The following is a 72089-nucleotide window of genomic DNA, read 5'->3' as shown; positions in this document are numbered from 1 at the left end:
AGAGGCACTACCTTATGTCTTCATGACCCGATTCCTCATTGGGAGGACCTCTTATCACGTAGAGAGACAGGTGCCAGGACGGGTTATGAGGCAGTTTGGACGGCAGCAGGGTCTGCCGAGCGGATCGGGAGAGTATGCTCGAGTGATTCGAGAGCGGTATGCATGGGGTCCAGTGCTACCGTATGATCAGGCATTGGCAGAGTTCCGGACATTGCAGGCGAGGCCATGGGATCTACGACCGAGGGTCGTTGATGCAGGGGTTACAGCAAAGTATACCCAGTATCGGGCGGCGCACCCGATCCGACGGATATCAGATCCAGCGGAGCCGATCCCAGCGTTTGAGGATGAGAGGGGACGAGGACGGAGAGGAGGAGGTCGAGGAGGAGGTGGTGGTGGAGGAGGAGGAGGAGGTGGAGGAGGAGGAGGAGGTGGTGGTGGTGGAGGAGGGATGGGGATGCCGAGACAGCGGAGAGGGAGAGGGGGACTACCTCTGCAGATATCACAGGGACCGTTGATGCAGGGAGGAGTGCAGCTGAGTGGGAGGGGGATGGAGAGAGAGATCCCGATGGATACAGGTGCAGGAGAGGGTGGTGCAGGGGAGTGTGGTGCAGAGGAGGGACCTAGTGGAGGGGGTGATACAGGTGCAGCAGTCATGGATATAGGGGAGTGTGGTGCAGGGGATCTGCGGGAGCACATGATAGGTTATTTGCAGACCCGGGTAGAGAGATTAGAGGCGGAGGTAGCAGCTAGAGATGTGCAGCTATTTGCACATGAGGCAGAGCTGACAGTGGTGCTGCGGGAGAGAGATACTGCGGTGGAGAGTTTAGCGGAGCTGCAGGAGAGAGTCCGGACTGGTGCGCAGGGGCCGTCAGGGGAGATTATGAGAGAGATACGGCGAGCACAGGCGGAGATAGAGTACTGGCGTGGGTTATATGACCAGGTGGTACCGATTAGCCAGCGAGCTCTTAGCTATACCCAGATGCGGCAGGCCAGATCTGAGCGATCACAGAGGATGCAGAGCAGTGGGGGAGTGATGGGTCCTTTACGGCAGGAGAGATCAAGGGATGCAGGAGGGAGTGGGGGTTCGATGAGGCCTCCACGGAGAGATGGATCAGGTGGGGCCGGTACCAGCGGTGGAGCAGGTAGGGGTGGGGCAGGTACAGCATCTGGCCAGAGCGGCATCTGAGAGAGCATTTTTTGCATACATGTGTTGTATCATTGTCTATGTTTTGGACTGTATCTTGGATGGCTCTTGGTAGCCGATTTTGTAGACTTCATTGTACTCTGATATATGAGATGATATATATGAGGAGATCCCATTTTGTGATGATATGCATGTGATGATGTATGGATGTTTATGCATGATGATGATTTATTGCTTAGAGGTATATGTGTGCATGGATGCATTTGATGAGATGTTTCTTTTATGCATGTTTTTATGATGTTAGATACTGACATATGAATGCAGGTTTGATATGATTTTATGATGAGTTATGATGTGAGATACTGACATATGAATGCAGGATGATATGTGCTCATGCTTTGATGTATGAACAGGATTTGATGATGTTTCCTATTGCAATGTAATGATGAGCTGATTTATTGCAATGGTTGAATAAATGATATTATGTATAAATATACTAGGATGATATATGCTTATGTTTTTGATGGATGAACAAGATTGTATGATGTTTCCTTTTGCGATGTAATGATGAGCTGATTTATGTGATGATGTTAATGCAATGGTTAGATGAATGATTTTATGTATGGATATGCATCTAGATGTGTTTAGATGAATGTAATATGGATAAACAAAAGGTTAAGTTCAAATGTTGATATGATGATGTCGAAATGAATGCAGATGGATAAACAAATGTAAAGTGCAAGTGTTTATATGATGATATTAAAATGAATGTAGATGAATAAACAAATGTAAAGTGCAAGTGTTTATATGATGATATTAAAATGAATGTAGATGAATAAACAAATGTAAGGTACAAGTGTTTATATGATGATATTAAAATGAATGTAGATGAATAAACAAATGTAAAGTACAAATGTTTATATGATAATGCCTAAATGAATGTTTCTAAATGCGTTTTAAATATGTTGGTAAGTGCAAAATGGGATGATATGATAACTAATGGGGATAATAACTGCACCTTAATGTAATGATAATAAATGCAATGTGAATGAATTTTAAAATGAACATAATAAGATGCTTATTAATGAATGAATGAATGCACTGTGTATCTAAAATGGATAAATGGATGTGTGTAATAATAAGTTGATAAGATGATAATGGATAATTTACACTGGATGAAATGCTTAGTAAATGATTTAAAACAATCAAAGACAATTTGATCCCATGAATGAATCTAATTATTTATGATTGGTGCAATGATGAAAATGATTTTGTTTAATGAAAGCTAATGGCAACAATGAACTATATGCAATGTTTAAGTTTAAAAATGACATGAATGGGCGCAATGCAAGATGCACCTATATGCAAGGATGATATGATTATGCAAGGTTGTTTTAAGACTTTGCATAATGCATTGATGATGTATCAGAGTACTCGGTCGTGATTGTATCCAAGACCAGCTTTTATTAATCATTTTTACATGTAAAAGCCTATATATGAATGAATGGATGGGTGATATGCAACGGAATGCAAGATAGAAACAGATGAGGTGAAATGACGATCCATAGTGCTCTATTTTCATCATTGAGCTTTAAAATGTTGGAAGAGAATACAAGCATCTTGACACAATGATTCAAGATGACCTGAGTATTTCTTTCATGGATTTTAATATAGCAAGTTAATACAAACGACTTGATATAAGGGTCAAGTCGACCAGAGTATTGCTTGCGGAACAGACAAGGATTATCTCCTTTCGTGCATGACTTGGATCGTCCTCCTTGATCTTAGGCTTGATCAGATCCTGAGACAAGTACATACCGTACTAAAAAATGAAACCTTTATCCAATTTGGAGGAAGAGGAATCAAAGGATGATCATTGTACCTGCAACCAAACAGTATATATACATAAAGAATAAAGAATATGGATCCTTGGTAATGGTTCATGTTCATATGGTCGAGGTATACGCTGTAGTCAGCAAGCCGTAGTGATCTATGACTGCATTTTGCATAAGATCACGTAGCTTGGTGAACTTCCCACGTAGACACCATTAGTACATGCCCCAGAACTTCATCGGAAATAATGTGCAAACGATACAAAACAATGCTGAAAGATCCCGATACAGATAAACAAATGAATTACTCACGAATCAACCAAGCATTTGATAGCTTAACAGAATTTTCTTGTCAAAGAAAACGTCATCTTGTCTTTGTTTTTGATAAGGAAGGATGCATCCTTGTGTTAAAGACAGTTTGGTTTGTTGATGTTGATTGTGTGGTTGATTGGTAAATGGTCAGTGTGTGAGTAGGTTGTCAATGTTTGTTTTGGTATCTGCATAGATGGGTATGTACAAAGTTTTGTCATGTTTTTGTGTAATTTTCAATGTTTTCTGATGTTTTTGGATTTTGTGAAACAATTTTGAATGTTTTTGGTATTTTGAGAGTCATTTTTTGAATGTTTTTGATATTTTCTGATGATTGCCTGAATGAAGAGCGTAATGATATATAAGACAATGTAGAATCCACTTCCATCACGAGGGTAAGGGTATTGCCCCCAGTTTGTAGACCTGACTATGAAAAGGTGGGATGCTAGACGCATGGAGTACTTTCTTAATTGCAGATCAAATAACAAGCCATGGTTGGGATGGATGGATGTATGTGTGCATGAATGTGATCGCAACAAGCTTTGAAAGATAATGGAGCTATTGCCTTTATGAGTGGCGCCTGTTTGCCAGGTTTTCACCACCGTACTTACCCAAGGTGTCACCGGAGTGGTTGTTCACCGTTTGGATGCATGATTTTTCTTTACTTTTTTGAATGTTTTTGTATTTTCTTCAGGACATTTTCTGAATGTTTTTGATATTTTCTTGATATGTAGGGGAGCCTGATGCTCTGTATACCTTAGGTATAAAACCGTTTGAGGTGCATGCTATTGATTGGATCTGCAAGCGGTTCTCCTTCTGATGTAGCCAACTGATATGCCCCGGACCCGAATACAGTAGTGACAACATATGGGCCCAGCCAGTTTGATTCAAACTTGCCTTGATATTCTCTGTTTGGTTGATTGCGAGGATTTTCTCGAAGAACAAGATCACCTACCTCGAATGTACGAGGTCTAACTCGGTGATTGTAACTTCTGCTCATGCGCTGCTGATAGGCTTTGAGGTGATTGTATGCAGCTTGTTGTTTCTCATCAAGTAACTCTAAGTCCTGAAGACGGGATACTCTGTAGGTTTCATCATCGATGAGATTATGCAAGGAAACTCGTAATGATGGTATCTCAACCTCAATAGGTAAGATAGCTTCTGCACCATAGACCAATGAATAAGGAGTTGCACCTGTAGGGGTTCGAATGCTAGTTCGATATGCCCATAGCGCTGGATTTAGTTGAACATGCCAATCACGACCGGCATCATTGACTGTCTTCTTTAGGATCCTCAGTATGTTTTTATTGGATGCTTCGGCCTGACCATTGCCTTGTGGGTAATAGGGAGTGGAAAAGCGGTGTTGGATATGAAATTTCTCACAAAGCTCACGGACATCCTGATTTTTGAAAGGAAGACCGTTATCTGTGACAATGGACATGGGCACACCATACCGGCAGATGATGTAGTTGAGGATGAATGAGGCGATCTGCTTGCCGGTGACTTGGGTAAGTGGAACAGCTTCGATCCACTTGGTGAAATATTCGGTAGCGGTAATAATGAATTTATGGCCATTGGAGGAAGATGGATGAATCTTACCCACAAGGTCAAGGCCCCATTGACAAAAAGGCCATGGTGTCATGATTGGTTGCAGTTCCTGGGCCGGTGCATGTATCAGGTCGCCGTGAACTTGACATTTCTTGCATTTTCTGACAAAGTAGTAGGAATCCTTTTCCATAGATGGCCAATAATATCCAGCTCGCAGGAGTTTCTTGGCGAGTGATGGACCACTTGAATGAGTCCCGCAAATCCCTTCATGTACTTCTTCCAAAGCCTTTGTTATCTCATCTTGTTCCAGACATCGAAGGAGAGTACCATCAAGACTACGTCGGTATAGGGTTTCAGCAATAATGGTATATCGAGCAGTTTGGCGAATGAAGGTTTTTCGTTGGTTATTTGATTGGTTGGGAGGAAGGGTGTGATCACGGAGATAGGTGTAGAACTCACCGTACCATGGGGATTCAGAACCAACAAGGCGACATATCATTTCAGATTCAGGGATATCATAAGCGGGAATCCAAAGCTGTTCTACCAAGAACTCGTAGCGTGTTGAATTCTGTGGAAGATCTAGGAGAGATGCGATAGTAGCCATAGCGTCAGCAGCTCGATTCTGATCTCTTGGTATCTGCTCAAAGGTGATAGTAGTAAATGATGTCTTTAGAGTGTCCACCATTTGCTTGTATGGCATGAGTTTATCATCTTTGGTCTGATATTCATCAGTTGCTTGTCGAATGACCAGTTGTGAGTCGCCATATACTTGAAGTTCTTTTAATTTCCATTGTATGGCTAGCCTGAGTCCTGTGATCAAAGCCTCATATTCTGCTATGTTGTTTGTGCATGGAAATGTGAGCCTATAAGACTTCGGGATGCTATCACCTTGAGGTGTGATAAATAAAATGCCTGCCCCCGAGCCGTGCCTAGTGTATGAACCATCAAAATATAATTTCCATGGTTGTACTTCTGTGATCATGAATATCTCTTCGTCTGGAAAATTGGAAATGAGAGGATGATCACCTATGAGAGGTGCATCGGCTAACTGATCTGCAATAACCTGACCTTTGATAGCTTTACGGTCCACATACTCAATGTCAAATTCACTTAGAATCATTACCCATTTGGCCAAACGACCTGTCAATGCTGCTTTGCTGAGTAAGTACTTGAGTGGATCAATCTTTGCAATGAGTTGTACCTTGTGTGTTAACAGATAGTGTCGCAATTTAGTGGCTGCCAAGATTACTGCTAGGCAAGCTCACTCAATAGGCGTGTAATTGAGTTCATAGCCCACCAGTGTGCGAGAGATATAGTAAATAGCACACTCTTTACCTTCTGCATTATGTTGTGCCAGTAGCACACCCAGTGCTGTACTTGTTGCTGAGATATAGAGCAATAATGGTCGACTTGGATCTGGTGGCATCAACAATGGTGGATTCATGAGATAGTCTTTGAGTGACTGAAATGCTTGCTGGCATTTGTCATCCCACTGAAAGCGGATGTTCTTGTGTAGCAGGTGTGTGAATGGGTGACACTTATCAGCCAATTGTGCAATGAATCTGCGGATGGATTGAAGTCGCCCTTGTAATGTCCTTAGCTGGCTGATATTCTTTGGAGGTGGCATGTCCATGATTGCTTTAACCTTTGCTGGATCGACCTCAATGCCTTTGCTTGAGACAATGTATCCTAGAAGCTTCCCGGAGGTCACTCCGAAGACACATTTCTTTGGGTTGAGTCGAACATGGTATTGTTCCAGTCTATCAAAGATTTGATCTAAGATATGGAGATGTCCTCCTCTTGTGAGTGATTTTGCTAGTAAGTCATCCACATAATCTTCCATCATAGTATGCATCATGTCATGGAAGATGGTGGTCATTGCTCTTTGATAGGTCGCTCCTGCATTCTTTAGACCAAAAGGCATTACATTCCAGCAGTATGTCCCCCATGGACATGTGAAGGCTGTCTTATGTTGATCCTCCGTTGCGATCTTTATTTGATTATATCCTGAAAATCCATCCATGAGTGAAAGCATGGCATGTCCTACTGTTAGATCCACTATGATGTCAATATTTGGAAGAGGGAAGTCATCCTTAGGACATGCCTTATTTAGATCTCTGAAGTCAGTACATATGCGGATGCCCCCTTTTGGTTTGCCAACTGGCACGATGTTGGAGATCCATTCTGCATAATCAATTGGTCTAATGAAACCAACATCTAGGAGTTTCTTGAGTTCTATTTTGACTAGCACTGCAATCTGGGGATGCATCTTACGAAGCTTCTGCTTGACAGGTTTGGCTCCTTTTGCTACTGTGAGATGATGCATGACTAAATCAGGATCAAGCCCAGGCATGTCTGCATATGACCATGCAAAGTTGATCTGACGTTGTTGGAAGAACTCTATAAATTGAGGCTGTTCCTCTGGAGTGAGAAGAGATGCCAGATGTATGATATGAGGGTTTTCAGGAGTCCCTACATTGTACTCTTTAGTCTCCTCAATGAGAATTGTCGATCGTTCCTGTTGTGTACTAGCAGGGAGAATGTCAAACCCTTCATCCTCAGGCGCCTCAGAGAGGTTTTCACCATTGGATACGCTCTTTCTTTTTACTTTTGTCGGATCAAACAGTGCCACAGTGTGGTTTTCACTGGAAGATCCATGTTTTATTGTTATATTTTTGCAGCTGAAGGGTTTGGCATCCGCCCCGAAGTATGCTGCGCTATTAAGTTGAATGGCGAATCCAGCTTTGTGATCCCCGCTTGGTAGATTATCCCTTAATTCCAAAAAGTCAATGATAGCCTCATCGTTTTGGAAGAGGTCAAGACATGGGGGATTTGGTTGGTTCCATTCGATAAGTTCAGGGTGGATAAGGGGCATTACGTCATCGATTAGGTTAAGTGCGGGAGATGTATCAGTGAGGGTTAAGACAGTGTGGTGAAGGTAGTTGATGGTACTTTCCCTGTCAGAATCAGGCGTAGGATGAGACGTAGGGTCTGTGGAAGATGTTTCCAGCTCAGGTACCCAAGTGGTCTTTATCTGTGCTTCTCCGTAAACAGGAATGTCTTTGCGTGGCGGAGGTGGTGACGTGTCTTCCTCATCTGAAGTGTTAAGTTGCACTGAATCAAATTCCCACTCATGTGAGTCGGTCTCTGAATCACTCTCCAGCATCCGATTGCTATACCATACTGGGATGTCTTTGGAGTTAAACACGGCAGGTGTGATTGGTTTATGTATCCTTGTAGTGATCGGTGTTGCAGGAATTGTGATGGGGTTTAATGGATTTGTCACTGGAAGTATCGGTAATGGTGACTCAGTGGCTTCTGCTGGAATTACTGGTGCCATAGATGTTGCTGCGGGTTCCAATATAGTTGCTGCTACAAATGGTGTTGCTGATAGGATTACTGGTTCGTTTGATGGGATGAGTGACATTGGTGATGGTTGAGTTGTGAGCCTTGAGGGGGCAGTGGGGATAGTGCTTGATGGTGCTTTGATTATGAAAGGTATCCTCTTTGCAGTAGGTGGGCAAAATGGTTTGCTGGGTTTTCCTTTGAATCTGAGTTTAGGAAGGATCTCTTTTTCAAAGCCAAGGCCTGTATTACCTTTGGGCTTGAACTCTAGCAGCAGCAGTTCATGTCGTCCTTGTTTGCAGTATCCCAAAGCACTCTGACCATCATACCCCATTCTTTGCATAATGAGGAGGCCTTTGCCATATTGTTCCGTAGGAAGTGTAACTCGCGGTATGTCGGTGGTGATGGGATCCTTATAGATCCAGTCCGCTAGGTCCTCATCTTATGTTTCTTCCTCTTGACTCTTTCCAAGGATGAAAGGCGTTAAGGCACATGCTGGCGTGATTAGTGGTTGCTGGAGCAACTGCTGTGGTTTACCATGTGTCTTAGGAGAAGTGGGCATTTGTCCCACACAAAAGAGCTGACTCAAGTTGTATTCTCCAGGACCTTCCTCTGCTACTTTCATTTTAAGCTTTTCTTGCTTGGGTATAGGGGTGTTCAAACTGGCAAGAGAGGCGGGATTTACATATGATGTGGAGGAAATGGCTTCCCTATTATTAGGAACAGTAATCTCTGGTTGATGGCTGATATTATGGCAAAATGCAAAAGGATTTGCATCACCCAGGATTGTGATCTCTGTACCATTATGTGGGAACTTGATATATTGATGGTAGGTAGATGGAACAGCTTGCATGGCATGTATCCAAGGTCTCCCTAATAATAGATTATATGGCAGAGGAAGGTCCAGAACCTGACAAATGATGTGCTTTACCATGGGGCCTACTCGGATTGGTAGTACCACAGCTCCTTTGGATGAACGTTCTGCATCATCATAGGCCTTGATGGTGATCTTCTTGCGAGGATCCACTGATTCTATTGCATATCCCAATGCTGTGACCAATTGTAGTGTGCAAATGTTTAGGCCTGCTCCATTATCGATCAAGACTCGCTTGATCCTGTGTTGGTTGACAAAGCCTTCAATGTGGAGTGAGGCGTTATGAGGTTGTTGGAATGAAGAGTTGTCACTTTCGGAAAAAGTGAGACAAGGTGATGACTTTAGACTTCCAACCATGGCTTGAAATTGGTCCGTGTTCAGGTTTGCAGGGACTGACGCCTCTTGGAGTGCTTGATCCAAGATTGTTTTATGAGAGGGTGACAGACGCAAAAGCTCCAAGATGGATATAAGCGCAGGGGTTTTGTCTAATTGTTCCACAAGATTGTACTGCTTTGGGATGGAGGTGGTGCCTTGTGGAGCTGCCTTGATGGTAACTTTGCCGCGACGCGTAACAACATTGCAATTTGAGGTGGGATTTTTGAAGGTGATAGTTGCAATTTGTTCACTAGCATCATACAGGTGATTGACAGTGTAGTTATACGCAGCTTGCGTATAATCAGTGGTATCAGGACCTCGTCTGGAAGTGGAAGGACCCCTTTGATCTTGTGATGGAAGTGGATTTTTGAACATCTGATGATCATTATTGGTTGTTTTTGGGTCATGTCCTTCAATTTCAATTTCTCCTCGGTCAATAAGATCCTGAATGAGATCTTTCAATCGATGACAATTACTTGTCTTATGTCCTCTTCCTTGATGGAACTCACAATGTTCAGTATCTCTCCACCATGCCGGTTTGACTTGAGTCTCATAATTGGATAGCTTAGGTAGAGTGATCAAATTCTGAGAAATGAGTTGTCGCATCACTGTTTCAATGGGTTCCCCTAGGGGAGTGTATGTGCGTTTTTGTTTTTGTGGACGAGGTCTTGGTTCATCCTGAGATGTGATGCGACCTTGATTAGGAAGAACATTTGTGTTATTTTGAGGTGGAGGATTTTGTCCTGCAAATCGAACCACAGGTTGTGCATTTTGGACAGTCCGAGCATCCACAACCCCATCATTGACGATATTCTTATTCTTGTTCCAGAAGTTCGGTTTATCGCTATTGAAGCGCGGGCGAGGACCATCTTTGGGTTCATTAAAGATTTTGATGAGTCCTTTTTTGATGAGTGCCCGCTCACATTTTATACCCTTGGTGATCATATCGTTAAAAGAATCGGTGTCTTTGACATCCAGGTGAAATTCCATTTCTTCGTTTAAGTTGGAAATGAAAATTTCCACTAGTTCTCGTTCAGGTAACTGAAGAGAACGTCTGCTAGACATTTGACGCCATCGTTGCAGGAATACTGAGAATAATTCACCTGGTTTTTGTTTGTTGTTGCATAGATCAGCCATGGTGATGTCGCGTTCAATATTATAAGAGTAATGAGATAGGAACTTCTGGATGAGTTCCTCAAATGTTCTTATGCCACCTGGTAGTCGGGAAAACCATGATGTGGTTGTTCCTCCCAAGCTTTGGGGAAAAAGGCGCATTAAGTATGTGTCTTCATATGCGACTTCGAGACAAGCGGAATGAAATTCGCGGACATGATCGCGGGGATCTCCCTTTCCTCTATATTTTTCAAATTTTGGTGTTTCGAACCCGCGTGGAAAAGGTGGCATATAAAGATTCCTATCAAACGGATAGGGACAGATGTCGTTGAGTGAGAATTGATTGGTCTTAACACCACTATGAAGTTGTTGGGCGAGATTCTCAACTTGTTGCCGCAACATCTCTATTTCATTTGGAGGAGGAGGTGGTGGGTTACCTCGAGGGATGTTATATCTGATGTGATCTCTACGCCTTTCCTCCTCATGGCGACTTTGTCTTTCTGATGCTTGTCTTAATTGGGCCAGATCAAAGTCTGAGGGGAGTTTGGCTCCTTCTTGAGCGAGTCTTAAAAAGTGAGCATCCGCATTGCTCCTTAGTATTTCATCGAATAATCTGTTAAAATGAGGGTTATGCTGAACCCTTTCGATTGTTGAAGGAGTGGGTGTACTTGGGTTTTCATCATTCCCAGTTCCTCCAAGTGCTTCTTGAAATTCATTGAGGTTGTCCTCTTCTTCCTCAATTTCCATTTCTCGTTGCCTTGATCGTGATCGGGTTTGAGCCATTTTGTTTGCAAGTTTGTTTTGAAGTTGATTGAAGACGATGATGAGTGGTGATGAAATGCAAGATTGATTGGTTGGTGATTTGTATTGTATGGGGATCTCTAGCACTTTCAAGGTAGATATAACCGAAATTCCTTTCTTTGAATTGCTTGTTTTTTTTTTTTTTTGATAAGTTTGGATGTGATAAGGTGTAGAGAAATCTGAGATGTGTTACAGATTTTGACTACCTAGCAATGAGAGGATTCACTCATGAACTAGTTTTAACCTGCGTAGATGTGTCTCTTAGGATGAGCTTATCCTAGATGTAGAAACAATCTAAAAGTGATATGTTTTGATTTCAAGCAATATCTAAAAAAAGGATCTTGGGACAAGAACCTCTGAATGTTTTGAGAGTTTTGGGATGAATTGATGATGAAGTGATGATGTATGAGTGGGATGATGGATGAAAATGTTGTCAACTTTCAATAAAAACTTTGTGTCGCAAATGGGACAAACTCTTCTTCTTCCCTTTCAGGGGTTGGTGGCACTTCTCGAGCTGTGTTGTAGGTGATACAGATGTTTGGGAAGAAGTTGGGATCAATCTTTCCTCCTTGATTTTTGTGATAACTCAAAGCTCTATATTGCATAAAAGCTCTGATGTTCAATGATTCTGAATCAAACTCGTTTGTTTTACCTTGAAGATAGAGACGCATGCGATGTAGAAAGACTCTATGTGAGACAAAGATTTGTCTATTGAGATAGAAAAATTTCCTCCTTTTGATCAAAGCCTTTGAGCTTAGTGGTCTCCTTTTCAAGGTGATATTCTGATGACACTTCTTCTTTCGCAAGATGTGAAGAATGGTCATAAAAGTTGTGACTCTGTGTTGTTTGCACTTTGTTTTTGGTATTTTTGGTTGTGTTGACAGATGTTGGATGAGTACTTTGTTTTTGAAAGTGATTTTCTGATTTTTCTTTGACAAGAAAACAAAGCAAGCACACAAACACAAGAATGTTGCCTAAAAAGGCACAAATGAGTATGGGTCTAGATTAACCCAATCTTTGGACTTGTTTTTGACCCTTCCTTTAGATTTATTTTAAGGTGTATTTCCAAAGCCTGAAGTCGGCTCAATTTGCACTAGGTCTGTAAAACGAACACACTTCAAACACTCTTTATCCCTATGGTCAGATGGCCAGTTGTGATAAATTTAGCCCACATCTTGATATTTCTTCGACTTTGGTACTACATACCTTATGAATCCCGCCGTGGCAGGTAAGGATGTGATATACTAAGTCTTGCACGAGCATAAGAAATAGATGATCCCTATGATGGGGGAGTCACCACTTTTATCAAGCCACAAGTGACTTTTCAAAAAGCTATGTTTCTACTCAAGGAAATATGTATGGTGAGTATCTTGGGAGCAAAACCTTCTATGCTCTTGCACTAAATTATACCTCAAATATCCTCAATCAATAGAACAGGTGGGCTACTACTTAAAAGTGTTTAGTCATGTTCGATGGCTTTGGACATAAGTTCATTCTGCAGTGACTCACTTAAGAGCCTTGTAACTGGTGGTGGGGCCCATTTGTCCTTTCGGCCAGTTACACTGTAGGAACAGCTATACCCAAGGCTACAGCTTTCGCTCTCACCTGATTTCTATAGCGGCTCGAAGGATTTACCGCTCGAGGTCGTTCCCAAGAGTATCGATCCCTTGGCAGGCCTCTCTTAAAAAGATAAAATTTTGAGCGTTACTAACACTTTTCTCTTGCACCTAGGACCACGAGAGCCAAGGGAGAGGATAGTGTGTGTTAGAAGTAGGACCACTCGACTGAGTTTTTGTGCACAAGCGTGCCAAACACGTAAAACACTTGTTCCTTTTAATCCAGCATTTGCAAATGTGATCTAACTATTTGGAGATGTTGCTCCAACAGCCATAGTGTTCTTTTTAACTTCAAAGCAATATGTTTTGTAATCTAGAAGTTGAAAGTCCTGGTCAACTTAATGAAAAACACGATTGCATGAAGGAAAATTTGTTTTTGCCAAAATGAAGACAAGTGGATTGTTCTTTTTACTGCACCAAAAATTTGAAGTGTGGATTGTGATTTTTAAGTCCCAATTGATGCAAGAAATAAAGTTTGTTTGGTTGATTTTAAGCACCAAAACAAAATGTATCCCTAACTAAAAAAACAATGAAACTATTTTTTTGTGTTTTTAAGTTCTTTTTAAGCACTAAATAAAAAAAATTTTGTGATTTTTTTTGTTGTGTTGTTAACCTGCACAAAGAAAAGAAACAAGTTAGTAAAATTAGTGCTCAAAGGGGGGCTTCCACAAGCCTAATTTTTTTTTGATTTTCGGTTACAAGTCTAGTTGGGCGACACTCTGTCGCAATAGCGCTATTCTGTATTTTTTTCAGAAGCGCTGATTTATGCAATAGCGCTAGTCTGTGTGAGCCGAAGCGCTAATTTAAACAGTAGCGCTGAAAGAAAACCAGAATCCCGAATAGACAAAAGCGCTAAAATAGTGTCAGTAGCGCTGAAACTGGAACAATAGCGCTGAAATACCGTCAATAGCGCTGCAATGTTGTCAATAGCGCTATTTGAGTGTCAATAGCGCTAAAATAGATTTTTCAAAAGCGCTAAAACGCGTTCAATAGCGCCGAAGCGCGACCTGTGTGGCAATTTCAACATTCAGACATGTTAGTTAAAAAAAATGATTATGTTTTTGCGTGTTCGATTCACGTCGGGTTCACCAAATGATGCCCTCCTAAATGGCACAATATTGGCTTAAGATCAAAGAACACAAAACACACAAGATGTTAGAGTTAATCAATCTAAAAACCAAACACAATGAAGGCATTCCAAAGGAGACACTAAAAAACATATTAATGAATCTAACTAAAGAAGTAAGACAATGAGATATCTCCAAATATCTCTTAACATGATATTAGCTCTTTCTCCCTTGTTCCTCTCCTCTCCAAGTTCCAAAATAGTGTAGCTCTCAACAGCTTTTTGCACTATGGATGCTTATGGAGGATTGAGATTGTAGAATAGCTCTAAACATGAAATGAAAAGCTATTTTAATGCTAAAATGATGTGTTTTAACCAAAAGACAATCTTTAGTTATGCTATGCTAAATGCTCTCTAAAATGGCTATAGTCTAAATGCTTACAAGTTTTCAGGATCTGGATTATGAAGGAATGAGCTCTATTTATAGGAAAAATGGAGCAATGGATGGTTGAGATTGAGTAATCTCAACAAGGGTCAGGATTGAATGATTTCAAATCCATGTGAGGGCTTTCAACCCAATCCCAGGATGACAAGTGTCAATGTGAGATAGGTTGAGAGGAGAGGGAATAAGCATTAAATGCCTGACATGACTCTGGGATTTTAGAGTCAAGGTTGGTTGAATGAATAAACTCTTTATTCAAAGAATAAAGCTTTTATCCAATGGATAAAATCTTGTGCAAATGTGAAATGGATGAATATGGTCAAACAATAAATGTTTGGGGAGACAAGATTGAAATAACCATAAATGGTTATGTAAGAGCCATAAATGGTCATGTAAGAGCCATTAGTGGTCTTGGAAGACTTTGGAGGTTAATTTGTTGAACACACAAAGCATTAAATGCTTTTCAAAGACTTTGGAGTCTTTGAGAAGTGACTCCATTTTGCTTAGGAATGTGACAATAATTAGGGGATGGATTAGGCTAATTAGGAAGGGGTTAGAAGAATCTAGAAGGGGATTAGATTTTGCAAGTGGATTTGGTGGGTGAGGGAAAATAGGATTTCATTAAAATAAAAATTCATTTATTTCAAATATGTGTGCAAGTTGCATTTGTAGGAAAATGCAAGTGGGGTGGGTTTTAAAATGATTTAAATAAATGTTAATTTATTTAAAAGAGGAAAAGGGGGATTTAATTAAATAAATTGATTTTATTTATTTAATTGATGGGAATTTGATTTAATGAATTAATTAAAATAAATTGAATAATTTATTTAATTAATAGAAGAATGTTTGGGGATGAATTAATTAAACATTAATTTAATTAATTGATGGCTAGTGGATTTTTAATCAAATAAATACAAAATATTCATTTAATTAAAATGGACAGATTTATGTGACTACAGTAAGTATCTCATGTAAACTCCCATATTGTCTCAAAATATTAATAAATTGCAAATGTTTTTTTTTTATCAAACAATGCAAGCAAAATTCATGGTACCAAGCAAAAATGCAGGGCTCTGAATTCAATAGAGCACCCACAGAAGATGACAAGAGAATTGCCTACCAGCAAGGCTATTCAGTCGTGGCTGATCGACTACGAGAATTGAGTGGGCATACACAACATTCGAGTGCATCCGTCACACAGGTAAATATGCTAAATGGAAGTTGTTTCAAATTGAATACTTTACCAATAATCTAATTGATGTTGAGTTCCAACATAAAGTGACTATATTTGTTTTAAATAAGCAAGCAATGATAACAATGTGCATGTCATTGGAATGCAACTTGCTAATTGTGAAACACCACCTGCACATGAAGGACCAGATGTGCATCCCAGTAGTGGAGGTATTCATTTGCTATTCAAATTTATTTATTTAGCTATTAATACAATTAAACATCTTAATTTGTAATTAGAGTAGTAATTAATGTAACCTTTCTTGTTAATATTTTAGAGCATGTAGTCGGTGGTGAGCAAGTGGAGCATGATCTGGGTACACAACCTCAAGAACGTGATGTTCCCCACTCAAGTAAAGAGGACCGTGGTGTTCAGCATGTTGAGGTTGAGGCTACACAAAATGATGTGGCCCCATCAGGTAAAGAGCACAACAATTATGTTCTCTAAATTAATGAAATACTTGTAACAATAATATTTTATTTTTTTTGAATTTAACCCATTTCTTTGTTATTGCAAAGGACCCCCCTTCGCTTCAGTGTCCTCGTCCTCGGTATAGGACTAGGCATACATTGAGATCACGAGCAGTAGGCGGAACATCTGCAGAGGGGGGAAATGATGAAGCCATCGATGTTCCACTTAGTCTTTTCATAGCTTCAAAGAAAAAACAAAGAAAGAAATGATTGTAATCTAACTTATTTGATAATGACTGATTTTTATGTGTTAGTGAATGTAATTATGTGCTAATTAATGGTTATGGATGATATGTGTTAATTAATATTGATGAATGTTGCATGTTAATTAATGTTAATCAATGTTATGTGTTAATGAATGTTATGTGATATTAATGAATGAATGCTATATTTCATTAATGGTAGAAAGAATTAATTAATGAATGTTATAAGATGTTAACAGGGAATTTAGAGTGATGTTAGGGGGGGAGGAGGGGCCAAATGAGCTTCCACCTTCACGTGGTTGACCCTGTTAAGTAGAGAATATTAAACTATTCTCGAAACCAAGCGAAGCTCAACAAGGTAACACACTTTTCAATATTTCATTATGTTGCACAGTTAATCTTATTGAATAATGTATATTGAATCTTAATTGCAGGGTCCAACAGAGCCAACATGAACAACAACACCATGAGTTGTTGGGTATAATGAACTCCCATATTGTCTTGTCTGTACACGAACAATATGAGTTGCTTCTAGTGTTGATATCCAAGGTGGGACTGCAAAAGTTATGAATATGCCTCATCCTTGTAAGTTTTTTTATTACAACTCCTAATTATTGAGACTAAACTTTTTGTTCTTGATGTTTTTCACTAGTTGTCATAACCTCTGACTTTGATGCTTGTGCCTTAATAGAACTAGATGTTTCTTGTATGCATACTTGGTCAAGGACTGCATTATGATGCTATAGGGCTACAAACTAAGATTATTTATTGTATTGAGTTGCACATTTGACATGAGTTGCCCTATGACTGCTATGCACATTTATGTATATACACTATTTCTAGTCTATATATTGATATTAATTTTGAGAAAATATTACAAAACTCAGAGTATTCTCCATAAGACTAGAAAAAAGCTCAAATAAATTTCAGCAACGTTTTCTTACAATTACTTGCGATCATTTTTTTAGGAGTCCTAGTATCCATTTATAATAGTATGGATGCATACAAGCTTTGGATTCTTCAAAAGAAAGTTTGTTACAAACAACCGATCGTTTTCAAGAAGCGGCTATAAGTCCTTTTCAGCATTTGCGGCTTCCTCTGCTTGTTGTTCTGTTGCAACCTCCTGTAACTGCTCCCGAGCATCTTCTTTCTGTCCCATATACTTATCTTTCCACTCCTGATACACATCATCACTAGGCCAAGTAAAACTAGCAATCTTCTGTTTCATATCTTCTAGCCGCTTCCAAGTGACTCGTACATGCCCAATCTCTGTTTCTATGAAACCATAATGAGATTTAACTTTTTCAATTTCCTCAATTGTTTGGACAAATAAGGATGTGTCATCAATACTAATAATCTAATTGATCCTTAGGGACAAATTGTGGTCCACCTCCTTTAACCAAGTCTTCTCTTCCTTTAGCTGGACAGGACCAATGAAACCTCCTGGAAACATTTCAAATTTATGATTTGAATATTCTTTCCTATAAAGTTGGGCTTTTCTTTTTATACCTGCTCCTTCCACTGAAAGAATATTCATCTCTTTTACAAACTCACATGTGGACCTTATATTGCCATTCTCTTCTGCATCTGCATGGGAAGAACACATGAGCTCTAACTCTTTACCTCTAGGCACCCACTTATTCAGGATTGGTTCCAAAGTGGCTTCTTCTTCTCTCAATTTGTTCAAAATCTCAAGAATCCTCTTCATATTTATGTATACATTGGAGGTTTTGACTAAGTCAGCAAACTTCAAGATGGTGGCTTTCACCTTCTCCTCATATTTGTTTGCATACAATGTCTGAGCTTGTTTCAATTTTTCCAACTCATGTTAGACATTTTCAGGTAATTGGGAACTAGAAGGCATAGGAGAAGGGGGATATTCAATGATGGGACTAGTAGGAGGGGGTCTTGCTGGAGAGGAGGCTATCATGAGTGTAGAAGATTCACCAGGATGATATTGACCTGCCAGTTGACTCTGGAGTCTAGCAATTATGTTGTCTATGTTGGCTATTCCTTCTTTAGCATCATTGTAAGCTTTTAAAATAGTCTCCAACTTCAATTGGAGATTAGCCTTTTCTTGTGCCTCTTTCTCTGCCACCGCAACACTGAATTTTGCAGTCTCTAGGATTGTGCTTGCAGCTTCCACTACCCCTGTGTCTTGGACTCTTTTAACTATCATGCCTCCTAAGAGGCTAGAATCTGATGCATCCTTCCTTCTTTTGTTTTCATCCTTCTTTAAAGACCACATGACAAGAGCAGCATTATCTTTGTTGAATGTCACTCCTTCCATAGGCTTTGTTTCTTTCCTCACTGCATCAAGCACTAAGGCATCAGCTATATCCCATTCAGGGAGAATCAACACACTAGCCTTTGCTACCATTTCTCTTCCTTTCTCAGGGGTGATTGCTTTGAACTCCTCCATCATTTCTTTCTTAACCTCTTCTTATACCTGAGTTGTATTTTTAAGAGGTTGTTCACTTTTCCTCTGTTCACATCTAGTCTTAAATTGATCAATATTTTGCTTCCATAGAAACTGTATAAAAGCTCCTGATGTGACAAAATTACTGTCAACTAGGAATTCTTCACTAGCTTGCTTAACAGTAAGGTCCATTTCTTGGCCCTTTAACTCACCATCAGTCAAATCCATTTCAGCATTAGGTGGCTCTTCGAACATCCCCTCTTGGGTCTCCTCATAGGTATAGGCAATCTCACCGAGACTCCCTAACTGCAATAATTGTTCAACCACAGCTTGTTCATCTCCAATGTGGATAGGAGACTAAGATGGAGAATATTGAGGCTCATCAATTTCAATTTCCTTTCCCACTCTCTGCTTCTTAGGGGAATCCTGGATGTCAATGACATCTTCAATTTTCCTCTTCCGTTTTGAAGTGGAAGGCTCACCTGTCACTGGCATTATCACAGTGTACTTTGACCTTTTGTGCATTACATAGTCACCACGTGGGATATCTCTAGAAAAGTCAGGCTTAGCCAATACCATCTTAGCCTTATCAAGCTCATTTTGCATTATGGCCTCCCTCTTTTCTTTTAAGGTCTGCATGAGATCTTCAAAATAAAGAATCGGGAATTTTATTTTCTCCTCAAATGGATTGAAGCTAGAAAGGGGGTCATAGCCAGTGTCAAAATGATGGATAAAATCAAGGGCTTCCTTATATGCCACCCACTTCTCCTTCCTCAGTTCTTACTCATCTAAGCTGAATTCATTTCTAATCAGATCTTTTGGGAACTGAAATTGATGTGGCCTACCTTTGCACACTGCTCTTTTTCTGAACATGCCATTGAAAAAATCCTCGTGGTCTGCACATCTTGACACTGCAGTAGACAGCCTATATGTCTTAAAGAATTCTTCAAAAAATCTCCATTCACCCTTAGTGATCACAAAATGGTGAGCCATGGTAATAGTTGGGAAAATTGTCCCTTTACCTCTATTGGTTAGCTCTGCTTCTTGTACTCCCCAAATTTGTCTCAGGACTTCTGCAATCCCTATCTTTAATGGGACCTAATAGGGTAGTAAAAAGGGGGTGCCTCTAAATCTGAACACTCTAAAAACAATGGACACAGGGTACAAATATATGTCTCCCCAATTGTGAACAATCTTGATATCCTCTGCAAACTCCTTTGGTCTAAGAAACTCCAAAAGAGCCTTAGGAATTCTAGGGTTTTCTCTGCATAGAAGAATCCTAATTTTAGATGCAAAGCATCTATCAAACTTTAAATAACTTGCATCTTCTCTATCCCAAGATAGAACAGTACTCCACAATTGCACTGGCATCTCCTCTTTATCCTTGACCTTAATCAGGTCCATCTCCTTTCCAAAATAATCAGCCCCTTTGAACAGAAACATATACATTAACATGGAGTACCATCCAAATGGCCTATCCACCTTACCATTTTTGATTCCTACTAGCCCTTTATGAATTGCGTCAGCAAGGTATGAGGCATAATCAAATGTTATTGCTAGGGAGGGGTTTAGAATTTGTGCAATCATTAACATATAATGTGTTGGCATATTCTTTTCAGCATCCTCTCCAAAAATCTGGCATAATGCCCAATACATACCCTTAGCTCTCAGAGTGAATAGGTTGAGAGAGAATGGTTCCATTGTGTTGGGGCCTACAAGTGTTAACCCCCCTATCTTTACAAATAATTCTTTCAATGGGCCACTTCTAAGATGATCCCTTTGTGTGTTGTAAACCTGGGCTAACGACTCAAAGTCAATAGGTTCTAACAAATTGGAGGACTCGCTGAGTTTAAACACTTTCCTGAATTCATCTTCATTTATCTCAATCAAGACTGATCCCTTTGTGTTCCTGATGCATCTTGCCATAGAGTCATAATTCTGTGCAATCAGGGCTAACAGATCTACATCCATAAAAACACCTAGGACCACAAGCTTTCCTACATCCTGCTCCCATATGCCATTCAAAGGAGCTGGGGAATTCCTCTACCCAAAACCGACTTTGAAGAGTCCTAAGCCTGACAATCCTATTTCAGGGTCCCTCAACCAATTACCCTTATCATAAAGGCCATCTCCAATTTTTAGACGAGGGTTCTTAGGTAGTAGCTCGTTGGCCTTAGCCCCAGCATTGGTGGACATTGTTAATTGCTCTAAAAAATCATCACAGATATTTCGGTCCTAGTAATTCACTTTCCCTGTAAATTCTCTTCTGGGTGCCATTCTAGTCAAACAATTATACCACTAGAAGCTAGCACAGACCTCTAGTGAAGTAATTCACACAGCAGTATTTGAGAAAAAACCAAGAGTTATCAAGAAAAGCACAAGAAACCTGATTATTCGCCTGAAGAAAATCACTCTACAACAATTCGCTCTGCAACAAACTTTGATGAAACAATACTTAGCAATCAAGTTGATGCGGACTGAAAAGGGCAAGTTGGCATTTAAGTTTTTAGAAATTAAGTCTGCATGCTTCGACTTTCTTTTCAGAATTAAATTTGCCAAATCGAATTCAAAACTGGCTCCAACGAGTCATAATTTATCTAAGTCTTTCCTTTGTTTCGCTCTTTCGCTACTTCGCAGAACCTAAAACCCATGCTCTTTTCTTTCGTGAAACAACGCTGGCCATTGTATCTCGAGAACTTACATCGCCTTTATCTTTGTTTAATCTCTTTGCTTTAGTGTCAGGCCCTACCTCCTTTTCGCCACTTCACGGAGTTTAACAGTTGTGCACTTTTCCTTCGTGAGGCCGTGCCAAGCGTTAGATCAAACTCAAATCACCTGGCCTTTAACTCCAACCGGGACCGTCAATCCTTTTAACTAACCGTGCCTCATCTTGACAGCTAACAGTTTTCGCCATTTCGCTGAGGTTAAGTTGAGGGCATCTTCGGGTCACGAAACAACGAGAAGCGTTGGATCAATCTTGAGATGAATGCCTTTTAAGTGGGCCCTTTATCCGGGAATTACTTACCCCAATTTATCTGGTTAATAAACGCCACATGGCACTCGGCCATTAGCCCTGGAAACTCCTTTTGGTTCCACCCTTAATCTGCCACGTGTTCCCTAAACCCTAAACCATAAACCATAAACCCTAAGGTCTTTGATGGTTATAAGAGTCATAATAAACTCAATTTCACACGCATGGGTAAAAGAAAATCAATGTTTCAAGAATTGATGGAGAAGTTTTTCATGCCTTCGTTCATATATCTTGGTTACTTAGTGTGTTAGGTTGGATGGTCTAAGTCTTTTGAGAATGGATTGAAATCCTATCTCTGAAATGTTTCGCACCTTTAATCAAATTAGTGCATGTCAAAATGAAGGAAACACACAATCATCCTTGTTCGAATAGGAACTGCATCTTCATCTTGCATATTACATTAGTACCTCATGTCAAAATTCATTGTCTCCACATACATGTTGCATATCATCATCATAGGTCTGCACTTGGGGGCATAACTGAAAAAACTCTAAAACTCAAATAAAGACCTGAAAAAAATCTTTAAAAATCAAGTAAAGACCTAAAAAAATTCTAAAAATCATAAAAAGTTCTAAAAAAATCAATCAAAAACATCAAGATAAAGTCCTAAAAAAATCAATCAAAATAAAACAGATAAAGTCATGAAAAAATCAATCAAAACATTCACAAAATGTCATGAAAAAATCAAAAAATCACAAAATGTCATGAAAAATTTAAACAAATCAAAAAATCAAAGGAAGAAAGCATGGGCCATCCATCAAATCAAATCAACAACAAGAAAACTCTCAAAGTCTACAATCAAACTGATCACATGTCTTGTTAATCAATCAAACGCTGTCAAACATCAACATGTCTTATGCAAAGAAGGGTACACTTGAAACCAGACAGATTGGTCTTATGCGGGGTACTCACTCTTTGAAACCGGACATTCGTATCAATGATCACACAAATCAAAACAATGGCATAGATTAGTATGACTGCTGGATTTTGTCCAAGTTAGTCTTATCTTTAACAATTAATGGCAGGTCATGTTTCAACAATACCAAAAACATTTGAAAACCATAAAAATACCAAAACATTCGAAAAAGTCCTGAAAAAAAATATCGAAAAACTCAAAATCAAATAAAAAACATTGAAAATTTCAAAAAATTCTAAAAACATTGAAAAATTCAAAATCAAAATAAAAACATTGAAAAATCAATTAAAAAACTTGCGATAAAATGTCTCGTAAGAATCAAACACCCTAGTAGATATCCAACAAACATTTCACACAAAGTTAAACAAAGGCTATAACTATCTTAAACCAAACATCTGCAATCAAGCTGATCAATTGTCTAATCTATCGAATCACTATCAAACTATCAACATGATCAACATCTTGTCTTAAATAGAATCGGTACACTCAAAACCAGACAGATCAGTCTTAAACGGGGTCCAAAACTTCTAATACCAAACATTATCAAAATCACATCAAGCAATCACGCGAAGACACAAATCAGTATGGTTGTTGCATTTTGTTCTAGTTGGTTTTATCTTTTATCAAATTGGCGAAGATCATATTTCTAGCCACTCAAGGATGTCCTAAGACTAGAGGAGCCATGATAGGCATGATCCTTTTCTTTGTTTGTTGTTTGTGGTTTGAACCAATGAAATTTTGGGGCAATTGCTATAGTGGGTGTCTGTGATAGGAGCATTCATCTTGTGAATGCCACACATACCTCAACCCCTAGTGTAATTCCCAGAATGAAGGGTTCATTCCTTGTCCGCTACATGTTTGTTTCTTTGCAATGAGATATCTATACACCTTGGCTCCTTATACCTTGGTGTACAAAGCTCCATTGAAACATAATAAGGCTCAATGATGGTAATGTGTTACACTATGAATAAAGACAAGAAGATTGTTCATCATCAATCATTTCAATTCATACCCATTGTTTATGATCTCATCATGTTGATTGTATCAATCATGATCACTCTCTCATCAAGTATATTTTCTTCAATCAACTTGATGATTCTTTCTATCATTCTTTCATCTAGCATGATCTCTCTCATCACTTAATTTCAATATTTTCATCTATAATTCTATCTATCAATAAATTTATCATATTTTATCATTCATCCATTTTTTTATCTATCTTCGTCTTATACAAGATGTATCCTTCCTGAAACCAGTCATTCTATTATCTATCTTTGTCTTATACAGGATTAGACCTTCAATGGTATTGATGTGATTTGTTGAACATGCAAGGAGACTTGCATTGAACACCTAAATGCTCAAACGATTGTTGGAACGTGGGGTGTCACTTGACTTGATTTTTTTTTTAAAGGAAAAAAGGTAAGAGTTGAAAAAGATCTAGTCTAACTCTAAGAATGTAAGAGCAATGAATGATCTTTGATGAAACTCTAACTAAGTCTTGCTTTGACATGTTATGAACATCTCCACAAGGCTAGTGCAATCTTCTAAGGAGCTCTTTATGATGTTCAAATCACCGCTACAAGCATAAACACCATCAAGTTGATGCATATCAGCAAAGAAGCGATAATTGAAGTTAAACTTAAGCTGAATGATTTCAGTTGACTACACAAGGCAATTTACCATCGGAAAAGTGTTAGTAGTATAGATATATGAATTTTACCATTGATCACACAAGTCTTACATTCATCTAAATAACTTAAAATCAAATTGAGAAGTATAGAGACCATGCAAATTTTTGAATCAACACATAGAATTCACTATTTCTTCAATGAAGTTTACATGTCTTTTGCAACAATGTCTTGGCAACAATCTTTGCCTTCTCTTTCTACTCTACTCTAAAATACTATCTATCTAATGTCTATTGACTATTAACTATTAGCCTTACAAATGAAGAAGTGAGGCCTTTTATAGTGCTCTCATTACATTCAATGGCTCAGATCAATTTGAGATCAATGGCCAAGATTACAAGATAGAAACCCTAATTAGGGTTTGTTGAACCCATTACAAAGTATTAAATGCTTGACAATTGATATGATTACATTTAGGGGACACATGTCCTCCTTAGAAAAATGTGACTAATAAGTGACGAGGGTAGGTATATCAAACTTCGTGCCTTCTTGTGAAATAATGTGATTGGGTGTAATGATGACTAAGCGCCACCTCATCTTGATTGATCTTTGTAACTCATCACAACTGTGCAATTGAATGCGACATATCTCTTGATACTCAAGATGTGTGAGCGCTTGATGTGATGATGACTTCACTTAATGTCAATCTTCTAACTTTTCTTAACTCTTTTGAAACAATTGCATGTCTTGATTGCCTGCATTCGCGAGCTTTCACCTGGGTATACTGGCAAAGATTCTTGGATTTCCAAAGGAAAATCAAGATTGTGAAAATTCTTCTGAAGTGTGTGACATTGATTGCTATCACGTGCTTCACATCCGACATAGACCTTGTCTTGCATGATCCTCATCGTGCCTTGAAGTGCATCAATCTGACTTCTCTTTGCGTGATCTGGCAACTTGACGATCACTTCCTTCGCCAATCTATATTTCTTTCATTTGTTGCTCTTCTCGTGGAGATGTCACATCTTGCTCATCGTCGTCTTCAATGTTTATGTATGTGTCGCTACCTACTTTGTCATTGACTGATTTGGGTGACGCTACTTTGGCTTGTGCAACCTGTTGTTTCCCTTTGTCTGTGACGACTTGATTTGTCTCCATCTGGTGCGGTAATCACTCTTCTATCGGGATCATAATGCCTCGCGCATTCAATGGTGAGCTTGTTGCACTACACTGCTAAAGAGAAGTTGACTACCTTGATGATGCCACTCTCTATCATCGCTCTTGCGGGTCTTGTTGGCCTGGTGATGTAGAGCATGCCTTGAAATTTCTTCATGTCGATGCGTTTAAGGTTTTCTGTCACCTACACCACCCTAATATGATGTGATCTCCGACTCGACGATGACGCTCTTCAAGTCCTTCTTGATAAGCACCTGTCACGATCCCACCATCATGTCCCTGCGAGAATTGGCTAGGTTAGTTATTTGTAATTGCAAATAAATAATTGATAACTAAAAATCCTTAACGGTAATTCAGGCCTTAATCGAACAAAACACCCTAAACAAAGCAAAGGCAATGAAAACCTCATGACGACCACTAAATCAGCCATAATGAAAGGCTTGACTGCTTATGAAACACGAAAACTTGTCTCAGATCAGTCACATAATTCCAAGGAAATTACATGACAAGTCGACCAAATACATATATTTTTAATGATTAATCGCTGGTTGCATTCAAACCTTCAGAACTTGTCAACTTAGGCGAGCCTATGAGGTGACTTCAATCTGATATGTTCTGTTGAAACATTAATGTAAATCAGCCTAATTCACTGACATAAGCCTTTAATAACATCATATTCGTCAGTGAAATCAACTTGGAAAATAAAATGATTATACATCGCTGATGTGATTTACCACTTTCAAAGTGCAGAAATTCGTTCCAAAGAGGAATATTCTGATCGTATTTGATAATCAGTGAGACAATCAAATCTCAAATTTGGACTTTGGATCACCGCTCTTTGGGTCAAATTCGTTGTGTAGAGACAAATTCACTGCCCTCTAATCGCTGTTTGTAATATAATTTGTGATCAAAACTCAGAATCGTGGCCTCTCAAAAGTCGAAGTCAGTGTGACTTGTATACTCATGTGAAGCTTCCTTGAACATGTATCGCTAAGTATAGTTGATTGTTGGCAATCAAAATCTGATCATTGTGGGAATAATATGAATTCAGATTACTTGATCAGAAGTGAACATGTTGCAAGGTATCAAATCGCCTTAGAATAAAGTCGCCACCTTTGAACGAGATTGCTATCCTTGTCAAGGGTTTAAACATAGAGTCGCTGTTGTCATCAATTTGGAGATGTTGTGGTTGCCAAGTGAAGTCGCAGCATGAAATGTAGTCACTGATGCCTCTGAGATAAAATCGTTGAAGTCCAAAAGGTGAATTTGTTGATATAGAAGATCATAATCGCTGCCAAAGATGAAAGGAGTTCGCTGATACTGATAACTCGGCCAAATCATATACACAGGACAATATCGCTCTGAAATCGATCAATGAAATGATCAATTTCAGCCTATAATCATTTTGAGGGAGATACATCATCACACACACCTTAGCCAGCTTGCATTCAATGTCGTCATGACAATTAAAATAAAGAGGCACTCTGATCAAAAGCACCTAATATCGCAAAGGTAAATGAGGCGCTATGTACAAATTCGAGGCATGTTTATAAATCGCTTTCCCCACAATCGGCTACATGGCGCCATATATTGAATGATTATAGGCATCAATGAAAGGTTTGCAATCTGATTCATTAGCCATGACTTTGGAGTTTGGATAGATACACTTGAGTGCCACTTTCATTTAATGCCTTTGATCGCCACTTCAACATCATCGCTTGATCCTTGACACCCACTTTGTAGTTACCATATCATAAAAGATCGATTTTAAACACTTGTAGTTAAGCGATCATCTTCATTTGATGCCTGCCAATCCTAATTATTTAAACCTATTCATTACGTTTGCATCGATCATGGTACAAGACTTCATCGTGTGAGTTGGTGCCATTAAATATTTTCGCTTGCATTATCGGTGCTCTCCTTCATGCATTGCTTCAATTCAAGAACTTGCATTGCGTACAATTCCAATGTGTGCATTACATCGTTGATTGCCCTCTTTTAGTTCTTCTAATTTCCAAGTGTATTATCGTTCACCACCTTCATTAAATATCTTCAAATCGATCATTGTTAAGACACATCGAACTTAAACACAAAATATCTCATATTGAATGTACCTTTATCGATCCATTGAATCATCATATTGAACGCGACGTGAGGATACGTCACGCAGTGCAAGTGTGGAGGATAGTGCTCGTAAAGCGCTTGCGAGGTAGTATCGTTTTTCTTTATTGTATTCATTTTGCGATTTCATCGCATGACGCTTCTTGTTCATCCTATATTCGCCGCACAACATCTTCTTTGTTAATTAATTAAGTCTTTAATGCATGATGCACGTGAAGCATGACGAGCGCAATGCTATCACATAAGCACAAAGGCTTCGCGTCACGTATGTAAAAATCCATGATAAGTGCGAGAGCAACGTGTGATGAGTGTATGACAGCGATGCGCAAAGGCAATGTGTGACGATTAAGCGCAGTAAACTGCAATGTGATGTGCGCAAGCAACATGCGACAGCGATGCGCGCAAGCAACGCGCGACAGCAATGTGCACAAACAACGCGCAACAACGATGCACGATGGCAACGTGAAGGCAAAGCATGAAGGCGATGCGCGACAGTGACACGCGATGGCAACGCGAAGGCGAAGTGCAACAGCAATGCAACATAACACCGCTACACGATCGCAACACGACATCTCTACGCGACGCATGCCGAGAGCAAGGCGCAAAGGCAGCATGCAAAGGTGTCGCGTGACGATGACACACGACATATGTAAAAGCAAAGCGCTACGTATCACCGTGCCTTAGTCAAAATTTTCAGTTTTTCAAAAATTTTGAAATTTAAAATTTTTTATTTTTTTTGTATTTTTTAATTTTGACTCAACTTTAAATTAAGACACCCTATTCTACGACTATGCTTTAAAAAGTGGGGGTCCCCATTTGCAATGGGGCAATGTGTGAATACGTCACAACAAACACAATGGGACAACAAAGGGGAGTTTGATTCTTCTGAAATTATTTCCTGGATTTGTTTCATTGATTATCTAGGAACTTGCAAGTTTCTTCTTTATTTTCTAGATTACCCAATAGATACATAGAAGTTGGACCAATTATTTATTTAAATATATAATATCATTTTATTTTATTCCAACATAAATATATTATATATAATTAAGAATCGCAAGAAAATAAATGAAATAGATGTTTGTATATACCTTACAATTGTTGGGTTTCTAGATTATTAAATAAATAAATAAAAATTTAAAATAAATTAAAAAAGTGATTGAAGTGGCCAAAGGCAGCACCCATAAGGTCATGCCCCTCCTCACATCATTTCTCCTATGGGAAGGGACCTCACAACTCCCCCTAATAGATCTAGCATAAAGTCGTGGTTATGCCACACCAACTAAAAGTAATAAGTTGCAAGGTCACCCCAAATCAAAGTATAAAAAACTCTTTCAGGGTGATTAACGAACCATAAATTATGTATGTGCATGCATGCATACATACATACATTCAATCAAATTAAAAAGATAAAATTGATACATATTTGCGCTTTAGAATAAGAGAATTTTTAATATTTAAATAATAAAATTAAATGTTGATTATTTCTTTTTAATAGCTTAACATATAATATATATGAAAATAAGAAATATTAAAATTATTTAATTTGTTATATATACACATTAACTTATTTTTAATCATTCAAATTATTCTAGAAGCATATTAACTCAACAATATCTAAGTCCATATATTTCTTCTTGCGCCATAAAAACAACTATAACAACAATACTATGCAATGATGCATTATTCATTAATATTCATGGTTCAAATAACAAATGTTCACATAAGATTACATTACACATCCTCACAATGAGGTTTTCACAATAGAATAATACGTAGCTTATCCTCACAAAGAGGATTTTACAAGTCTTTTTACTTCAACAGGGTTCTAAAACCCAAGTAAGTTCTTCCTAGAAACAAAAAATTGTAATTTTTTAACACTTCACAAATTTTTAAAGCAAAGCTTATCATCCAAGCTAATGGATGTTTTCTCACATCCCAACAATAATGCTTTCTTATAAGCTCAACCCTAAGCTAGGACGTCCTCATTGAAACTAGTTTACACAACACAACAAATGGGCGTACACAAAAAAAAATACAACAATAACATAGGCTTAAACAATACATATGGATATTACTGAAATTCGTTGAATTAGAGAAAGTATAGGTGATCACTCTAAACTCATGGGAAAATATATTGATAGAACAACTCAACCAAACATCAATATAAACAACTTCACAAATTTTCTCCAGCCTTCATCCCACATAAACATCAAACAAAATAAATCCATCTTTCATAATTGCATCCTCTATAATAACAACCAAACTACTCTCATAATTGGATAATCACAACAAAACATTCACATAATACCTATCATATTATCACATAAAAATATATACACTCAATGCAAAAAGTTATTCAAAAGAAATGAATATTTTTTCCCAAGCAAGGATTTGTACATCTCTCAACCATACATGTGTGGGTGGCTCTTAACCCAAATTGAGAAGATATGAATCTAACATAACAATCTCTTCGTACTTACAAATACAACCACAAAAACCTTACACTCTTAACAAAAAAAAAATTCAACCAAAATTAAATCCATATATGAAACACAGCTACATATTCAACTTATATATCTAATAAAGAAAACTATGAAGCCAACCTTAAAAGGCTTCCAAAAGGGGTAGATTTTCTCCTTGTTGAATATCTTTCAAAGAGACTTATCTCGAATTCTTTTCTCTTCCAACCTTGGGCTCTAAACACTCCACTCTCTCCCAATACAAAAGAGTAATGCCAAAAGGAACTTCAAAAAAAATTAATAAGAGGGTATAAATAAAGAAACCTATTCTTAGTATAACTCCTTATACAAAATTTATTATTGAACAATTGGATGCCACCAAATCAATCTTCCCTCATTAATCAAATTATATTGCCATGTTTTTCAAGAGACTTTAGAAGGAGCAAGTCTTGTTCAAATCTCAAAATTTATGTCCCAACAAGTACCCATCCTATAGGTATCCACCCTAGGGACTTAATTTCATTTAATTGATAATAAAAAAAAAAAAATTTAAGACCTTTCATAAAATAATCAGTGTTTCTTTCATTTATCCATTCTCTATGTATCTCATAATTGTGGACATTTAGAGACCACAATCATTGGAGATAACTTTTGTCAAAACATATACAATTCATTTGCAATTCTATTTCTTTGAAGAATTTTATCAAATAGTTTGCATGTATGTATTGAAAGTGAATATTTTGAAGGTATTTATCATATAATTTGTTTGCATTATCTATGTTCTTATATTTTACATACATGGTCATGTTGGCATTTACATTTACAACCTACTATAAATGTTAGACAATATATTTTGATAAATGTCTCTATCACATCCCAACAAATTCTAGTTTAATCTAAACAAAGAGGATGTCGGTGAAGGTGCTAATTCCAGCTTTACACCTACCAATGTATTTCCATGAAGTTTCTAAAGCAATTTTAACAAATCTATTTGTGAAAAAAATTTGCTATCACACCTCATAACACTTCACATGTTCATTTCATTCTTTCACATCCTAGATATTGACAAAGAAAGTGAAGATGAGTAAACTTTCTCTAATTACTATTGTTTAAATTTTCTCTAGTCATCTTAACTAACAAATCCATATTGAATATATCCTAGATTCATATTATTTCATTCCACTACATTATTGGTTGCACGCTATTAAAAAATGTGCCTTTGTGCATGGCTTAACAAGGCAACTGTAACATCTAATATAAATGTGTTCCATGTCTGCATCTTTTAATTCTCACAATCCATGAAATATAGTTTCAAATAGTGTGGTTAGTGTTTTGTGATCCCTTTGTATTATGTTCATGGCAGTTTTTAATAGAATTTTTTAAAGATTGCAATACAATAAGTAACCAAGGTATTTGTATTTGTATGCACTACCAAACTACAACAAAAATTTGGGTTTCTACTTGAAAACGTTATTCAAACTTTCATGATTTAGAATTACTTTTGCACATAAACTACTAGACTACATAAACTCCTAGACGAATTTTTGAAAGGCATTATGAGATAATTTTTCCATTTTGTCTCCATTTTAGCCCTTAGCCCATGTGTTCTTTTTCATGTTTTGACCCATTTTCTCTAGCATTTTTGTTTGCTAGTCATGTTTACCATTTTTCAATGTTGTTCTTGGGGCTTGTTCAGCCATTGTAAGCATTGTTTTCATTTAATTTTGACCCTTCATGTGTCCTAATCCTTCATTGTTTTACCTGTTTGCCCCCTAGTCATGTTTACCATCCTAATCCTTCATTGTTTGCCCCCTAGTCATGTTTACCATCCTAATCCTTCATTGTTTTACCTGTTTGCCCCCTAGTAATGTTTACCATCCTAATCCTTCATTGTTTGCCCCCTAGTCATGTTTACCATCCTAATCCTTCATTGTTTTACCTGTTTGCCCCTAGTCATGTTTACCATTTTTCAATGTTGTTTCTAGGCCTTGTTTAGCCATTGTAAGCATTGTTTTTTATTTAATTTTGACCCTTCATATGTCCTAATCCTTCATTTAATTTCTCTTTATTTTATACCTATTTGCCCCCTTGTTAAACCGTAAGTTGTCATCCCAAACATTTTCCTATTTGGACTCCAATGAGAAAATGTTCAATGTGTACACCTACCCCTAAATAGTTCAGCCACTTTCTTTTCATCCTCACCAAAAATTGTAGACGCAAAGTAATAAGCTATTAGGGCTTCAACCTATAACTTCTTATCCCCAAAAGCTTAAAAAAGTTATTAAAAATAGCCACATTTGCCTCATTTTAACATATAAGAATTAAATTTATGTATCATCACCAAAGCTTTGTTGCTCATGAAACAACACTACTACAAATATATTAAGAATTCCTAAATAAAATTAGCCTCGAGCTTCCTGTGGTTGATAATTTTTCTCGCTCAAAAACATTATTGTAACTAATTTTCTAGAACTAGGTGGCTTATTTCCTAATTTTCGAGTTAAGTGAAGAATTTCCTTTTTATGGTATTTTATGAAAATGAAAACATTCTTACCTCATCCTATCACCCTTTTAAATGTTTGCTCCACATTTCCCTATTCATTATTGTGTCATTTTTTCATCCCTCAATTTTCCCTGGAGTGCGAGTCAAATCTAAATGTTTTCCTTCAAACTCTTCATCACTCGATAAACCAATCCTCTGAAGTCTCCTCTTTCATTCCTCCTATTTCAAGACTAGCGATTTTTAACTTAGTTACACTAGAGATTTTTAACTTAGTTACACCACCGAAAAAAATAATGCATTTAAAAAACACGCAACTTAATGCATTTAGAGAATGCTAGGTCTGTTCTGATCATCAATTTGTCATGATTCGCATTGTACATGTCAGATGAGCCTCAGATGCTCCAAATTTTGAAATTTCAAGTTCCAATACAAAAACACTATTACTACAAAATTATAAACAATAATTTCCGTTGTCAATGTTCATATGTCATAAACAGTGAAATACAGCATACATCTTCCTCCTCCCCCTTGCTTCCAACCTTGGAACACTCCAATCACTCCTCTCAACATGATTAACACCTCTGGAAGATAAAATGATCAAAAAAAGTAAAATGAAATCATTTTTCAAAGCTCGGTAAGTCTTTTTTCCACAGATTAGTTTGTGTCTGAGACGAGCTGATTTTTGCAGAAACTCGGTCCACAAGCCACCTATTAAGGTTTCCTGACTAAGGCCAAGTTTTCTAACAATGCTTCAAAAGAGTCGCTATTTGGCAATGATTATCTATAGAGAGAATTTACGCACGTTTAACAACCAACGATTACTCCAACTATATGATGTGTTTCAAATTTTCCCTTCAATTTCTGACTCCATATTTTTCATTATAGCCAATACCATATCAAGCTGCATTCTAAGCAATCACATTTGCCTTAAGATGGAAAAAAATAATCTAGAGCTTAAATATCAGCACACGTTTTAAGCTTCCACAAATTCTAGCTGCTTTCCTTTACCAATATTTTAGGTCTAACTTTTACACACCTTCCCCTCCCCGCCTTCAGAGAAAAATTCAACCATTAGATATAAAGTTCCCTTGCCTTTCAGGTTTACTATATAGTATTAATAGTAAGTCCTGAAATGTTCTTACATAGCATAACAATAGATCGGCATTATTTTGAGTTTATCATGAAAAGGACATATTTTGGGAACTAAAACAAAGAGCATAATCAATCTGAAAATTAGAATTCCATATAGCAAGTTCAAGTCAATATTTCATATTAGCGATTCCGATGACACATAAATCATCTCTGAAATTCAGACAACTGCTGCTAGCCCCACGTGTCTAAACGGCTTGTAATTACAACATCAGCGAGAAAACCAAACTAGGTCATGGAGCATCACTTTTAATATGTTAGCAGTTGCTTCCAGCACAGCTTCCAAAATACCAGATACAACCATATTGCCTCCTCAGTCTTGTACAGTTGTGCAGAAGCATCATGCTAGCCTGTTATAACCACAACTGGAAACTATGTACAGCAGCTGCTCTTTGCTGGAATAGGTTGACTTCCACCAACTTTCACAGTACCAGGCTTGCCTGCATTCATGGACGGCTGGCTGGCCATCCTAGATTCAAAAAATACTCTCAGAACAATGGTTGCTAACAAATGAACACTTTAAATTATAGAATTGCAATTTGGTAGAATTAGAAAAAGGTTTACCTCTTTTTTATCTCCGATGCCATGGTCATAAATGCTTCCTCAACATTGGTTGCATTCTTCGCACTAGTCTCAAGAAAAGGAATACCCAAAGAATCTGCAAAAGCCTGCCAAAAAAACAAAAAAACCTCAAAAACTCACTTAGGAAATTCAATTTTTTTAATGACAGGAAGAAAAGCCCAAAATCAGACAATAATAAATCTATATATCTTCTAATTTCACGTTTGTCCTCTGCCCTAATAATAGTGCCATAAAAACAAATCTATTTGTTAATGGTTACAACCAGAAAGAATACAAAAACATTGGCGATACAGGTACAAAGGATTTTATCACTCTAACTCAATTTCTTCTCTTAGTACCGCAAGTTCTCTCTGGCCCATGGGAAAAGCATATTCTCAAGGATTTTTCTAATCCTAACAAAAAAACTGGTAATTGTTGCATTAAGCTCAGGCTCTTTTCTCTGTGACAGAATATTTTCTACTCTCTTTTAAATATTTTAAGTGTGCCTTCTGTATCTTCGAGGCAACAATTGCTCTGAGTTAAGTACGTGGTTCTATGGCTCATGCTTTCCAGGGTTCATATTGAATTGTAACTGATGCCATGCATGAGTGTTCTAGGAACTGGACTCAATCTATGTTCTAATTAGAATTCCCTCTTTATCATTCAAAGTTTTTAATAGAGGTAAAGAGCTTTTAATAATTAAAAAGCTGGGTCGGGTTGATACCTGGCTCTTAGAACTCAGGAGAGGCTCTTTAAATGGATAGTCATACTTCTCATTGTGCAGGAGGTAAAGAGCCTTTACCTGGTTTTTCATATTGCTAGACGTACAGAGCTTTAATTATCAGAAAGATGGGTCAGGTTGATACCTGGCTCTTAGAAGCACATCTGAGTCATACTTTTCATTGTGCAAAAGATGTGTTAAACTGGTCTAGTGCATTCTGAAATGCTGTTTCAAGTTCCTGCTGGAGTTCTGAATTAAAATTGGAGTTGAGTCTATGTGTTTGGTACATGTTATAACATATTAACATACCAGGTAAAATCAATTCACCTTTTTTTCCATTTTCATCATAAAATAAATGTAAACTCCAACATGAATACACACATGCACATAATATTAGATAAAACCAGTCTAGTTTTTTTCTATTGTTGATTGTTAAGGTCAACATGTAAGAGTGCTCCCACACACAGATATACAGGTGCACATATGCAGCCACACAGAGCATGGTTTCACACATGCAAGCCATGCTAATACACAACCATGCGTCCAAACTCACAAATGCCAGAGCAGTGGACATGGTGAGTGCGTGAGAGTGAGAGAGAGAGAGAGAATTGGGGTGATTAGACAGGTTGGGGAGTTGTTTTAATAAGTCTATGTATATACAACACTTTTCTGTATATAACATAAAGTGAAAAGATCCTCTGGTTCCCAGAATGAGTCTCATATGCCTAGGGTGATTGGACAGGTTGATGAGTTGTTTTAATAAGTCTATGAATATACAACAGTTTTCTGTATATGACATAAAGTGAACATATCCTCTGGTTCCCAGAATGAGTCTCGTATGCTAATACACAACCATGCGTCCAAACTCACAAATGCCAGGGCATTTGCCTGAGTTGTTCTTTCAGTAGACTGTCATGTTTCAAACAGCTTCAAAAAAAGTCACAGCTAGCAATTACCAGGCATGGGTTAATCAAGCACAAGTATCTGTCATGTAACACTGTTAAGATAGGTATCAGACATAATGCAAAGGTTAACTTTGTTCATGTGTGCAATGAGATGTACTGAGATTCAAAACACTGCTCGTGTCTGGAAGTGTGGAATTTGGCATGCTTACCAATTGTCTTGCCTCTTGACTCTTCCACACAATGATACTGCTAAACTTATTAGTTTAAACTTTTAAACTGCCCTTCTCTATACTACACAACCGGCTAAGAAAAAACAAAAGAACATATAGGAGTATGCAGATGTGCATCAACTTGAAGTATTTAAAGCTTCATATGTCTGATAAATATGGTACATGCATAATCCCTGTCATTGCTTCCATGTTCAAATATGAATATGTTAAAACTGTAATTTTGTGCAGTATCTGAAACATCGAGGGCACATTATTTTAGATATGCACACCACGAAATACTTGAATCTTTTGGCATGTTTTCTATCATGAGATTATAGAGAGATGCTTGGACTTGCTGATCCAGTTTCTTTGGATACAAAAGACTCTTGCATTCAACCCTATTCATCTAGGTCTGTTTGTAGAATCATAAGTAAACATTTTTTCCAGTAAAATTCATGACATATATGCTTGTTATGGAAACCATTTATCTATTAAGTTCTATGATTGCATGGAAGCGGAGCTCAGAGTACAGGTAACACAAACACCATGAAAGAAACCTCCTATGCAAAATCAGCAGACAAAGTACCTAATATAGGAATATTCTTCACTGGACTTTTACAAGTGGGTTTGAGTGTGCACAAACCTTCTGTAGTTGCATAACTACTATAACTTATTGTCAGCTCAGACATTAGTATATACAGAAGGTCATTATTGTGCACTGATTGACTCTCACCCGGATCTCCACGGGAACTGTCCATGGGCAAAGGATCTTTTCCAAATAAAATGAACAATTTATCAAAATCAGCAATTTAATAATTTATTAATATAACAAAGAATTTATTAAAAAATAGCAATTTAATAATAGAATACACAGTTTATTAAAAATCAGCAATTTCTCACCTCAAAGTGAACCACCAATAGTCATCAAAGTTAGAAATTTTGTTTGATAATTTTTCCTCCATTAGTTTTGCATTAGCTCATCTACACCACTTTGAATTAACCATCACCAATTGTAGAGGCTCTACCTCAAGCATCCTCTCTAACAAAATGAAATAATTAAATGTATAGTCTTCAAAAGTTTGAGAAATTTCTTTTTCAAAAAACTTTTTAAGAGAATAAGTGAAGTGTGGGGGTTGCAAATGAACATCTAAATATCTGTAGCTTCTGTTATCACTTGCTTTACCCAATTTATCTTCTTTATGGGTTTCAAAGTGTTGCTCAACAAGTAACTAAGGTCCAAAAAATGTGCTTGTAAGACATAAGGAAGATAAATCGAGTGACGCTAAAGATATTCAAATGTTCATTTGCAACTACCACTCTCTTCAAAAAGTTTTAAAAAAAAATCAAAAAAGTAATCCCTCCAACTTGTGAAGACTTAAAATGTTAGAAATTTCATTTTGTTAAGAGAGAATGCTTGAGACGCAAGAGCCTATATAATTGATGATGGTTAATTCAAAGTGGAATAGATGGTCCAATGCAAAATTATTTAAGGAAAAGTTACGAAGCAAAAGATATTTGATGACAAATGGTGGTCCATTGTAAAGTGAAAAATTGTTGATTTTATTAATAAAGTGGTGATTTTTTATAAATTGATGATTTTATTATTGAATTACTGATTTTATTATTAACTTCTCATTTAACTCTCATATATGTTTGCTTCTTTAACTCACCTTATTGTAGATGTCATGAAATATTTTGATATTGGCTCCCCTAGCCTTGGAGAGACTTATGATTCAATAGCATGCTTGAGCGGATGAAGCAAACAATTTGTGTTAAAAATCTTAGTTTGAGATTATATGAGCAACATATTACGCCCATTTTGATGCATCAGTGGAACATTATTTGCCCAAGCAAATGGTATGCAACCAAAATTGAGAAGCTGGCTCATTGTGATGATGAAGAGGTAAAAGAAGAGTTTATTGAGGCCTTTTGAAAAATGTATTCAAGTGAAGAGTTGACTACACTCACAATGGCTTGCTTTACTAATCTTCATGCTCCGACATTTAGCAAATCAATAATAGATAGATATACATTAACTCAAATTATCCTATTGGATGGTAGACATAGCAAAGCAAGGATAAGCAAAGTTGTGCATGCTTGCCATTCACCTCTTTTCAAAGGTTGTCAATTCCTCTGCTACACAAGAGGAATTGGTCCACATTCGGCTTCAACAACTCTATCAAGAGAAATAAGCTTACCACTAGACGAGTAGAGAAAATGGTGGCCATGCATAATGACTTGCAACTTCAAGATCATCGATTCCAAAATATTAACAAACTCCAACTTAATAGTGGGATGTTAATCTCTAAGATACCCATCCAGATTGATGAGGAGACCCACGAAGGATTGGTTGGTATTCCATTAGATGAGGCAGCCCCTCGTATTGGTAGTGACTCAAAGTCAAACTTCGATTTTAATATAGTGTTGGCAGATGCCGATTAGGGCCAGCAACATACTTTCAATGTTTTTATCATTTTGTAGTTGAAACTTGCAGCCTTTGGGTACTTTATCATATTTTTTATTTTAAATAATATATTAATATATCATATGCACATTGACAATGAATAATGAAAGCAATTAAAATTTGACATTTGTCAGTTTGTTTGAGTCTCATGTGAAACCCCAATTCAAACCCTAATGTTATATATTTAGGATCTATAATGTATTTGATGGATGCCTTATAAATGTTATATGAATATTTGAAATTTCCCTATTTTTTATATAGCTGTCCCCTTTGTTCTCCCCTACCATCCCAAACAATTGGTGGAACATAGAATTTAATATATTAAATTTTATAAAAAAAGAACAAAATCTAAAATTTTAGAAACAAAAGCAAAGACAAAAAGTAAGTCAGGAAACCAAATAAATAGGCCAAAAGGTCATAGAAAACTAGCTGCCCATCCATGCAAATCTCCAAGGAGAGTTGGAAAACTGCATCCACGTCTATCATCAATCCACTTTATCTCTGGGTATGGAAAATTGCAGGCATCTGTGTCCAAGCCACAAAACCTTTATCTCTGGGTATGGGAAATTGCTGGCATCTGTGTTCAAGCCACAAAACCTCAACATGAATCAGATTTGTGATCACCTCAATGCAGACTCCCAAGCTCACACAAATCAGACTTGTGATCAGCTCAACACAGATCCCTGAGCTCACAAAAAATCATTCTACACCAGCAACCAGCAATAAACTTGTTTCACCTTCCACAAATCACATGAATCAATGATATTGCAGAACTTTGTTCAACAAGATAGTCTGAATCTGCAACAGCAAGCAGCCACAGACTCTAAAGTGCAGATTCTAAACACCCACAGAGTGACAACAAGACAAGGATCATTTTGTTTAAATATATTTTAGTTAAAAAACCTAAGCCTTTTTTCATTCAAATTTTAGGGTGAATTGCAATTATTGTTTTAGGTTTCCTTTAAGTTTGCTGAATTTCAAAGTTGATGCATTAAAATTTTAGGGTGAATTGCAATTATTTTTTTAGGTTTCCTTTAGGTTTGCTGAATTTCAAAGTTGATGCATTAAATTTGGTGAGCCCAATGACATGGCTGAAAAGTATCTCCAAGCCATTTTTGGTATTGAAGAATTAGCAGCCATGGGTTTCACCAAAAAGTTGATGGGTGAAGGGATTGGAGATGGCAGTCTACCACACTGTATGGCCCATATTAGGGCATATTTTGCAGCCAAAATTTCAGTGGCAGTCCCACACATGAGAGCTTGGCTTCTCTTCTCCAGCTGTTACCACCAAAAACATGCCAGGGTACTTCAAATGTCCTACGCTGCCTCTGCGTGTGGAAAAGACAACAGGTGAGGCTGTTGGAGCTATGATGGCAAATGTTATGGTACACCATAAACTATATGAGGTACAGTACAGGGATATTGGAAGGACCTGGGTCATGTTTGTTGGCCATACATAAAAAATAGACTTCTAGAGGTGTTCCGTGCAATAATAATGCCCAAACTTACTCAGGCAATTCGTGCCAGCTAATCTTTGCCAAGGAATATTTAAAAGAAAAAGGTTCCCTGTTCTTGGAAGTAATCACACTAGGTTACCACACAGATGGAATCAACATGGGGTGATGGAGGTGAACTTGTATGAAGCTAGTGGAGGGGGGTGAGTTGGCCACTTTAAGCATGGACAGGTGTGGTGTGTACACAGTAATATGTAATTTGCTAGGATTTTAGTCTGGTTTGTGTATGGAATATTGACAGTTTAGGAATTTGGCGATATTGTATGTAATGTTCAAAGGGCCTTGGAATGTTCAGGCCATTCAGTCTGTTAGCATAGTTTTTAAACATAACAGACGCATTGATATGCAATATATTGCATACTTATATGCACATAGCTTTTTTATTACTGAAAATATTTCCAGGCGAGGGCCCCAACAGATCACTCTCTACTTTATCCAAAAAAACAATGCAAGGGATGTCATTCACTCCCAAGCCACTTCAAAAATAATTAGTTTCAGATTATCTGAAAAATGTCTCTATATATCTAGAAATGACTGCAGCTATGCATTAGGTTATAAACTGTGTTCAAAAATCAGGTATTACAGCTGCAGTATGAACTTTAGACTGACCTTGCCAGTCTCATAGCTAACCACCTTTCTGGTAGTAAGATCACATTTATTTCCAACAAGCAATTTATTTACATTCTCACTGGCATATCGATTGATTTCATTAAGCCACTGCTTGACATTGTTGAAACTCTCCTGATCTGTCACATCATATACAACCTGCCAGAGATTTAAGAAAACAAGATTTCAAATTTATTTCAGGTGTAGTGGAACAGTTAATGTATGGATTAGGAAAAGGCATTGAAAAGGGTATTAAAACTTAAATGGATATGAATTAGACTCGAGAGAATAAATTGAAAAAAACCTACAATAATCCCATGTGCACCACGATAGTAGCTGCTTGTGATCGTCCTGAAACGCTCTTGCCCAGCAGTATCCCACTGAAATTTCAATGTATTTAGTATATTTCCATACAATTTTGACAAATAGATAAACATTCCCTCATATAATCCTTTGCTATCAAAAAGAACAACGCTATCCAAAATTAGCTATTAATTGTACACTACATCCAAATCAATTACAAGCACACACTACTCACAATTTGAAGCTTAATCATCTTCCCATCTTGTTCCACTGTCCGTATTTTCTGACCAGTAGAATGAAACCAAAATAAATGTAAAAATAGTAAAAACTTCATTAAAATGTAAATGCATGCTTAAATGTGAAAAAAAAAACCCTAATAAATCCATTAAAAATTTCAAAACAATATAAATAAATTTAACATTGCTTCAGCTAGAAAACAAATCCTAAAATAGAATCTTAAAACCACTTTAGCTAGAGGGATGGATAAGAGAAAAAACTATGGTTAATTAAAAATTTTAATTTATCAAGATCAAGGTCACCATGAATGACGACATAAACCCTAATAAATCCATTAAAAATTTAAAAACAATATTAAATAAATGTAACCTTGCTTCAGCTACAAAACAAATCCTAAAATAGAATCTTAAAACCACTTTAGCTAGGGATGGATAAGAGAAAAAACTATGGTTAATTCAAATATTTAATTTATCAAGATCAAGGTCACCATGAATGACGACATAATCTCTACTTAATTATTAAAGAATGATAGTAATAGACAAAAACGGTATCTTATATAAAACAAGTTTGGATTCACTTCCATCCTTTGACAGATTGCCAAAATTCTCATTTGGAGACTTGAAATTTAACACATTTTTGTACAGATTCGCCAAAATCACCATATCCTTTATTAAGAAAACTTTAATCCATTATAGTAAAACAGTGAGTAACAGTATTCACCGATGATGTAACAGTATTCACCGATGATAATTTACAGGCATATTTGAACTGTGCATTTAAGTATACATCAAGACTTCAACAAACTACTAAACAAGCTAGCAACATATCACAATGATTCTTCTTATACATGAAACCAAAAGCAAGCATAAATGCCAGAGACAGAAGTAGTGAAAGAAAAAATGCTTCTAACTGCTAAACTAGACATTGAACACGCAGTAGAAGACATTCTAGAGCACTTTAGAAGGCCAGAACTATTTCACATCACTGCGAGCATATATGCAGCACTGACTGAACAGCATCATTTTATCAATATACCAGCCGATTTATGAACATCTTACGTACAAACTTAAAACATAATCACTCATTTCACTTTGGACCTTTAGCACCTAGGATTTTTTTCATTGACAAAAACATGTTGCATGAAAATAACCTTAAGAAATTGTATCTTCAGAGAATTAAAAAAATCCTACTGCACTAGGTAATCAACCTTGATTCCTAATCCTCTAACTATAGTTGTCTAATTCAGCCACATACACACGTTGAAATGCATGAATAAACCCTATAATATTATTATCACCTTATAAGTTACAAACATGCATGCATCAACTTCTATCTGGGAGTCATTGTTATACAACACTAGTCCTTCGAGCCATGTGGTTCTTCAGCCCATGGTTTATGCCCATTGTCTAGTAATCCTATTTAGTGGTTTCATATATTAATGTGCCTATAAATACTTACACATGAATTAGACTCAAACCACAGCCAAGAAATATTTTATTGTATCTTAAATGATTGAGTTAATACAGTAAATAAGTGCTGTTTTTGCTGGGTTTTAATTATTCCCTAAACCTGTTTCCCCAAAGAAAAAAGTTGTGCTATATTGTCTATTTGTTGTAACTGTCTTTCTATTGCATTTAAGATTTTGTTACCATTGTTTCTCCTGCATACATTTGTCAGTATTATTTCTCTTCAAAGAGAACATATTCATGGAATTAAGACTTTACTATTTTAAAGCACATATTTTTAAAAGCTGGGTAATCTGTGCAGGCATATTTCTTTTGCTTAATAACTATCAATATGATTCAACTTTCCTAAAGTTTGATATACTTGATACAAAAAGTAGATGAATTGAGTCGAATCTTCATTTTTCAAGTCAGAATGCTTTCAGAAAATAATTACAAAAACATACTGTTGGACTCTCATAAATGATTGAACATTTAATAGCTTTAACTCTCAAATAATTACACAAACAAGAACATAGAAAAATAGGCAAGCCATAAAACCTACAAAGTCCACTCCAATGGTACTGATGTAGCTCTCCAAGTAAGAATCATCCTGCAAGTTCAAAAGCTGATTATAATTACACTGGTAACAAATTTCAGTACATCAAGTTGAACATTAAAATCACAGTTACTCATTTCAAACAACCAAACTTACCTTGCAGCAAAAATAATCATGATATAAAAATAAAATCACATATCTTAACCATGACTTGAGTATAGGTTCAATGTTTTACAGTTCTGATAATGTTGAAAAAAATCTCCCCATATTTATATCTAACAATATTATTGCTTGGAATACTGATTGGAGATGAACAATGGCGAGGAGGGAAGGAGAAAATGCTCTGCAAAATCAGTTACATACCAATGGAGGAGAGAACAACAGGAGGAGCAGGAAATCTCAGGAGGCAAATCGGGAGAGATGCCAAGAGGAAATTTTTGAAGTTGATCTCACCAGTGAAGCGGAGGAGGAGAGAGGGCTATGGTCGGAGCATGCATTGATCGGCAGAGTGGTTGGGCCAAGGAAGACCAGGGCCACCATTAGAGAATGGATATCCAAGAATTGGGGCCTGCGACTGATTGTGAAATTCATCCCTAGAAATTTCTTCATAGTGGTATTTGAAGATGGGAAGGAGAGAAATAAGTTTTTGTGTATGAATAACTGGTTTATAGAGGAGCATCCTATGTATTTGCAGCCCTGGGTCCCAAACTTTGATCCGGTTCCGTTGGCAATATACGATAGACCGGTGTGGATTAGGATGTATGATCTGCCAATGGAGTATTGGGGTGAGAATTGTTTGGAAAAGATCGGCCGGTCGCTAGGAACTTTGTTGGAAATTGACGAGGAACTAATTGAAAAAGATAGTTGCGTTTATGCCCGTTTGAAGATAGCGGTGGTCAAGGAGATCCCTCCCCAAATTTCTCTAGTCTCTTCAGCGGGAGTTTGGCTGCAACAGGTTGAAACCGAGAAAGATATCATCCCATGCTCAAGATGTGGTAGCATAATGCATATTGAGGCGGAGTGCAGAATGTATGTTAGAAAGGCTAGAAGAAATGATTTTCCCTAACAGAATTTCAAACATCGATGGATTGAAAAAACCGTTAAAATTCCTTTAACGATTTTGGGCAATTCTCAGAAGGATCCGGTAATGGAAGAGAAGGTGGCCCCATCAGAAAAAGAACCTACTAAAATTAATGAGAACGCGGGGTTTCTGATATCGGAGCCTGCAGACCTTAACCCGGTTATTAAAGAGGATAACCAGATACCCCTGTCATCTAACTCAGAATATGAAGAAGATCTAAACCCAGAAGAAGCGGATATAGAAGATGGATTGGAAGATCTAGATCCTAGATGCATAAGTCAATCTGCAAACATTATGCTGGGCAGAGCAAAAGGCAGTAGGGGTAGAAGAAGCCATAAACAAGTCAGAGAGGAGAGGGCCCTTGAGAAAGGGATCGTCGGTGTTTTTGACTTCATGAAGAAATCCAAGGGAGGGGATCTCTCCCTTGGAGAAAGATGAAGATCCTTTCTTGGAATGTCAGGGGTCTTTCGGCCCCTGACAAGAAGCGCTTGGTTAAAAGAGCATTAAAAAATTTAGAATGTGATATAGTTTTGTTGCAGGAAACCAAGCTTGTAGATAAAAAGATGAATGATTTTATTAAATCTTGTTACAATTGGAACGGATTATCCCAATCTGCTAGAGGATCTGCAGGAGGTTTAGGAGTGCTCTGGAAGTCCAAATCCTACCAAATATCCATCATTTTTTCTCATCATTATTTGATGGTATGCCGGGTAGTAAGATTGGAAGATCATTTTGACTTTCCGCTACTAAATGTTTATGGGCCCATCAGGACAGAGGACAAGAAAGAGTTATGGAATGAGATCAAAAACCAGATGGAAAATGTAGGCTTGGAGAGGATTATTATGGCAGGGGACTTCAACGCTCTCCTGGAATTAGATGATAAAGAAGGAGGCCTCAGAAAGAGCACTCAAGTCATGGAAGACTTTAGAATCTTTATAGATGATATGCAGGTCATGGACATTGTCCCAAAAAATGGCAAATTAACCTGGACCAACAGAAGGCACAACTTTTCTAATATTTCCGAAAGATTGGATAGATTTTTTGTAGGTTAATTTTGGATCGAAGGGCAGTTTAACATGTCTTCATCCATCATACCACAGTCAGGATCTGATCATTTCCCCATAAGACTAGTCATTGATGGGAGTAATCCTCCCTTGAAGAGTTATTTCAAGTTTCAACGTATGTGGTGGAGAGACCCAAATTTTTTAAGTAATCTGAAAACTTGGTGGGAAGGAAGCAAAATGTTTGGAGGATCTCCAAGCTTCTGCTTCGTCAAGAGATTAGGATATCTCAAGAAGAAGATAAAATCATGGAACAAAGAGCACTTCAAAAACATTTTCACAGAAAAGTTTAGATTAGAAGAGGAGATGGTGAAATTAAATGAGAAAATCATGATGGCAGGTATGACATATGAGGAACATATGAGGAATTTGAATTGGAGAAGAATCTGAAGGTGGAATACATGGAAGTTCTGCGGAGAGAAGAACTATATTGGAGGGATAAGTCGAGAGAACTCTAGATCGCGGAAGGTGATTCCAATTCAAAACTCTTTCATGCATTGGTGAAGGCTAGGATATCCCACACTAGAATTACAAGCATTCAGGACGAAAACGGCAAGATTTGTTCCTCAGGGGTAGAAATAGAGAAAGCAGCGGTTGACTTCTTTACTAGAATTTTAGGCTCCTGGGACTCTATCAAGAAGGAAAGTGTCCCGTTGGTTGAGAGAACCATTAAGAACATGCTATCTCGCGAAGATAATGAGATGCTTATGGCACCGTATTCATCTGAAGAGGTGAAAAAGGTCACATTTTCATTGCATCCTCATAAAGCACCTGGACCCGATGGTTTCATGGCAGAATTCTTTCAGAGATGCTGGGATTTCATGGGAGATGACATCGTTGAGGTAGTTGAAGACTTTAGAAAGAACAGAAGGTTTGTTAAAGCCATCAATCATACGATGATAGTTCTGATTCCAAAAAAACCAACATGTACAACTATGTCAGATTATCGCCCCATATCTCTTTGCAATACCCTATACAAAATTATATCTAAAGCCATGTCAGAGAGATTAAAAAAGATTCTGCACAGACTCATTTCAAAAAATCAGAATGGATTCACCCCTGGTAGGGAGCTCGCGGATAGCATCATCCTTACCTCAGAGGCTATCCACTCGATGGTCAAGGATAGGATCAAAGGAATGGCGATCAAGCTGGATGTCTCCAAAGCATATGATAGAGTGCTCTGGTTTTTTCTGGAACATGTCCTTAGAAGGTTTGGTTTCGACAGTAAGTGGATTGATTGTATCAAATTTTGCATATCTTCTGTTTGCTTCTCTATTTTAGTTAATAGAGTTGTCTATGGTTTCTTTGCTGCAACTAACGGGTTGAGACAGGGAGATCCCTTGTCACCTTCCCTCTTCGTTTTGATGGCTGAGGTCCTAGGGAACAGCATAAAGAATAAACTCAGGGAAGGTGCTTGGAAAGGAGTAGTTATCCATCCAGAGATGGCAAATGTGACACATTCTCGATTCGCGGACGACACACTCTTGTTCGGTGTTGCGTCGGTTAGAGAAGCAAAGGTAATAAAGGAAACTTTGGAGGAATATGCAAGGGAATCGGGCCAGCACATGAATAAAGAAAAATCACAAATTTTCTTTTTAAACAACAACAGACATAATCAGAACTCAATTTTGCAGATTCTGGGTTTTCCTAAAGGAGAGTTTCCATTGAAATATCTAGGAATTTCAATAGGAACAAGGGCGAACCAAAATCAGCTCTGGGAAGAGGTAGTCGATAAATGCAAAGGGAAGGTGGGTTTATGGAAAAACAAGTGGCTCTCACAGGCTGGAAGAATACAGATGATCAAGTCTGTATTGTCAGCAATACCAATATATAGTATGTCTTGCTTCAAAATGACCAGGAAAGCATCAAGTAGCGTGGATGGTTTGCTTAAGAAATTTTTATGGGAAGGCTCTAAAGAGGATAAGAGAATATCGTTGATTAACTGGGACACTGCATGCCTCATCAAGGAAGAAGGTGGAGCAGGTCTCAGAAAAATGGAATTGCAAAACAAAGCTCTAGGTGCCAAATTAGCCTGGAAAATTTTTAAAAACCCAAACAGATTATGGTGTAGAGTGATTAGGCATAAATATTTGGACTCTTTGGAGGAAGAAAGAATCTTTACAATGGCAAATTCGGAGAAAGGTTCTCTTGTCTGGAATTTCATTTGGGACAGCAGAAGTTTACTCACAGATCACCTTTCCTGGAATATTGGTAATGGTAGGAAGGCCAAATTCTGGTCAGACTCTTGGGGTGGAGAGAAACCTTTAGAGGAATTTTTTGAAGATCAGGATTGGATCAATTCAGTGGAAGCCAGCATTGGCAGCAGAGTCATGGATTATTTTACTCCTGGAGGTTCAATAGGGGAGAGAGTGGAATGGATGAAATGTAGCATAGGAAATAGGGACCTATGTACAAAATTAGATCAACTTTTATCCCAAAGGTACATATTTGTGTCAGATAAAGAAGATAAAGTATTTTGGTGTGCGGTTAAATCAAGAGAATATAAAGTCAAATGGGGCTATGAAATCCAGAGGAAGAGAATCAGTAATCCAGAGTGGCTGTACAAATTATGTTGGCATAACAGAATCCTTCCAAAAGCAGGAGCGTTTTTTTGGATAGCTCTACAGGATAAAGTTCTGACAGGATACAGATTAAAATCCATTGGCATAGCAGGACCTAGTAGATGCATAATGTGCAAAAAGGATGAAGAAACTTCCAATCATTTGCTTTTTGCTTGCTCTTTTGCGAGCGGCTGTTGGGATTGGTTCTTTGATATGATAGAATATCATAATGCGAGAAATGAAAAACTTTTAGATTTTATGTCAGCTTGGCCTCTATTACACAATTCTAAGTGGGGTGATTTATGGTTAGTAGGGCCTTCAATGATCGTATGGCATTTATGGAAGGAAAGAAACAGGAGAATTTTTAGAGAAGAATATCACTCAAGAGAAGATACTTATAAATCTATCAAAGCTGCGATTGAGGAAGTAGTGAGTGGGAACATCAGGAAGAAAACAGTCAGGTTCTATAATGCGTGGGATAAGAAGATGGAGAAAAGGTGGACCTTCAAGGAAACGAATGAAATAAGGATTGTGGATAAAACCAAAAACAGAAAGAAGGTCAAATGGACAGCCCCAAAGAAGGACTGGACCAAGCTAAATTTTGATGGAGCCAGTAGAGATAATCCTGGCAAAGCAGGGTACGGAGCGGTTATTAGAGATGAAAATGGATCCTTCCTACAAGTAGTATACGGGAATATTGAGGACACCACTAATAATGAAGCTGAAATAAGGGCTTTGGAAGCTGGACTGGAGATGTGTGTAGAGAAAGGTCTAACTAAAGTCACCATAGAAGGTGATTCCCAAATCATAATTAATGGGGTAACCAAAAGAAATTTTCAAAGCTGGAAATTAAACAAGTGGCTAGTACGAATTAATACTCTGCTGGATAAAATTGGAGAATTTGAACTCACCCATTCGTACAGAGAGGGAAATAAGGTGGCAGATATTTTAGCAAACATGGGTGTTATAGCAGACAAAAGAAAAATTGTCATGGATAGTTTGTCAGGAGATATTGAAGCATTGTTACTAAAAGAGAAAATTGATGAACCCCGTGAGGGCATTGGGTGACCCATGTTCTATGCAGCTTTGAGGTTGAAAAGACTCAAAGATGGGATGGATGTGTACTTATTTGACAAGTTAGTCTTTTCTATCTCAGAAAAGAGGAGAATAAACTAGGTCTGGACGGAGTACGCTAACAGTGGCGGCACTCTGCTTAAGCGATATGATTACCTCAGGTTTGGGTAAGTGAAGAGATAGAGGCGGTTTAGGAAGCCTCGAGAAATCCGGAATGTCTATATTAGATAAGCGGTCTGTGATGGCAAAATACAGTAGCAAAGGAAGAAATAAAAATAGTGCATTTCTTGGGTTTAAACTATGCTAACTGCGAGGTTCTGCTGGAATTTCAGGTTAGAGATCTGTTTGATACTACGGAGTTTGGATATGACGCCATCAGGGGAATGGTTGAATGTTCTCTCAGCCTAGATCGCCATTGGTGCGACGGAGCAATTTATGAGGCGTTGCTCGCGCCCATGGTGGATATTTTAGAGTCAAGGGATAAATGTGTGGCACTGTTGGAGGGCTTTGTCAAAAAAGAAAATGGAGATATGGTCGTGGAAGCCATTTTCGACTTGGAGGAAGGATGCAAGAATAGCGTGCTCAAGGTTTATTTCAGCCCCGAGAACTATTTCTCAGACACAGAGGAAGAGTCCGAGGAGGAAGATAGAAGTGAGGAGGAGGAAGGGAGCGTCAGGGATAAAGAAGTAGAAAAGGAGAGGGCTATAGAGTTTGCAGAGGAAGTATGGCAACACTTTAAGCAGGGGATTATCAACGAGGACTTAGCAGTATTCAGAAGCTTAGCGGAGTCGGAGGAATGGTGGATGTCAGAGGCATCCACAAAGAAATTAAACGATCTAGCAGATTATGCGATTGTCATTCTCCAAATTATGAAGTCCTAGAATAGAAATGTCGTTGTGTAATTTGATTTTGATTTAGAAGTAGGTTGTTTGATGCTCCAATCAGGGATGTATGCGGGTGGTGGGTATGATGTGATTGCCAGGGTGATAGGCAATTTTTTTTGTAATGAACATATATTGTAATTTTTATCTTGAGAAATATAGGGAGCTATCCCCATTAAAGATAGTACTTACCTTTAAAAAAAAAAAAAAAAATTATTGCTTGAATAGTATGATTTGTTTAATGTCAAACACGAAAATCAAACCATACAGAAAGCCTAGAAGCTATAGCTTGCAATTTATGAAATAAAATACCGCGAATCTAAGGAGAAGGCACGATTTTCCAACCCCCGAGTCACCAATCAGCAGAAGCTTGAACAAATAGTCACTGCATTAAAATTCTTTCATCAGCTTAAACCAAAAAGGCAATTTATGTCAAATTTGCATCCTCTTAATAAAATAAAATAAAATAAATTTCACAGAAACATTATAAAAACCATTAACAGCACAGTTTAAGGACTTTCAGTTGGGCAAATATTAAATCACATTCACATCCTATATGAATTAAAAATATATATTTTCAAACCAATAGTCACCACCATTATTCATGAAAGAAAACCTGTCATGTCCCCTTTTCTAGACTAGAATTAAAGAATATTATATTAAGAGCCCAATAATTTAATTTAAAATTAAAAGGTGCAACTTAGTAATAACATTATTATAATGTGCTTTTCAACAATTAAAAATAAAAAAGTGTATTTCATCACTAATAATAAAAATTAAAAGCTGATGGGAAAAGTGGTTTTAAGGTGGATGTTGTTCGCACTTGGCCATGAGCAATGCGGCGCCAAGCCATTTCGAGCTAGGGACGAGGCCAAGAAATAGAAATGCACAGGTTAATGACGATATCAAGATATTGTATGTGTCACTATAATTCTAAGTTGCCGGGTTTGTGGCTTTTGGCCTCATGACGCAGACCGGGTCCACGTTGGGTTCACCCGGGTCCGGCCAAGATTGAACCTTGACCGGACCCAAGGAGAACTAGGCGCGGACCCGGGCGAACCTAAGCGCGGGGCTGGTTTAAGTCACAACAAAGTGACTTTAAACATTAAAAAAATTAATTTGAACTTGGAGCAAATGATGATGATCTTGATCTAGATCCTTTTGATGATTGATGAACATTGAAGATAGAAGACAATTATTATTTTTGATTGTCAATTTTGTAGTTGTAATGATTTTCATTTGAATCGTGAACCTGGACATATATGAATCTATGATACTGACATGATATGATATTATTGAAATTTTGAACTATCAATTGAATTGGTGTTTGGCATTGATCAATAATGAAGTAGCAAACTATTAAATATATTTAGATTTGTAATTTTGTATGTTCCAACTAAGATCCTAGTGGTTTGCAAGTGAATTTCAGTTGCCATTACATACATAAAGATTCCTATATTGATTTTCAAAATTTTGGAGAGTTGTTTTGAAGCAAAAGCTGCTGGATCTCAATTATAGAGGTAAGTGTCAGTCCCTAGCTGAGAGCCATCATGGGAAGGACAAAAACAGTCATATAGCACAGAATATCAGTTATCCCGGCTGCTGTTTGTTCTTTTTCAGCTCTCATTGAATGTGATCTGCATCTTCCGGGCATCATTTTGTGGTGACAGTGATTGGGAGGTCTTGACATCATTTTTGGACTCTGCAGTTTAACCATTTTCCCAGCCAACAATTCACCTTCTCACTCTGAAGTGGCAATACAGCTCATTATCCAGCAGTCATACCAACACAACTGCCTTACAAATTCAAACTCACAGGAGCAGGAAGATTTGTGAGTGGTTCTCTTCACATTTTGAGTCTGAAATTTAATATATATTTGACATTACAGTACTTGTAACTGCCCTGCTACAGATATTTGAACAAACTAAGTTGTGGTTCATTTTGACGTTTTGGTAACTGCTGTCATTCCAGATCTGATTATAAATATTGAGCTAGGGTTTAAATCGCTGCACATTCATGAAATTGGATATTTACATGGTTGGTTTACTTCTGCTATACGAATGAGATCTTGCATCATCAAATGAGGGTTTCATTTCATGTGTTTCCAGCCAATTATTAGCTTCCAGTTTGTTGATTCAGTTTTGTATTTTGCTCCAAATATCACAAAATTACAAAAACATATATTGGAGACATTACACAACAATGACCTCCTTTGTGTTGCTCATCCTTTCCATCAGCTTTACAGATGTGAAGCACTTCAAGTCTGAAACAGTGTATGGGACCCTGGCTGCTTTTATTACAAACAGTTCTAAAATCATGGCCTTGGTCCCCTATCAGATACTCCTAGCAAAAACAGTATACACTCAGAGATGGACATTACAGCCCAGTAACTAGGCTACTTGAAAGCCAAGGTTGTAGAGGGTAATTGTCAGAAGCGATCAACCATGGAAAAGCAGGCTGAGAGGATTTATCAGAAGTGTAAAAACTCCAATAACCCCTTTCGCAATTGTAATGATTTTTCAAACCATAGATCAGAAAAGGAAAAAATATCCACTTTCATGTTCCAATGGAGGCACCTCACACTAAGGATTTGAAAAAGCCTTGGGAGCTTTAAAAGTGACAATGAAGATGATTGTATTATTTGTGGTGGTATTGAATGTGCTTCAAATGGCTTACGAAGGGAGCGCTCTTTAAGAGTTCCTTCAATTGGCAAGTAAAGAGTGGGAAAGCACCTTTCCAACAATAAAGTTCAAACTCAACAAAGAGAAGATTGTTTTATAGATCTTGCCTTGGAGACTCCATTTTTTGCTATGGATGGGAAGCCTACTTCAACTTCCTTTTCCTTGGGTAATACAAGTGTTTGTTTAGCCAAGAATTTTCTCAACTTCCATTCTCCACTCATTGTATTGATTTGATATCAAAGGATTTAGATAGAAGATTCCTTATGTTCCATTGTATGGGAAACCAGCCTAGTTTTGAGAAAATTACTTTTCAAAAGGATTCCACTCTGTAACATTGTAGATTCTTCCATTTCTTTATTGGATAGAGGTTTTACTTGGTTTAGTTTATAAGTGCTGCAAATAGCAATTTTGTATTAAATACTTGACTATGGTTCTTTGAAAGGGTTGGCATCTTTGTATATCGGGTCCTTGGACACCTTTTCTGATCTAGCAATTGCACTTATCAATAAGATTCCAAGGCAGGTTCGCCTATATAACTTGCTGCTAGTTATGAGAGATCCGGTCTTGATTCAACACCTAGTTGAAAAGGTGGAATCTTTTGTCAGAATTGCTAAGGAAAAGGATGATTTTCAAAACAAATTTATGAAAATTTGTATTCTGGAAGATATTTCTTACTGGATCTTTGACATGCTGTCCACTTCCCAAGAGTTCCTGGGTTAGAAGAGGGTGAGAATTTTTCAAGTTAATGTCAAATTGTTTGATCACAGACTAGTAGACAATGTCAAATGCTGATGCAACAAGTTTTGGTGAGAGTTGGACACTGTGGTTTAGCATGGAAGTTTACTATAACCCAGTATTGCTATGGTTGCAACCACAAGGAATTTGCTGAAGAAATCACTAACACATTTAGAACAGAATGATATTGGCAAACGTAAAACAATGCAAGTGCACATTTGGCAGTGCTGGAGTACAGGCAACAATGCCAAAAAACATGGTAAAGTTTTAGAGAATGTTCCAAGGAACCACAGAATATAGGAGCAATCATATGACATGTTAGGTTTTGGATGTAGTGCAGAAGGAATATACATAGTTCATGTTTTGGTCAACGACTATTTGTCTATGTATATGCTGCAGAAGCTAATCATATACAATGATTGCCCCCATGGAGAAGTCATGTTTGGTATAATGTATGGTATGCTGCCACCACAATACAGTCATGAGACGGTTGTGTAACTATTGGTAGTCCATGAGCAGTTAGGCAAAATTGAGTCGGTCAGCATTCCATAGAATTCTCAGATTACTTCTCGTCTGTGGTGCAAATGGAATAGGATAATGATGCAATGAGACCTGATGATGTAGAAATGTTGCAAGGCTTGTTCGCAGAGATTGAATGTTGGTGGTCTGCAGATTAAATACCTGTAAAAAGACTAATTAGTACTATTCCCTGTGAATAAAATTGTGATGGTCCTTTTGCTGGTGGATTTTTCTCCCATCAGGGTTTCCCACATAAATCTTGTCTCTCATGTCTCTATAAAATCTAAATATTGTTTGATGTTATTTCATTAATGTTGCTAAATGAATTGTTATAACAACCATAACTGTACTTGTTTCACGTAGACTTATGTGTTCTAATATCCAATATTATCATTCGTGCTGCATATGTATTAGATTCCCAACATTTCTATGCCACTCTATCATTTGATTGGGAGTTTTTCTTCTCGGGTTCCCAGACTTAATTCGTTGACTTTGAAAGGCTGTCTTCAAGATTTGCTTTCATTGCAATCAGTTAGGTCACAAGATTGCAGACTGTTCTTTTCTCTGTCTTTTGTAGGTTCTTGCACTACCTAATTGCATAAGTGGATTCAAAAACCTGATATTCCAGATGCAGATTTTGTTTAGAGAATTACAGGCATTTTCTGTTTGAGCATGTTAGTTCTTCCCCAGTCCCTACTATGAATGAGAGCAATCAACTTGATTAGACTTCATTTAAGTCTAGGAGTATGACTCAGATTGAGACAAAAATAAAGTTGATATGTTGAAGGTAGTTGAGGGACATGAGCCACAGCAAACAAGAGATTTATAGGTTTTGAAGGAGGCAATGTCTCAAGAAGAAGAGAAAGTTCAGTTAGTATCTCCAAAAATTTAAACTCTGTCTCAAACGGAAATGGAAACTTCATCCTTTCTGAGAGTAATTTTTAGTTTCAATGGATATGTATTGCAGTTAGTTTTTCTTAAGTAATTGACTTCCATAAGTATTTTCAGTTTGTCAAGGCAATCCAGATTTAGGATAATGCTACTATGCTTTAGAGTCTAAAGACTAAACCCTTACTCTATTCACAATTCCATTTTACCAACATAACAGAAAAATATATTAGTAAATACATATAGATGGAATAGAACTTTCTATTTGGTAGACATAATTAAATCATCCCACAAAAGACACGGAAACCCGAGTGTTTTTATTTATTAGGAGTAATTGCCCAGATTTCCAATTCAACTATTAAGAGGTGGGTAAAAGTATGTAGGAAACAAAATGACAGAACAAAACTTAGTATTCACCATTCAGTCGGTAGTCAGAGTTAAATTGTCCGACAGAAAGGCACTCAACCCTGAATTTTTAAATAATTCAAAGCTTTACAAGTTTTTTTGAATAAGGTAATTTATTATTTTATTCTTCATTCATGCTTCAAATTTACCACTTTAAGAGGAAAAAATTGTGTTATTGTAATGGCCACTAAATAAAATCTAGAAAACAATAAAACTAAAAGATTCTCAAAGTTATTTGAAACCTAACAAGTTCCCATTTAAACTAAGGGCAATTTTATGGTCACACTTCATTCAAGCTTCCAATTTCTTTTATAGAACCCTCATTTTTAAACTAGGTGTAATTTTGATTGTAGTCTCGATTCAGAAGTCCAATACACTAATTTGAAGAATAAAAATCATGTAAGTCCAATTTAAAAATGAAATATGCAGAGTAAAACTAGAAACTTGCTACCCAACAGTCATCGCTAAATTATCAGATACCTGTTTTTCTTTTTAATTTATAAACCTTAACTAATTTTATGACAAGTAATTTTACCCAGGTTACCAGTTTGTCGGATAAATAATAATTGAATCCCTAAAATGAATTTAAACCATACAGTTAATCGGAAAGAAAATGTACAGGAAAAATGAGAGCAACAGTAAAATGATCTCCTCGTCCAATGGCAATTTTACCCTCTAACATGTAAAATGGTATGCACTCCAGTTGTAAATCACCCAAGTGTTCAAGGGGGAAACCCATACCTAATTCTTCAGGAGACATGTTACATGCGTATATGTATAATTATTGAGTGTTTAATTGGGTAAATTACTAAACTACGTATTCATGCTCGCACTCCAACAGATGCAAAAGCCTTGGTCAATTGTATGGAAGAGATACCCCTCAATCATGGCATTACAAACAGGTGAAAGCCCTAGGATACATCTCAAAAGGAATTTACCAATAATAAAGTTTACCCTCCATTCTGTGGTCAAATTTACCCATTTAACCAAAAAATATATATACAGAAAATATAATTCAAACTCAAACAAGATTTCTTTAGCTGAAGGCAGTTACAGTCTTTTGGCTTCCAGAACCCCAATTTAACAGACGGAAATTAAACTGTAAATAAAAATATTTCACGCTAAAAAGATATTTAAGCAATAAGTAATTTCAGCTTGAGAAATTAAGAAAGCAAACATGCTAATAAGAATTTTTCTTCTGTAAACAATTTTAATTGTTTGCCTTAAATTTAGCTTCCAATTCAACAGAAAATAAAACATAAGAAAAAAAAATGGTTCAAACCCTGATTACAGGCAATTTTATTCTTTTTATTGGTTCCCAATTCAACAGAAAAGAAAAATATTTAAATTCAAAAATTCAAAACCTAACAAGAAATATTTTGTTTTCTACGGGAAATTCAACACTCTATGATGGCTCCCGCTCCAACAGAAAATATAAGGAATATTAACTCGAACCCTAACAAAAGTTTATTTTATTTTACAGGCAAATCCACCCTCTGTTTTTGCTCCGAATTACCAGTTTAATAAAAAAAATACAATTATGAAAGCTAAATCCAAGTTAAAATCCTTACTATTCTGTGGTCATCGTCAAAGATCGAATTTTTTTAATATGTAGATGGCGAAAAACTTCTCGAAAGAAGATTTCACCGGAATTTTAAAGAATTTGTCGCCGGGTGCAAGCAGCAGCTGTTAGATCCAAATCGGAAAGACTCCAGCAAATAAATTCAGAGAGAAAAGTCACAATCTATAATTTTGGAATTGCATAAGTATTTTTGAAGGTATAAATAGAGAGACAGGGAGAAGATATTTATTTTTTTATTAAATTTTATTCTTTATTTAATTATTTATTTTCTATTTAATTTTGTTTCCACATTTTGTAAGAAATGGGAGAGAAACACCTTTGGGATTGGCCAAAAATTTGCAATGTTCATTTTTTAAATTTTCATTAATAAGTGTCATATGGTGGTTGTCATCGTAATAACAATAATAACAATAATATTTGTTGGTTGGTAAATAGATGAGTTATGGGTTAGTCAATAATTTAGTGATGGTATATCAATTTAGAGAGAGGTGGAATAATAGTTTGAGCTATTTAATTTTAGAATAGTAACAATTAACAATTGTACTAATAATTAATTCAATTATTAAGCATTGATATAAGGATTAGGATTAGGATTAGAATTAGTGTTAATATTAGAAATGGGTTAAAGTAAGAGTTGTAGTTAGAATTAGAGTTATGGTTAGTTTTACAATTAGCATTAGGATTATGGTTAGAATTAAGATTAAAGCTAGGGTTAGAATTAGAGTTAGAGTTTGTGTTAAAATTTAAGTTAGATTCAATGTTTGGGTTAGAAACAGGGTTAAGATGAAGGGTTGAATTGGGGTTGAATTAGGTTCACAATAAAGATTAGGGATTAGAATTAGAGTTAGCAATATAGAGACAATTTATAGTTAGAGTTACAATTATGGTAACATTAGTTCTAATACATTTTTAATATGAATAAAACTTCAAACATTGTGAATTTACATGTTTGTAATGTCCCCTTTCTAGAAATTTAATGGAAATAATAAATTTGCAATATAAACACCAACATCTACTGAATCACCTAAACACAATTTCATCAAATTATATCAATAATAGTGGTTAACTAACAACAATAGCACTCCACAATGGTTTAGATTTGATCCCTACAACAATGATAAACTTCACCCAGTTACAAACAACAACATTAAATATTTGTGAACTTTACACAAATGAACATAGCAATGGGATTGTTTGACAATTATTATAATAGTAATACACCACAATTACATCAATGCACACAATGACTTATTGAACTCTCCTACAATATTTGAAGCTCCAGTGCACTCCTTGAGTGAGAATTATATTAAAGAACCAAAGATTTCTTGACAAAAATGCCCAACAAATACATAACATTACATGTGATGTCTACAATTAGAAAGTATTCCTATCTTTATATGCTCCCTGTATACAATCAAACTAATTGGTCAAGGCCAAAATTGACACCAAGGCCCAAATTTAACTTGGCATGTCACTTCTTAGATCAACTTTACAGCCTTACAAATTCACCTATCATTCCACATGTTGTCACTATTGTGCATCAACCATCTCCCACCATTTTGTCTACCTTGGGACATGGCATCCTACACTCTCAATCATTGGCCTACAATCTTTGGTTATGCACCAAGTTGCAACCTTGACCCCCAACACTTGTCTACAATAGGGACATGACAATGCCTATCTATATTTTCATGATCACAATGATTGTTTGTTTATGCTTTATCATCTTTTTCATTAATATCATCATTTTACTATACTGTATTATCTTTCTTCCAATTTTACTCACATTTTCCTTGAAATTTATAAAAGTTGCCTTCATACCTATTTTGATCCTTTGCATAGTATTCTTGAACATGAGCCCCATCCAAGTACTTTGGGTTAGTGGTAATCACTCTTCTTCACATGAATTTTGCCAAGATTTTTTTGTCATGTCCTCATCTTCAAGATCTATGTCATTCACCATAAAGTTTTGTTAAATTTTCATGTTTTAATCACCCCCACTTTGACCATCTTGATCTTTTTAATACATACATTATATTTTTCACCAACATCATTTCTTATGGGATAGTTAGCAATACAAATACAATCAGAGTTATCTAGTTAAAATTATGGTTAGGTTTAGAAATAGGGTTATAATTAGGCTTAGAATTATGTAATTATTATAACCAGAAACCAACCATGTATGTAATTGTAATCATAAATCCGACATAATTTATAATTGTAACACTAATTCTTATACTATTTCAATATGAATATTCAAAGTAATTTCATATGAAGTGTTTCAACATGTAAACAAGAGACGCATTGTGTTAGGTTATTGCCATATAGTTGTCTAATAAATTGAAATTGAGTGACGTTAAAAATATCATCGATAGAGACAAAATAAATTTAAAGTTAAATTTATAAGGCAAAAAATTATTTTCATAATAACTTACCTTGTCACATAGAAAATGACTATTATGATGTATATAATAGTAGTGCTCATGTCATTGGAAACATGGATAGACTTGAAATTTGATCTAATGAATTAAATTCATTGGATTAGATGTGTACTTTGCAAAAAAAGAAAAAATTATATTGATTATTCCAACATGAACCAATAAAAGGAAAGATAAATGTGATTTTGATTATTATTTAAAAAAGAAAATTAATGTAGATGATAAGATCATTGCTCAATTTTTAGAATTCTATATGCTCATTGGCTAAAATAATAAAATAAATTGAATGCATTAATACATTAGTATTCTTAGGATTAAAAACAGAGGTAAAATAAAAAAAAATTAAATAACTATTCATTAATTTTTATTATAGATTGTTTCTTATTTTTATATTAAAAAATATTTCAAACTAATAGATATAAATTATAACTATTTTATTGTTAATTATTTTGATCACAATCTCTCATATTTTCTCTATTCCACCTTTTCAATTAATTAAATTGACTCAAACTTTATAAAATAATAAATTGTATTGATTCGGCCTGTTAATGGGCTACTGAGGGCTAATCTTCAGAGTAAGGGCAATTCAATCCCGGAGTGGACTCCGCTTGAGAAGGGGTGGACTAAGATCAATTTTGACGGAGCGTCGAGGGGCAACCCAGGGACCTCCGGTGTTGGGGTGATTGCTCGCGATGATCGGGGAAACATTCTGGCCATTGCGGCCAAAAGATTGGTGGATGGATCGAACAATGTTGTTGAATGTCAAGCAGCGTTGGAAGCAATCCTAATGGTTGGGAAGTTGGGAGTCAAGAAACTTCATTTGGAAGGTGATTCTCAGGTTGTGGTGAATGGGATAGCTCGAGGGCGAATGGAAGCGTGGTTTTTAGACAAGCAGGTGCGTAGAATGCAACTTCTGCTGAACGAATTTGAAGATTTTAAGGTAACTCATGTCCTTCGGGAAGCAAATTTGGAAGCTGACAAACTTTCCAGCGTGGGAGCAAATGGTTCCTTGGAAAATATGTTTAGTATGTTTGAGGACTTTAGAGATTGTAGTCTTCTTGAGTATGATATTGAGTAGATGGCTTTTTTGGAAAAGTGAACCCAAGCTTGATTTGATTTGTCCTTTCGTAACCTTGGTTCTGTGGGAATTTAAGTCTCTCGTGGTGTGTGTTCTTCAATTTTGTTGCAAGTGGCCTTGAGGTGTTGGATGATGATGGAGGCAAGCAGGGTGAGTGACCGGTGATGATGTTTTGAGTTTTGCAAAGCGTGTGATGCTCTCATGACATGAGATGGAGGCAACTTTAAAGGCCCTTGTGCTTTGATTCCTGGCATTTTGTGGTGAAAATTTGGTGTTTGGCGGAGTGCTTAGGGTTTCATTCTATGCACCAGTGAGTTAGGATGGAAGAGAATTTTTCGTTGGAATCGGATGGACAATTGCCTGCTTTTCGTGGGTTGGTCTCGAGGATCAGGCTTTCGAACATCTTCAGAGTGGATGGAGACGTTTTCTGGAGAGCAGTTAGGTTTCTGTTGGGAGAGGAATTTCTTTACCAGGATTGGCGACCTCGAACAAATCTCAACATTTCGTCACTTTTTACTTCTTTGGCCCTGCAAGTGGGGAAGTCGACTAAGGAAGTGCATCGGATTACTTCTCTGGTATTAAGACCCAAATGGGCAGGAGGTTTGCAGGGTGTGGTGGCCCGAGCTGTCATTGGTGTGGGGCTAAAGATGGCGGAAGGCCCGAGCAGGAGGATTGGAGTAGCCATTGGGGGGTTGCAGCCTCTTGTCATCTGGTTGGCTTCTCGGTCGGTCGCTTTGCAGGAGGAGGACGCAAGAAATGGCTGGGCTGAGATCGTGAACTTTGTTCGCCAATTGGGGTCGACTGAACGTGTTAAGATCCACGGGAAGGTGACTCCCATTCGGTCTAAGCCCCCCCTGGATGAGAATGGGAGGCCTTTGGTGCGGCACCAGCTTCCAAAGAAATCGGTGAAGGTGGTGGAGCATGGGTCGTTGTGTGGAAGCAGGCCTGGAACGATGCCAGGTGGAGGGAGCGCGTCGCAAGAGGCCGACCCTAGCAGGGGTATTCCCAATTTCTTGAGAGAAGAAGCTTTGGGATGGTTTCGTTGCTAGGTTGGGTTGGTCGGGGTTGATGTGTGGTTTTTTTGTATATGTATGCGACCCTTTTTGTGGCTATGGGTCTTGGTAGGATGATGCTTGGGTTCTTTTTTGTAATAGGGGCGTGACCCCTTGGTATTGCAGATTGTCTATCTGCTCCTTGGATGTAATACTTTTCTATTCTAAGCAATTTAATACACTATGTTATCGATCAAAAATAAATAAATTGTATTGATTCAAACAACAGAATTTTAAGTTTTTTTGGAAAATGGCTTTGCATTTCGACGAACAACATTTCCACCTGAACAGGGGTTTCGACAAACATGATATAGGGTTTCCCTCAACAACCAGTAGGGCTTCCTCTCTATAGAATCAGTCATGGCATACGGTGAAAAGCAAGCGAGCGATGAAAGTTGAAAGAAGGGAAGTAAGGGTTTTGATGGAATTGTCTAAAGTTTGGGCGATCCCCATTACATCTCGGATCCCAAACTGTGCTACAAAGGCAAATTGAATCCCCTTGGGAATTAGGGCTGCTACATAAAATCGGTGTCAATCCCTTCAAAGGCCCCTACGCAATTCATAGCCATGCTTTAATCATGCAGAGGGTTTTATAAAACCTACCGGAGTTGGAGGAGTGGCCTTGCAGCAACAACACTACGACTTTAGAATCACTGAACCTGCTCCGATGATTCGGAGTTCTTATAATTCTATGAATATTTTTGCCCCCAAGTCAAGAAGGAATCAATATTCCCTAAAGTCGGTAACACCCAACCTGGATTGCATCAAAATCTCCACTCCCAGTGATGCACTGGAGTTGAGGAATTATTGTGAAGAGTATGGGCTTTTTGCAAAATGGCGTGGAAAGGGCCAACCCCTTGCAGAGATTGCTAAATGGTGGAAAGATACATTCCAAAGATAGGTAAGTATCACTACCCTAGCTAATAATTTTCTATATATTGAATGCCATAAAAAATCGTTGAAAATGAAGCTATTGTTTGAGGAATTTATTTTATACAAAGGAGTAAATTTTAAATTCATCGACTAGCATGCTAAATTCGATGCTAATAAATTTGAATCCAGAACATCTTCTAAATGGATTGAAATTTGCAATGTTCCTGTTAATTTAATGCATGCCAAAATCATCAGAAAAATTGGGGATAAATTAGGCAAATTCATAGCAGTAGAAGCGAATTGGTCGGAAAAGTCCAATATCAAAATTTTAATAGAAGTAGATAATAGCATGAAGAATTTAAAAAATATATCTGTAGACATAGTAGATGGCAATTATATTTTATCTCCAGTGTGGCATCTTGGCCCAATCTCTAAGAAATTATCCTTCTGCAAAAGGATAAACCCTAGCACACAAAAACCTCAAGCCCCAAAATAGGACAAGCTTGTAGACTACTGCAATAGAGTTAACATCCAATTTAACAGCGATATTGACGGCTTTATCATCAATGCTAACCCTCAAGAGGAAAATAATCATGCACCCCCCCCCTCCTCCCTCAGATCCATGAACTGGTAATAGGCCAAATAAGTCATAACAGAATTACAAATGTAGGCATGAGGATCAGATTTAGAGGGAATTAAGCAACGTCATCGATAACTTAATGGGTAAACTAGCAGAAGAATTTGTAGAGGAGGTATACAACGATGCTCTGGTAGACGTGGCAGACAATAATACCAATCTCAATGTAGAATATGAGCACACTCCTACCAGAGCCCAGACATTGGGCAATAACTCAACCCAGGCGTCACCTGAGGTGAATGCCTTAGACTCTCCCAATATGGAGAACTCTTCTCTTGTTGTGGAAGGGTTGAATGAAGAAGAAGAAGAGAGAGAATTCATAATCAAAGAACTTATCAGTATGCAGGAAGGAGAAAAAAATTTGGCAATAAACAACAACCAAAACAATATGTGTAACAGAGGCATACTCTAGGTGGTAGGCGATAAATTTATTCTAGACTGTGGCAAATCCACTGCCAACAAAAGGGGTCGGAAGTCTTTTTTAGACAAGATGAAAATGGATGGGAAGCGAAGGGGCAAACCAAAATCACAACTTTGATGGGCCCGGGAAAGTCCCTCCCTCCCCCCGTAATGGAATAAACATACTAACATGGAATGTTAGGGGCCTGGGGAGCCCTAACAAATAGCGCCTTATTAAGCGCAGTATATTGAAATCTGCTATGGACCTAGTAATGCTGCAAGAAAAAAAATTGGGTAAGGTCGACATGACCAACTTTAGTAGAAATTTCACACATTGGCAAGTGGAGATGGTGAATTCTATAGGGGCTTCAAGTGGGATGGCAATAATGTGGAAAAAGAATTCAATCACTTTCACATGCTACGCCAAAATGTAGAATTGATTGGCTGGCAAAGTAAGATCTCTCAACCAAAACCTTGAATTTATCATCCTGAATGTCTATGGTCCAATCCCAACAGACAAGAAAATGGTAGTTTGGCAAGAAATAGAGCACTTCCTAAGAAATCAAGATGCTAAGCATATCATCATAAGAGGCGATTTTAACACCATTCTACATACAATAGACAAGAGTGGGGGGATAAGGTCCATCAAACAGCCACAAAGAGACTTTGCTAATTGGATAAGTGAAAATAATCTCTTGGAAATCAGGACTGAGTTGGGCTTGCATACATGGAATAACAGAAGAAAAGGATTCTACAACATTGCTGAAACTTTGGACATATTTTTTTTCAAAGGAGATCTGTCTGACTTTAACTCCAAGTTAAAAGCCATTGTATTACCATGGTCAAGCTCTGACCATTACCCGATGTTATTAGAGTTATTAGGGGAAGCAAAGACATCTGGGCGCCCGTTTAAGGTCGAACTAATGTGGCTCAAACATGAGGAGTTTCTTCCTAATATCCAGAAATGGTGGAATGAAGGTGTCTTTGTTGGATCCAAATTGTACTGTCTTGTCTCAAAGTTGAAAGATATTAAACATAAATTGCTAGTTTGGAACAAAAAGAAATTCAAAAACATCTTCGAGGAGAAGATAAGAATTGAAAAGGAACTAGAACTTGTGAATAATGATGTTATGCAACATGGGATGACCCAAACAACACATGAGGCAGAGAAAAAGCTTCTATGTGAATATGAGGATATTTTGGCCAAGGAAGAGATATTCTGGAAACAAAAATCTAGAGAAACTTGGCTAGAGGCTGGAGACAAAAACACCAAATTTTTCCATAACAATGTCAAATTGAAAAGGGCAAGAAACAAAATTGCTCAAATCATCAGTGACGATGGGTAGACCATTACAGAGCAAAATCTAATTGCGGAGGATGCAACCCAGTATTTTGAAAATATTCTCAACAACTGGGAGCACTCAGGCCTCCTTAACAATAGGGCCTTATTAAAAAAAAATACCTAAACTAATAACAAATGACGAAAATCACACGTTGAATTCCAGAATCTCTCATGAAGAAGTTAAAACTGCTCTATCCCAATTCCAAGGGGACAAGGCCCCTGGGCCGGATGGTTTACCCACAAGTTTTTTTCAAAAATGCTGGCACATTTTAGGAGATGAGGTCTCTGATTCCTTGGAATCTACTTGAAATGCGGGGAAATTCTTGAAGGAAATAAACAACACCTTCCTAGCCTTACTCTCGAAGAAGGAGAATCCCTCAAAATGGGAAGAGTTCAGACCTGTCTCTTTGTGAAACATGATTTATAAATTATTATCAAAGGTCATGGCCAATAGGTTGAAAAAACTCCTGTCAGCCATTATCTCAGAAGAGAAAACTAGTTTTGTACCCAATAGATCAATTTTGGATGGGATAGTCATAGTCCAGTGATAGGGTTTACCGAGCTTGCTCCCATTTCACCTAGTTGGTGTTGCTCAATTCCACCAACCTCACCAAGTCTAGCTATGCTCCAAGACCTCCAAGTCCTTCCCAATATCTGCTAGGACATTCTCCTTACCAAACTCAAGGTGTTTGCAACAAGTGTTTTACTAAGAACCCTACCATTTCAATGTGTTTCCCATATGCTCAATCTTGCTACCTTGACAACAGCTTGTCAATTCATCACTTTTCACCCCCATACTATTGTGAGTCATTGCACAGGCGTGGAGGTGGAATTTACCATGGAATGAATTCAATTTGGTCCATTTGTGGTTTTTCATTCATTATCTTCCTTATCGATTTCATAAATTTGCCTAGAAATAGGGCTATGAGGGTGAGCCCCAATTAGGCCTCCTAAATCCAGTTTTCAAGGGTTTTGAGGGAATCGGTCCAAAAGACCCTGCAACAAGGTTTATTTTTCTTCAATCACTCACCCATCCCTAAGATATTTTGTAGGTTTTAGCTTTCCAACTTGTCGTACAGTGCCCTAACCCAAAAATGAGGGTTTGCTAGGGTTTTTAGGCCTTTAACCGACAGGGACTGTTCAAATTTATGAAATGGGCATCTAAATGACTTGTCAAGGTTTCACCTTGCAGTTGCAACTCTGTATGGACCTCATGAATCATCCCAAATTATTTGGCTAAGTTTTTGTATTCACCCCTGCAATATGCATTCAATTTACACCATGTTTGCTCTAGTCGGGTTTCTCCTGGACTCGTCTAGAACAAGGTGGTAACCATGATGAACTCCACTTCCAGAACTCCTCCCTGCATATTTACACCATACATAGGGTTTCCTTCCATTTCCCAATAGTTTGTGATGGTAGCATGAAGGGATTTTATGGGGCAACCATTTTACAAGAATTTACTATTTACAAGCCAAAACTAGCAGTTTGGAAACAAAACAATGAAAGTACTAACACACCCTATCTACAAAGCATGAAATGAACCAACTAGTACTGGAACACACCAAAGAACTACAATCCAAAACTGGATCAATGAATTCAATCCATTTGTGTTCACATTTTATTCAAATTAAGACAAAAACAGTGATAACAATCCGAAAATGAGTAGTTTCAGATTGTCATTCATATAAAATCAAACTTCCAACCTTGGTAACCATGCAAGAGGAGGTTTAAATAGTCTTTCCCACATGTGGAGGCATCCTAGGTCAAAGTTCTAACCCCAACTCCACCGCTAAGCTCTTTTAGGACCAAAGTTGTCATGACAACTTTTACAACTTTTCACATTTTGTCTTTTCAACTTAAGCAACCCATTACAAGTCATTACTCATGACTTTTTAAACATTCCTAATACTATTCTAAACCTCTCTAATTCTCACACCAAGTTATGCCTCTTTTGACCAACAAGAAGGCCATTTACCTACTCAAACTACCACCTACTCACAAAGTGCAAACCTAGAAAGAAAACTAACTCAACTAGGCCTACACTTGACTCAAAACAAACTTTACACACACACACCTTGGACCCTCCTGGAGTCCTTATTAGAAACCCGACTTGGCTAAGGTCAGTACAAGCCAAAATTGTAGAAGGACTATGAGCCTAAGTCCTAAGTGCTCTTGCACCATTCTCCCAAAAATTCACCTCTTTGGGGATCAGATTCTGATCAATGCCTAACTTCTTGAACTTTGTCTCAAGCACCCATGTAGCCTCAGCATCATCCATACCCTGCCACTTGATTAGGTGCTCCCAATAAATTTGGTTCCTTGTCTTCTTAGTGATCCTTGAACTCAACACATTTTTAGCCTTTGGACTTGGTTTTGCTGGTACTTGAACGTTATTTACATCATCTGATACCTCTGAGTGACTGCAATCTGAACCTTGAATTGTCCCTTTGTAAGCAACTAAGTCTGCTATGTTGAAAACCGGTGACAATCCTATTTCACTTGGTAGGTCCACCTTGTATGCATTTTCTCCATACTTTGCTAGGATGGCACATGGATGCAACCTTCTCATCTGTAACTTATTAGGTACTCCTTGTTGTAGCCTTGCCTTGTTAAGGTGCACCATGACAAGACCACCCACTTGGAATTGTAGGTTCTTCCTTCTCTCATCAACCTTTTGCTTGATCTTACTTGTGTTCTCCATCAATGCTTGCTTGACTGATTCATGTACCTCTTTCATTGACTGAGAAAAATCTTCAGCATATCCACTCATTGTTGTTGCATTTCCTAAATCCCTTAACTCCAATATACCCCTTGGGTGAAGACCATAGACCACCTCAAAAGGACTCTTGTCAGTGATTCTATTGACTGTGTCGTTGTAAGCATATTCAACTTGTGATAATACTTGATCCCATGTCTGACCATACTCCTTGGCAAGGCACCTCAATAAGTTTCCTAAGCTCCTATTAACCACTTCACTATGCCCATGTGTTTGTGGATGGTAGGTTGATCCAAAAGATAGGTTGGTGCCAAGCTTTTGCCAAAGTGTCTTCCAAAAATGACTCATGAACTTTGAGTCCCTATCTGAAACAATGCTCATGGGTAAACCATGTATCCTTATCACTTTCTTGAAGAACAACTGAGCTATATGACATGCATCATGAGTAGTCTTGCAAGGTACAAAGTGGGCCATCTTACTAAATCTGTCCATAATGACATAAATGTTGTCAGATCCCTGCTTTGTCCTTGGTAAACCAACTACAAAATCCATACTAATGCACTCCCAAGGTCTATTTGGTATGGGAAGAGGTTGGTATAAACTGACATTTGAAGAAGTGCCCTTGGCATTTTGACAAACAATACAAGTTTCCACATACTTCCTAACATCTTGATTCATCCTAGGCCAATAGTAATACCTTTGAACTAACTCTTGAGTCTTGTTGACTCCAAAATGACCACTAAGACTGCCATTATGCTTCTCTTGTATGAAATTTTCTCTCATTCACCCTCTAGGCACACAAAGTTGTCCTCCTCTAAACAATAACCCATCTTGCAAGGTAAATTCTGAATACTCACTATGAAAATGATTTTGATACTCTTTGCATACCTTGTAGGCATTTGAGAAGTCTTCATCTTCTGGGTATAGGTCTCTAAAACTGTCAACACCTATGCTTCTTAACTGAATTTCTTGGACTGTCAAGAGTCTCCTGCTCAATGCATCAACAACCCAGTTTAATTGATCATTTTTGTGCTTGATTGTGAATGTGTAGGCTTGCATATACTCTACCCACTTCATGTGTTTGTGATTGAGTTTACCTTGTGAGTTTAGAAAGCTTAAAGCTTGATTGTTTGTGTAGACCACAAATTCCTTAGGAAGGAGATAGTGTCTCCACTTCCTTAAAGCCTGCACTAAAGCATATAACTCCAAATTATATGAGGAGTATTTCCTCTTTGCATCACTTAGCTTCTCACTATGGAAAGCTACTGGTCTTTCTTCTTGGCTTAGGACAACACCTACTGCAACATTGCTTGCATCACATTCCACTATGAAGAGTTTCTCAAAACTAGGCAACACCAACACTGGTTGAGTGGCTATCTTTTCTTTCAAGGTCTCAAATCCTCTATTTTCTTGTTCATTCCACTGAAACTTTGCCTTCATTCCACCTCTAATAGTGTCCAACATTGGTGCACATATAGCACTGAATTGCCTAATGAACTTCCTGTAATATTGAGCTAGTCCATGGAAGTTTCTCACCTCAGTTGCTGACTTAGGAGTGGGCCAATTTACTATGGCTTCAACCTTGCTAGGATCCATCTTGAGGTTTCCTTGTGACAACACAAACCCAAGGTAAACCAACTCCTTCTTAACAAATTCACACTTGTCCAAGTTAATGGTTAGCTTCTCTTCATATAATCTTTGTAACACAATTTGCAAATGATTAACATGATCTGCCCCATCCTTACTGAAAATGAGATTATCATCTAATCTACCACCACAAATTTACCTATGAAGTCCTTCATCACCTCATTCATGAGTCTCGTGAAGGTTCTTGGAGCATTAGATAAGCCAAATGGCATTACAAGCCACTCATAAAGACCCTATGTTGTCTTGAATGCTATTTTCCATTCATCACCCTCCTTAATCCTAATTTGGTGGTATCCACTTTTAAGGTCAATCTTGGTAAAGTATTTGGCTTCCCCTAAACAATCCATTAGGTCTTCTATTCTAGGAATTGGAAACCTATATCTAATGGTGATCCTATTTATAGCCCTAGAGAGTGCACAATCTCCAAGTACCACCTTTCTTTCGGGCTAAAATGGTAGGTACAGCACAAGGGCTAATGCTTTTCCTAATTAGGCCTTGGTCTAAAATCTCTTGGATTTGTTTAGTAATCTCAATATTTTGTTGGGGATTCATCTTGTAAGTCGCCTTGTTAGGTAAGGATGCTCTGGGTATAAAGTCTATTTGATGGCTTATGGCTCTTTTAGGAGGCAAGGTGGCTGGTTGTCCATCACTCACTATCCCTTTGAACTGTTTCAATAGGTCTTGAACCTCTGTTGGCAAATGTGGTTGCTCTTTCTTGTCTTCCTCTTTAGGTTTCATTACTAATGCAAACCCTATACCTTCACCTTCCTCAAGTGTCTTCAAGAACGGTTTTTCACTCACCAAAAGGACATTAGGACCTGCCGCTCTTTTTTCACCTTCCTTGAGGATAGATTGGATCTTGAATGTGACTCCATCTTTCTTGAATGAGTATGCATTCTTGGCTCCATCATGAATAGCTTGTATATAAAATTGCCATGGTCTTCCTAATAGAAGATGGCATACATCCATGGGTAGGACATCACATAACACTTTGTCCTTATACCTCCCAATGGTGAAATCTACCCATGCTTGCTCATTGACTAGGACATGTTGGCCTTTGGTCAACCAAGTGACCCTATATGGGTTGTTGTGAGGTATCCTTTATAATTTAAGCTTACTCGCTGCCTCTTCTAACACAATGTTGTCTGTTAACCCTGAATCAATGATCACTTTGCAAACTTTGTCCATAATCTTGCATTTGATCCTAAATAATGATCTCCTTTGGCCGGGCTCTTCTCTGACAGGTTCTTTTATCAAAGTTCTTCTTACCATTAGGTTGTCACCAACCTCTGATTCTAAGGCAACCTCTGAAGTCTTGCTGCTTGAAGTCTCTTCTTGAAGATAGTTCACTCTCCTTTCACTACTCTGTGATGATGATCCCTTCTCTGGACACCTATATGCTAGATGACCAAGCTGATTGCAATGGTAACACTTCATTGAGACAAAATATGAGGAACCTCTACCTTGTCCGCTAGACCTTCCTCTAAAACCATTGTTTGACCCTCTTCCTCTATTGAATCCTCCTTTACCAATGCCACTTTCTTATTGCTCAGTGAGTTTAGACTCACCTTGTGTTCTTTGAGTTTCTTCCTCCAAAGCCTCCCCTATGGCCTCTATTTTCTTTTCCTCTACCTCTGCCCCTATTACTACTTGAATCATGTTTTCTTTTCAGTTTTTCTTCCACTTTAAGGGAAATTTGATAGCTTTGATGAGCTGTCTTTGGGCTCATTAAATTGAGTTCCTCTTGGACGTTCCATCTTAGTCCATTTAGGTACCTAGCAACCTTGAGGCTTTCTTCTTCCACCACATGAGATCTAAGGCTAAGTTTGTGAAACTCCTCCGTATAACCAATTACATCAAGGTCTTTTTGTCTTAGGTTTTGTCTTTTCCTATGAATCTGCACTTCACAGTCATCGAGGAGATAGACTTCTTTGATTTTGACTAACATCCCTTTCCAAGAAGAGATGGGTGTTTCACCCACTTTCTTCCTCTCATCCTGCACAAATTTCCACCATGTGAGAGTAGTTCCTCTCATCCTCGACTTGGCCACTTTGACTCTTTGAGCTTCAGTTATGCCTTCACACTCAAAATGGTTCTCCATGCCCTCTATCCATTCTAGAACCACTTCTACTTCCATCTTACCAGTGAACAATGGCAATCCCTCTAGTAATTTACCACTTAAGGCTTTCAATGCCTTTAGGAAAGGTTCTTGTTCTAAAATAGGATCATGTTCAGGTACTTTGTCTACTTCTGACACCTCTTTACCCTTCCCTTCTGCTCCTTCAACCTTTACCAATACTTCATCTGCCTTGCTTTCAATTTCACCAAGCTTACCTTCTAATTCTATCAACTTTTCCTTCAGGAGTCTATTTTCTTCCTCCTGATCATCCACTTTCTTTTCCAACTCTGCATTGGTCACCATGGTGTTGTCTCCTACAGATTCCACTAAGGACATCTACTTTCCTAGCCCAAATCTTATAGGCTATGATACCAATTTGATAGGGTTTACCGAGCTTGCTCCCACTTCACCTAGTTGGTGTTGCTCAATTCCACCAACCTCACTAGGTCTAGCTATGCTACAAGAACTCCAAGTCCTTCCCAATCTCTGCTAGGACTTGCTCCTTACCAAACTCAAGGTTTTTGCAACAAGTGTTTGACTAAGAACCCTACCATTTCAATGTGTTTCCCATATGCTCAATCTTGCTACCTTGACAACAGCTTGTCAATTTATCACTTTTCACCCCCATACTGTTGTGAGTCATTGCAGAGATGTGGAGGTGGCATTTACCATGGAATGAATTCAATTTGGTCCATTTATGGTTTTGCATTCACTATCTTACCGATTTCATAAATTTGCCTAGAAATAGGGCTACAAGGATGAGCCCCAATTAGGCCTCCTTAATCCGGTTTTCAAGGGTTTTGAGGGAATTGGTCCAAAAGACCCTATAACAAGGTTTATTTTTCTTCAATCACTCACCCATCCCCAATAGATTTTGTAGGTTTTAGCTTTCCATCTTGTCGTACAGTGCCCTAACCCAAAAATGAGGGTTTGCTAGGGTTTTTAGACCTTTAACCGGCAGGGACTGTTCAACTTTATGGAATGGGAATCTAAATGACTTGTCAAGGTTTCTCCTTGTAGTG

The 72089-nt window shown here is 37.6% G+C and overlaps 1 protein-coding gene across 1 annotated transcript; it reads right to left on the bottom strand.

The window, feature by feature from the left end:
• Positions 1 to 33696: 33696 nt before the first annotated feature.
• Positions 33697 to 56946, bottom strand: LOC131057401 (ras-related protein RIC1). The gene is made up of 8 exons (XM_057991573.2): positions 56753 to 56946; positions 50266 to 50338; positions 43302 to 43349; positions 41293 to 41340; positions 41063 to 41134; positions 40758 to 40913; positions 34339 to 34442; positions 33697 to 34243 (listed from the first exon to the last, which is right to left on the bottom strand). Exons 1-8 carry the CDS (start codon positions 56764 to 56766, stop codon positions 34147 to 34149), a joined length of 612 nt encoding a protein of 203 aa, XP_057847556.1. The 5' UTR covers positions 56767 to 56946; the 3' UTR covers positions 33697 to 34146.
• Between the last annotated feature and the right edge of the window lie 15143 nt (positions 56947 to 72089).

This window comes from Cryptomeria japonica, chromosome 5 (assembly GCF_030272615.1).
Source record: "Cryptomeria japonica chromosome 5, Sugi_1.0, whole genome shotgun sequence".
In the NCBI taxonomy this organism is placed as follows: domain Eukaryota; kingdom Viridiplantae; phylum Streptophyta; class Pinopsida; order Cupressales; family Cupressaceae; genus Cryptomeria; species Cryptomeria japonica.
Note: the sequence above shows the minus strand (reverse complement) of the source record. Positions and strands in the feature narration are given on the sequence as shown.

Coding starts and splice junctions, on each gene's coding strand:
- LOC131057401 (XM_057991573.2), bottom strand. Junction 40,914..41,062: donor GTGGTGCACATGGGATTATT/GTAGGTTTTTTT, acceptor AATCTCTGGCAG/GTTGTATATGATGTGACAGA. Junction 34,443..40,757: donor TTAGCTATGAGACTGGCAAG/GTCAGTCTAAAG, acceptor TTTTTTTGGCAG/GCTTTTGCAGATTCTTTGGG.